Here is a 70,837-nt window from a genome sequence, read left to right on the forward strand (position 1 = left end):
CTTTATTCAAGGGAGGTGTAATTAAGGGCTTCAGATTAATTGAAGATGTTTGCTCCAAGAGTGGCAATTGAGCTGTTCTGACTAAGTGCTTGCTCCCAGCCTCTCTCATCCCTGCAGAACCTTTGGTGAGAGACTCCTGTCATTTCCCCACCCTGAAATGTTCTGTGCTGCTGCAATCATGTTAGAAAGAGAAGTTCCTTGGGATTCTTTAATTTCAAAAGAAAATCGTTGTTCCTCAAGGGCTGAGGATTCTAAGGGGGAGCAGGCCAGTGCTAGAAATGTGACTTTGAGTGAATTAGTTGCTATTTTATTTTAACCAAATGGCTTCAGATAGCTGTCAAAGAAATGTGTTTCCCATGAATCCTTTTTCTAGTTTAGTGAAAAATTTCCATCTGCCACTCTGGACATAGAGCACTCAGAATTGAGGGCGTTGAAAGACAATCTTTTATTAAATATTTCCTTAGAAGACCTGGATTTAGTCAGGCCCTGTTACATTATTGGCTGTGTTAGGCTAACACTCCATCCAAGACTTACTTTAAATCAGTTCAAACGATTAAACCCTGCTTATATCAGCAGGTATTGACCTTCCATTTAACTTCCAGTGCCTCGAGTGATCTGGGAGAGTTCATTCCCAATCCTTTCTCTCCCATTTCTTGCTGCAGAGCTCAGGCACTGATGGATGGGGTTTGTACTGTGAGCCAGAGCCCACCCTGGGCTCAGAGTGATCAGAGGCACCTGCTCTGCCCTGGCCCCTCAGCTTCCTCTCTTGTTTCTGTTATAAAGCTGCTTTTAGAGCAGCAGAGGAAGGACACCCGCTCACCAACCCCTAACGTTTTCAATTCCTGTTGCTTCTTAAAAACTCTGCTTTGCATTGACACTTCAGAGCTTCTGATTTTCTCCTCTGCCTCTGCTTGGGGGAGAAGAACTTTCAAAAGGTGAAAAGTTCCACCTTCCAGCTGTGTCTGCTCAGAACTTTCAGTGTCCCCATTGGTTCTGACCCAGGTTTGTGATGTTGCAGGAGCCACCACAGGAAGGTGGGCAAACCAAGGTGTGTTTCCCCTGCAGCTGCTGAAGTGTTTTTGTCAAGGCTGGGGTTTGATTTCAGGAATGCTTCGCTGGCAATTCCCTCTCCTAACCACGATTCTCTCCACCAGTACAGACAGCAAAGAGCATTCAAATGCACAAGATTCCTCTAAAGATGCACAAGATTCCTCTTAATGCACAAGATTCCTCTAAAGATAAACAGTATTTAAAATGCTGTTTATCTTTGGAGGAATCTCGTGCATTAATCTGCAGGTGCTTCCCCCCAGTATGCAGCTCCCCATGCTGGGGTTTGGAGATGTGTTAAAATTGCTGCTGTGCATAAAAACACTGCTGGGAACGTTCAGCATTGTGTTTGGAGCTCCTCAGGCAAACTTCCTTACATTTACATGGAATTTATGTGGGAACTGACATGTGTTGTGTGTTCAGACAGACGCAGTGTAATCAATCATAATAAATAGTAATAAATCATCATTTCAGTATTTAGCTCAGTGATTTCAGGAAGGCACTGGAACATAAACATCAGTTTAGGAAAAGCAAACAAACAACTTCTACATTTTTTTGGTCTTTCCACAGAGCTGCCATGAGGAAGCCAAGCATCATTATTGTTTCTTTCAGTTCTCAGCATAAAAGGAAGTAACACTTAATAAAAGCCATTGGCTGCAAGATTTCATAAGAGAGAGAGGCAGAGAGAGAGAGGAGCAGCACGCTGTGCAGAAGCAGGTGTGATTCATGAATAAGCTGCTCTTTGGCACCCTGTAGGATACTGATGAAACAAATAGAGTTTCCCCAGACATGGATAATACAAGAACAGCAGACACTTTTTCACAGGTAAAGCACAAAGTGTTATGGCTGGTGTGGAAGTGCTGCTTGTTGTGTGTAGCTGAGATGGTTTATCAGAAACTGGGGAGGACTTGGTGCTTTATTGGCAGGGCATTTGCAGCAGGTTTTGGTGTAATGGGCTATTATGTGATGTGAGCTCAGCCTGCTCTAATCTATCACAGAGTGTTTGCAGAAGGTGTGCAGGAGACAACATTTTTCTGTGCTTTATTCTTGAGAAAGTTGAAATGTGCAAAGTTTTCCTGATACAAGGAGAGGAAATCAGTCTTTCTCCTGCCATGCTAGAGAGGTTTTATTAACACTTTATATTATCTGTGCTAAAAATTTCCATAAGGTAATTGGAGGGGAGAAAAAAAGTGCTTTATATTACAGGCAAAAGCAGTCTTTTGATAATCCCACTGGAATCTGAGGTGATTGATATGCCAGGATTGAATATACATCAGCTTGCAGCACCGTGGGTTTGTCTGAGTGCCTGCCACACACAGAGACTTGGAGCATTCTGCTTGTTTCAAAATTTGGGAGCACCTGGGGAATTGAGGGAAGATCCTCTGTGTCTGGGAGAGATGATGGGATTGGCAGAGGGAAAAGAGAAATCAGGGAAAAGGGGAATCAGGGAAAAGGGGAATCAGGGAAAAGAAAAATCAGGGAAAAGAGTAGTCAGGGAAAAGGAATCGGGGAAAAGAGGAATCAGGGAAAAGAGGAATCAAGGAAAAAGAGGAATCGGGGAAAAGAGGAATCAGGGAAAAGGGGAATCAGGGAAAAGAGCAATCAGGGAAAAAAAAGCAATCAAGGAAAAGAAGAATCAGGGAAAAGAAGAATCAGGGAAAGAGCAGTGAGAGAAAAGAAGGGCTGTGCTGTGTGCAGGCTCTGAGCTCTCCTGGCTGGCAGGGGTGAGGGCTGGGGAGGATCCAGCCGTCCTTGCTTGGCTCCCCTCGTTCCCCAAGTGTGAGAGATTTGCCAGGCCAGGCTCTGGCAAACCCCAGAGCAATCCCACAAACGAGGAGGAAAACAAAACCTATCTCTGGCTTTGTGGTTTGTCACAGGGGAAAAGGGCAGGGGCTGCCCTTGCACATTTTCAAAGTTCTTCTCCTCCAAGCAGAGGCAGAGGTGAACGATCAGAAGGGCAGGGGCAGGGATGGGTGATCCAAACACTGAATTCTTGAACTGGGGTCACCTCAGTGATCCTAACACTGAATTCTTGAACTTTCCACACATTCATTGCTGCACCTGAAGCGCCATGAAACTGCAGCAGGTTTTGGTGTGATGGGCTGCTCTGTGGGCTGTATCAGCCTCTCCTCCAGCTCCCACCTGGCCCTGCTGCAGGAGATGCTGAGGTGCTTTGGTGCCAGAGGGGCTGGGAGGGCACAGTCCCAGCCCTGGCAGGGTTTCCCCTCTCCCTGCTGCCTTGGCACAGCTCAGCAACCTCTCACCTTCCCTCTTGCACTGCTGGGGGTTCAGGGGCTGTGGAAACAATCAAATGTTTGCTGCCAGAGAGGGCTCGGCTGAGCGAGAGCAAACAGGAAACCACGGCCAGGTGGTGCCACTTGTCACCGACTGTCACCCCCAGGAAAGCACATGCACAGGGCTCAGCTGTAGGAGCACCAAAATACCCACAAAGACAAACGGTGCCTGAGAAAAGCGAGATTTAAACTTCTTGTGAGCTCCTTTGAGGAGTTCATGTCTTCCTGAGGCTTCTCATCTGAGAGCTGCTCAGATCATGGTGCAAGGCCAGACCCTCTTGCTTTTCCACCCTGCTTCACTTTAATCAACTGCTCTAAAGTACTTTATCCCCATGGATTTCCCCTACAATTTTCATTAGGCTTTTTCTTAAAGGCCACCTCTCTTAGATGATTGATTTTTTTCCCTCTATCTTTTTTTTTTTTTTATTTCCATGGTCTTTTCTAAGGTAGCTGAAAGTGGATTTTCACTCTGTACTTACCAAGGGATCAATTCTATTTAAATATTTCCATATTTTCTGATCTGTGTATTCATGAATGTGCACCCAGCAGCTCTGGTGGCCTGAGGGACAGGGATGAAGCACATCCTGAGGTGTGTTCCCTTCAGTATCCAAAAAAAGTTAAATTTCTTGCTCCTGAGCCATTTGGAGCTCCTTGTCCCATTCTCAATATTGCCAAAATTCCTTTGAGGTTTTGATGTTGTTACCATCAATCTCTCCACACCTTTATACCAGTAAGAAATAAATTACAATAAAATATATTTTCATATACCAGTAAGAAATAAAATACAATAAAATACTGTTCTTTGGGATCTTTTATTGTATTTTATTATTTTAATATTATTTATATATTTATTTGATTTTTTCCTTCAGCTCCTCCAGGAAATGGCAGAATGAATATTCTCAATATTCATACTTCCAGGAGCACAATGAATATCCCCAAGCCTTTTTTTGAACAGAAATTATTTTCTGACTTTAGGACCCAGCTTAAATAGATGTCCAGGTAGCTGATCCTGAGGAATCTGCCCATTTGAAAAAATAGTGTATTTCTAAATTATTAATGTGTATTTTTAAAGTATTGAGACCAGAACAAAACCATTTCTAGAGACAAGGATCACATCCTGCTGAATCTGTCAGACTTCAGGAGGAGATGGACAAGGAGAAATTCACCTCAATGTTTTTCCAGGATGATTTATCAACACCCCAGGAAAAGCCAGGTCAGAAATTATACATCAGCAGATGGGTGCTCGTTGGGTTTTTTTTTGTTTTTGGTTTTGCTTTTTTGTTTTTTTTTTTTTTCAAACTCTTAGTCCGTGTTTTGATTAGAACATAATGAAGGGTTTGTTCATTAAATGTTCCAGGTAATTACCAGGGAACTCGTGGCGCCCCTGGATCCTCAGTGAAACGTGCATGAAATCAGTGCTGCTTTCTCTCTGTCACCCTCACTCCTCTTGCTTAGCAGGTGTTAATGTGATTTAATAAACCTCCAGCAGGGTGAAATCTCGTGTTCAGCATTTAGCAATTTCAGCAGCCCAGAGTGAATCTTTCTTTTACGAGACATGAGGGGCCCAAGGTGAGATTGTGAGCAGAGGGGTGCACGTTTTTCTCCAAAAAAATTAGATGTGGCTGTTAAGTAGCCCAGCAATCTTTGTTTCGTCACAAAATTAATCTGACCCTCACGTTAAAAAGCAAATATGATAATCCTTGATACTTCTTATCACTGTGGATTATTTTAATTACAATCACTAAAGGCACAGAAGGTTATTATTTTAGTAGCAAACTGAAATGCTCCCGTATGAGCCACCTCCTTTATTCTATTTCAGTCCCGTTTGTAGCAGAGCATTTAAACTGTCCCTCAGTACACCAAGAAACTACTGGGTAAGTTCACACTGAAGGATTGCTTTGAAATCAAGTCTAATTTAAAATATCCAGGCCACAGAGTGTGGTGGTGCTGAGGCTGGTTCTGATAAAGCAGCAATGGTGCCTGAAGGAGATTCCCAGGAAATATCTCTGCCTTGGAAATAAAAGCTCACAGGCTGGATGGAGTTCTTCAACATTTTTAAATCTCTGCCTGCCCCTTCCCCCTGGGAAAGCAGTGGGGGAACCTTCAGTCCTTTGCAGGCTTGCACTGAATTAAAGTGCAAAACCAGGTTAGACGTGGCCCAAAGTTTAATCCTTCTTAAGAAGAATTTATTTAATTGTTTCATTTGTTTAATTCTTCTTAAGGATGTGTAGTGGTGGGAGACTCCATCATTTTCCTTGGATGGCTCAGTGTTATCCTTATATTTTCCAAACATCTCAGCAGAACCTCTTTTGCTGTAATGTCTCTCTTTTGCTGTAATGTCTCTCTTTTGCTGTAATGTAATTTCTCTCTTTTGCTGTAGTTTCTCTCTTTTGCTGTAATGTAATTTCTCTCTTTTGCTGTAATTTTCTCTCCTATTTCTCCTTACCCCACCACAGAGGGAGCCTCCTGCTCCTTCCCTTTTGGCATCATCTCTTTGTGACCCTGTGCCTGCCCCAGGCTGTGAAACCCCAACCCTTCCCTTGGAAATCCCATTTTTCCAGAGCTCTGCTTACTCTCATTATCCTGAGCTGGGCTCCTCCAGCTCTGTTCTGGAGGCATGGAAATCTCCCCCCCTGTTCCAGCAGGATCCCCTGTCAGTGCTCAGCACTCTTATTTCAGTGTTTTGCTGCTGTCTGGAACCTCCCCGAGGGAAATTCCCTTTTATTGCAGCAGCACCATGCTGGGAGCTGCTGTCACTTTGCAAGCTGCTCAAACTTCTGGGCTTTTTCTGCCAAAAATGTGTTCTTCAGCCAGTGCTTGTGAAGCTGGCAGCTCCTGCTGAACATCCAGATTTTATTTTTTTTTCCCTTCCCTCTGCTTGCTGAATTATAGATTATTGCTGCTCTCATTTGTCAAGGCTGTTTGGAATTCCAATCCCCCTCGCAGTTCTTTCCAGCTGCCCATCAAAATCTGCAAATTTAATAAAAATAATCTCCAGTCCTTCAGCAGATCACTGATGAAACAGTGATCAAATAGCACAAAACTACACCAGTCTCCTGTGCAAGCACTCAATTTATCCTGAATTTTCACAGTGAAATTTCTTCACAAGTGTCATTTCCTGGTGAGTTCTCAGGGCTGATGGAGCAGGAGGCTCCTTGGTGATTGAGGGAAAATCTGAAGGGTGAGACCTAGAAAGTGTCATTTTTTCAGAGGGGATTTTAAGAAATGTCAAGGCTTTGAGATTCCTCAGTATGGTGATATTTTCAATATTGAAAATAGTTTAAATTGTTGGTATTGTGCTATGGACACATCACTGGGCACCAGTTTATATCTTCATGGTTTTGAGAACTGTTCTTGGAGAATTTGATGTTGTTGCAATCAATCACTCCATACCTTTATACCAGTGAGGAATAAATTACAATAAAATATCTTTGGGCTCCTCCAGCTCCTCCCGGAAGTGGCAGAATTTCCAATGTTTTCAAGGAAATCAAGCTCCTGCTTGATGAATCCCTTCTTCTTTGAATAAATGTTGACAGATACTATTCAGCCAGATGTGGATCTGCAAAAAATAATGCAAAACATTATTACAGATGGATAATTTATTTGATGAATAGCAGCTCTGTTTGACAAATAATATCAGTCTGTCTCTAGGCTACAGGATGTGGTATTGCCACATAAAAATGCCACATCAGTCACCTGGTTTGAGATTTCATGGAAATTGAAACTGGAGATACCCCAGTCCTAGGAGAAAACCACTGCCCTGGAAATGCTTGGCAGCACTCAGAACATTTTGGGCCGAGTTCAAACCTGGTGAAAGTGAGTAAATTAGGAGAGGGAAGTTGATAACACCAAGGTGGAAGTTTAAGGCAATCCAGATTATGTCTGTTGTCTTGAAAATCACTTAAATGGCACATTCAGCGTGCAGGCAGGGTGAAATTCAGTCAGATTTATGCCTCAAAATTAATGAATTCTCTGTAAAGCAGCAATCAGCCCTGCTCCTTTTGCTTGGAGGGGAAAGTGCCAGAAGCTGCTGTGGAGGGCAGAGGATTTGGAACAAGCCCTGCCAGCCCCTTCCCTGCATCCTGCACAGCCAGGGAGCAGCTGAGGATGTTCAATGTTTCATCAGGACGAGAGTGAGGAATGCTCAACAATGAAAAGCTTGACTGGAGCTGAATGGAAACCTCCCTGTCTGGTGCAGGGAGCAGGATTTCTGCATGGCTGGGCTTTGTTGTCTCAGGAGGTGGCAGAGCTGGGCTGGGTGAGCTGTGAGCTGCCCCTGGGATGGCGTGTGACCCTGTCACACCACAGTGAGTGACACTCCTGCCGGGCTGGGGCCACATTTCCAGGGCACACATCCCAGGAGCATTTCTGCAGCGGGATCCAGGCAGGGTGGAACAAGAGGAATAAGAACAAAAAGCCACAAGTGGCTCCCATCGCTCTGCAGACGGGGCAGGGAAGGGCTCTCAAGGGGCAGTGCAGGTCTGCAGGGTGGGATTGTCCCCTGGAGAAGCCCAGAGAGCTCAGGGGGTGCACAGGAGCCAGAGCCATCCTGTGTCCCTCTGGGCAGTGCATTGCAGGGTGAGGGTCAGAGAGAGCAGCCAGAGGGGCACATTTGGTGTTTGACCCCTGAGCAGTGCCCCACGTGCTGGGTGCTTCCCTCCTCTGCCCTGATCAAGAACCACTTGGATGATGTGGCTTTAACCACATCATTTCCTTCACGGGGTCTTGGCGGATCTGGGATTATCCCAGTGATATTTCTGCATGCACACCCTCTAGGGGGTCCTTTTGGGTAAATGGGAGAGGCAGGAAGGCCTGGGAGGGGCCATGGCAGGGCAGCGCTGGCAGCTGCCCCAGAGCAGGGCAGAAATCTCCTCTCTCCCCACTGAACACATTTTATACCAGGCCAAAAAGATAAAAACCTCACCTCCCCTTCCAGAGAATGTCTGGAGCCCCATGCTCTTCCTTCAATTGTGAATTCTTTCAAAGCACTTGTGTGGCTCTGCTGCATTTGGGAGGGTGATGACAATTTAATCTGTTTTAAACAGGCTGCTGTAGCCTGGCAGGTAAGTGAGGGCATTATTAACATAATCTCATGTATTTCCTTAATGTGCCTGCTTTGTAATAGAGGAATTTTGCCTCCCTCCCAACCTTCCTGACCCCTTCCCAACCCTCCTGCCTCCTTCCCTGTGCCTTCCTAACCCTCCTGGCCCCTTCCTTTGCTCCTGCACAGCCTGTGCTGGGCTCTGCACCTGGGTGTCCACCTGGAGAGCTTGGGAAGAACCTTTGGAAAGCCCTGGAATCTCTCCAGGTGGTCAAGCCATTCTCAGGGCACAGGGAACCGCTCGGATCTTGAAGTCTGGATAAAAAATGTCCAAGTTCCTGAGCTGTGCTGCTAAAACCTCCAGGCTCCTCCAAGCTCCCATCTCTGCTGAGGAGTGGCTGCCACATAGGGTCTGGCTCAAGGCAGGGTTGGTTTTTCCCCCCAAACCCCTGGCACTGCCTTGCTGCACTCAGGAGTGACACAAATTCCTGTGTGGGTTCATTGGCAGCTCAAGCTCCTGTTTTGGGGAGAGAAAAAGGGGAAGTGGAACTCTGGCTTTTCATGTGCTTCACTGAGTCCCCGTGGCAGCTGCACCTCCCTGTACCAACAGCAGTTTGCCCCCTCTTCACCCTGAGCATTTCAAATGCTCCTGGTTTTTCTTTCATGTTGTCCTGTGTGCAGGGCTTTGCACTCAAGATGAGACAGACTGCCATGCAAAATTGATGTTTTCACTTCTTGCCAGGGTTTCTAACTCAAAAGGGTTTCCCCCTGGCAGTTCTATCTCCAGATATTACCACCACATCTCCTAAAGTTGTAAAAGCCCCTGTATATTTGATATCTTGTGGACTTTGACCAGGTTTCAAAGGGAGATTATATTTGCTGGTCAGCTTGTCAGTAGAATATAAAATATGAGGGAAATTGTAATTTTATGGCAGCTACTGTGACTGTGTCATGAGCACTCTGTATCCTCCACAGCCTGATGAAAAACCAGTCTCTAAAAACATTTGATTGACTTTATTCTTTTTTCTAGTTAAGCCAGGAAAAAATCCTCAAAATCATGAACATGGTGAAAAATAAAGAAGTGAGCATTGAAGGAGCTCTGCATTTGGCACAGAAGGAGGTGTATGCTGAAAAGGTAAGGCTGCTCCTTTGATGTGCTCGGTGATATGTTCAGATGTTCTGGAGAGCCCTGCTGAGTGAGGAGGGTGTCTGGGTTGCTCTCAAGGATACACTCCTGGTTTGGGAGCCACAAAGAGCCCAGTTCCCAACCCAGCAGGGCAGGTACAGCTGGCTGTGCTGCCTGTGCCCTGTGTGATGGCTGCTCCATGGAAATGCTGGCATTGCCTGCATTGGGGCACTCAAACCCATACAAGGGTTGTTATTCCAAGGGTAGCAGCGAGTCCTGCATTAATAAATATGGGGCAGAATCTGGAACTGCAGCATCTCAGACTGGGTTGGGTTGGAAGGGACCTTAAAGCTCGTCCTGTTCCACCTCCCTGCACCTCCCATGTCCCAGGTGCTCCAAGCCCTGGCCAGCCTGACCTGGAACATTTCCAGGGATCCAGGGCTGCTCTGGGTAACCTGTGCCCGCCCTCCCAGGGAGGAATCCCTCCCCAGTATCCCACCTAACCCTCCTCAATTTCAGTGTGAAGCCATTCCCTGTGTGCCATCCCCTGTAAATCCTCTCTCTCCATCTTTCCTGCAGCTCCCCCAGGCACTGCAAGGCTTCTCTCCTCCGGGGCCTCATCACCCTCACAGTAAAGAATTCCTCCCTCAAATTCAATCCAAACTCACTCTCTGTCAGTGTGAAGCCATTCCCCCTTGTCCTGTCCCTGTCCTTGGGAATAATGTCCCTCTCCACCTTCATTAAGGTGATTAACAAAAGTCAGGAGGGTTTTTCCATCTGCCTCCACATGGAATCCTCCAGGGTTGTTTCTGCTCACAGAGAGAGATTTCACCTGAGCACAGCAGGATTTGGGTGTCCCAAGGTTATCCCAGCATGGGATGTGTTGCTGATTTCTGTTCTGTTTTCCAGGATCCCCAGGATTTGTTAACTGGGTCCCAATTTAACTTCATTATCTACAAATACAAACACTACCGGTGGCAGAAACGGATTCTGCAGGTAACCCTAACAATTCTCACCTTTGGTGCAGTGTCTAAAAATCCAACAAAGCCAGCTTCTGATAATAACAACACCTGATGGTGATTTCCTGCTTTCATGAAGTCAGGGACTAAGGTTTCATGGTTTTTTTCCTGGATTTCAATAAAACTTCTTGTAGTTTGGACAGCATTTGATAATGAACAAGTCCAAATCATGCATGCTACAGGGTGGTTTTTATTTACTACATCTTAATTGTACAAAATGTAATTTTTCCAGCATTATCCACCCTTTTTTTGTAATGAAAACTTATTTCTTTAGACATAAAGTGGAAAAATGGAGAGACATGTTGTAGATGTGGAAGTTATCAGTCTGGGAATCTGGATTAGCTTAATTTCAGTTCTCTAATTACCAGCAGCCTTGAAAAGTCAGAGATAATCTCGAGAAAAGTTCTGCTTTGGACATTTCCTGCTATAAACAGGACAGAGGGAAAGGCCACAGTGTGGGCATTTGGTGGTGTGGTCTGTACAAGTTTTAACTTTTAACTTAGCACTGCTTTTCAGAGCCTGAAGGAGTGAGGAACTGGGTGAGTGGTTTTGCTGTTAGTTTGTGCTGAAGGGGAAGTTTGTGCACTGGCGTTTGAGATATGGAGAATTTAAAAAGAAGTAATATTCCAGAGCGATAAATTGATGCATATTCATCAAAAGAGACGTGTGGAAACACAGCTTACAAGGAATATCTGGGGGTTTTTGTCACTAAAACAAATACTGGGCATTTTGTCACTAAAACAAATATTACATTCTTGGTGGCGGAATGTAATTTTTCAATTCTATTTATTCTGCTCTTTTATCTAAACACCATAACGTGGCAATACTGGCATTCTGCCTTTGCCTTTCAACAAAGACGTCCTCGAGTGATGCAGAATCTCCTCTTGCAGCTCGATTTCAGCAGCAGGACCATTTTCAACATCGAGAAAGGCACTATCAGGAAGCAGTTCCCTTTCTCCCAAGTCAGAGGCTGCGAGGACTCGGAGAGGAGGCGTTTCAGCATCCTGTTCCACGGCAGGCAGCACTACGAGCTGGAGGCTGTGTCCCTGGAGGACAAGAGGAAGGTGGGTTTGGGACAGCCCTGCTGCAATCCCAGCTGGGGCAGGGGCACCCAGCAGGAGCCAGGCACTGTGCAGGCAGCTGGGGCTGCAATTCCCTTCACAGAGAATATATATATATATTTATATGATATATTTATATGATATATTTATATGATATATTTATATGATATATTTATATTTATATATTTATATTTATATGATATATTTATAATTATAATTATAATTATAAATATATAATACATACTGTAATAATATATAAAAATAAAATAGAATATATTATAATAATATATAATACATATAATAATATTATTGCAATATATAATATATTATAATAATATGTATATTATATATATTATATTTCTTTTCTAGAAAGAAAAAAATTCTTATCTCATATTCGGAAATGTATATAATATTCAATATACAATATACAATATACAACATACAATATATAATATATAACATATAACATATAAAATATAATATATAAAATATAATATATAATATATTATATAGAACATATAATCTATTATATATAATAGATTATAGATTATATACATTATAATAATATAAGATAATATATATTATATATTTTAATAATACGTATATTATATATATTATATTTCTTTTCTAGAAAGAAAAAATAATTCTTATCTCATATTTGGTTATATATATATATATATATATATATATATATATATATATATATATATAATATTTGGTATATATTGCTGCACCTGTGTTGTGCCAAAGTAGAATGCAATATGGAGATTGTTTACCCAGAGTGATGGGGTTTTGTGTCCTTGGTCTGTCAGGGCCAAGCATGTGTGCACACTGTGGGTCAGCAGACAGGCACAAGATTCTGTTCAGAGGAGCTGAGTGCTTGTTCAGATTCGATTTGGATGTGGTGTAAGAAAATAGAGAATACTGTAGTGTAATGAAGTAATTAATCAGCCTTCTGCACCAGTTGAGTGCTCCTCACCGTTCCTCCCGGCCCTGGGGGTCTCTGAGCGCTCCAGGCAGGGCAGGAGGGGTGGGTTTGTTCTGCAGGGCCAGGGGGCAGAGGCAGGGTGGGCTCAGGGGGCAGCCTGGCCCCGGGGCTCTGGCTCAGGTCGGAGGAGCTGCAGAGCCAGCCCCGGGTGGGGTGGGACACTGGGGGCAGCTCTGCAGCCACAGCAGGGGTGGGACTGCTCTGGAGTGTTAAAACAGGCAAACAGAGCTGGGGATGTGCTCAGCCCAGTCCTCATTGGAGCTTTCCAAGCACTTTTTGTTCTCTGTATAAGGTATTTCATAAAATGCCCCATTTTGAGGATGAATGAGGATTGTCCTCATGCTGAGAAAAGACCCAGTGGTTCATCTTTGAGCATTGTCTGAGATTTTCAGCTGAATCAGTCGAGTGCTGCTTGGGCTTGAACTGAGCTGAACAGAAACTTTGTCCTGGACTGCTTTGTATATGAATTAAAAAGTGCTGGTTTACAGTAACCCCTTCAGAGTAAAATTATATTCTCCTTACACTGACAGGTTTAGAACTGTGGGCATAAAACCAAATTGCAGTTAAGGAGTTTTGCATCATAGAAAGACCTGGGTTATTTTATGTTGATTTATTTGACCCATTTGACTGTGGCTTTGTACTTGTAGAATCCAAATATTGGTGTCTTATTCAGGGGAATTAGTGTGGAAAATATTTGTTTCTCTGCTGCCACTTATTATCTAGATAATGTACCTGCTGAGCAGAGTTACCCAGAGCAATTCTTACAAGAGACCAGTGGAGTCCTGGCCTGGGAGAGCTGCAGAATGTGATGTGATCCACGAGGGGCTGCTGGATTTGCAGCAGAACACCTTAACCTCCACTGAATGGGTGAAGTATGAACTCTGGATTTCCTTAAAACTTCTGATAGATGCATTTCGATTTGAATGTGCTGATAATAACTTTATTATTTAGTTGTTTGGGTTTTTTTGAAGTGTAAAGGTAGATGCCCATTCTGCATGAGATGGAAGCACTGCAATGAGCTGTCAGGGCAGGAGTGGTACCCAAAAACCCAAAGCTGTGATCTGGAGCCTGCTGGGAGCATTGGCAGCACAAATCTCCAATGGTGATGGTGCTCAGAATAAATTTGATGCTGGGACTTTGTATCTCTCATTACTTTTCCCTCCACTCTCAGTAACCCAGTGGTTTTCCATGGTTTGTTCCCCATTCTGCCAACAAACCTCACACAGCTCCTAAAACACCTGGAAATTTCTTAAACCATCAAAGGAGAGAGAGGAAAAAAAATTCTGTCTAGCTAACGAAAAAAAAAATTCACATTGTAATTATCTGCACAGGGTAATTATCTCAAAAGACTTCACACTTCACAGAAAATTATTTTAATTGCTTTAAAAGGCTGCCACTGTGTGTGTTGTAAGCACTATCCTCCAGTGTGTCCAGGATTTGTTACCTTGCAACACTGAACAGGTTTGTTAACAAACAAAAATTGATTTCTATTTATCTTCAAACCCCTTGTTGTTTTCTTCTTGATATTAATCCTCTCTCTTCCTCCTTTATTTTTCTTTTCTGGCAAAGTGATGGTGGGAGCACCTGGGGGTCCGATTAAACCATAAGTCCCTGCTGGAAGAAAGGAGAGATCAATAGCACTGCCAGCTCCATTAAACAATTCTTATCACTTTGACTGCTTGTATGGGAATTGATGCAATTTTTATTTTATGTTTAATTTGTTCTGGAGCAGCTAAACTTACTTAAATTCTTCACAGAACACCTTAATCAACCAGCCACACCTTGAAGAGAGAGTGGAGGGAGAGTTTTGTAGAACTGCCCAAATGATAAAGAAAGGCAAAAACCCTCCAGAAAAAGGAGAAGGCAAAATGTTAAATAAGAATAAACCCACAGTAAAGCCCAAGCTCTTTGTTAAAAAGAGCAGGGCAGAATTCCAGAGGAGAGGCCAAAGCACAGGACTGCTGGAATGGAAGCTCTGCATGCTCAGGCCACTTCTTCCAGGATCAATTATAATTTAAAGAGCTTTTCCCCAAATTTTGGCAGAGTCACTTTGCTGGAAGCCCCCAAGAGCAGAATATTTTAACCCATTCCTTCCTGGGAATGAGAAGTTCCAGGATGAGCTGCCATGCAGTAACAGGATTTCCAAGAGAGGGGTATTGGGCTGGATGATGGGGAACTAAACTTGGTGATTTGTTTATAGCTTGGTGGAGTGAAACCTGGAAGACACAGAAACTCTGGAGCCTTATGCACTGCTCAGCCCCAGGAAGATGCCTTTAAAAGCTCAGAGTCCCAAAGATCCACTACCCCAAATAAACAAGAGGAGTAAATGGAGAGGGAGGGACAGAGCATGGCTGAAAAATTAACTGAAAAATTAACAGGACTTGGGTCATTCTGAACTGATGGTCAGGTTTAATTCTAGCTCTCACTGGGCATGGCAGGCTGTTCAGATTTTATGTCACACTTTCTTTAGGTGTCAGATGACAACAAGAAACTCTCAGATAAGGACATCTCAAAGATTTTATGCTCCGCTATTGATATTTTTGACTGTTCCATGCAGAGTGCTGTAAAGACATGGAGATTTATTGGCATTGGAAGGTGCTTTAACAAGGGCCAGGCTGTGTAAAGAAGACACCAATGAGCTGTGTGTCCATCCCTTGTCCCCCAGGTGCCTGGCAGAGCTGCGGGAAGGAGAGCTGACCCTGTACAGCCTGGGGCACAGGAGCCCTGCAGCCACCATTGCCCTGGCAGCCGGGAGCCTGGGGCTCAGCAGGGACAGCGCCTGCAGCTCCTTCTCCCTGCACACCAGGGAGCAGCACTACCTGTGAGTACAGCTGATAACCTGGTGAAGCACAGCTGGGGCTGCATTTCTCTCCACTGAGAAAAGCAAGGCACAGCTTCCCAAGCATGTTTGATGGGGATCGCAACGAGGAACCTCAGAGAGAGAAAAAAACAATTTTTATTTCATTTGCTGCGCCTGTGTTTGTGCCAAAGTAGAAGGCAAGGTGGAGATTGTTCACCCAGAGTGATGGGGTTTGATTTCTTTGAGCAATCTCTGCCAGCTGTGTCCCATGGGTCAGGAGACTGTCACAAGATCTGGCTGGGTTGAGTGCTTGTGCAGATTCAGTTTAGATGTAGTGTAATATATTGTAATATAATATAGAATAAAATAGTATAATTCTTATCTCATATTTGGTAATACATATATAATATAATATAATATAATATAATATAATATAATATAATATAATATAATATAATATAATACTGGTTATATATTGCTGCTGCTGTGTTTGTGCCAAAGTAGACTGCAATGTGGAGATTTTTTCCCCCTAAGTGATGGGGTTTTCTTTCTTTGAGCAATCTCTGCCAGCTGTGTCCTGTTGGTCAGGAGACAGTCACGAGACCTGGTTGGGTGCTTGTGCAGATTCAGTTTAGATGTAGTGTAATATAAATATAGAATAATAGTATAATATAGTATACGTGTTATATATATACATAGATATACACACACATATATATACACACACACACACACATATATATATATATACACACTATAAAATAATAGTATAATATAGTATAATAAAGTCAATAATTAGTTTTCTGATATCCATGGAGTCCTCCTCATCATTTCTCCCTGCCATGGGGGTAGCCTTGGCAATCCTACACAGAGATGCTGCACACAAGCTCAGGCAGCAGAGGATGGCCCGGAGTAAAAGAGCAGCCCTGGAGAATGAGGCCACCAGAATCCCCCGGGTCACCCTGTGCCGGGCAGGGCGCTGCTCACTCTCGCTGCTGTTTCTGGATGATTTTTTTCCCTTCCAGGCTGCGGGTGCCCCTGAGCGTGCAGAGCAGCAGCCCCGAGGCGGCCGGGCGGCTGCAGCGGGAGTGGCTGGCCCTGCTGGAGCGGCACTGCCGGCCCGGCCGCGCTGCCGCCCTGCCATCCTCTGAGGATCGCAGCTCCCCCGAAGCTGACTATGAGGAATTTGTGCTGCCTCTGCCCGAGCAGAGAGAGGAGAGTGCCCCCTTTGGAGGGGGATCTGCGAGGAGCAGCCTGAGCGAGCCCGCAGAGCCCGCAGAGGGACGGGCGGCCCCAGCAGCAGCTCCGCCACCTGCCCTGGGCAGGGCTCAGGTGCCACCCGCCCCACCTGCCCCGCCACAGCCCTGCAGTGTCCCTGCAGCAGCCAAGAGAACCAAGGCCTTTCACTGGGATCTCGTTCCTCTTGACAAGGTGGGGATGAAACTGAGGGCAGCTGCCGCCCCGGTTTTCTAAGATTTTCTAAGCCTTCTGATGTTGGCATTCTTGCAGCCAACTTCCTCACACACTTTTTGTAAATAACTCATTGTTTTGCATTCCTTTATGGAGAAAGAGAAATTTGTTGGTTTGTCCAGTGTCATTGGAGAGGTGGCACTGTCACCCTCCAATCCACTGTCACTTTTGGAAAACTGTAAATGTTGGAGTCAGAAAATAAACTCCCCTTTTTTCTTCTTCACCCTGAGAGCAGCAGTGTGCGCTTGTGGTCTTTCATGTCCTATAGCGACAGGCAGCTGTTAAAGAGAAAAAACCTAAATATTGTGGGCATGTGACATGGGGAGTTATAGGAATGCAGCTGGGCCACAAAATGACCTGGATGCCCCTCTCTGTGCTTGCATGGAACAAAGGGCCTCTGTTCTCCTGCCTTTCTGTTTACCCTGTGTCCCTCCTGTATTTTTAGATTCAAAAATCTGTCTGGGGATCGTGTGACCCGTGCAAGAGGAAAATAGACGTGTGCAGGCTGTGTGAGCAGTTCCAGATCCAGGACACAGCAGTGCTGCTGGGCAGCGAGCCTCCAGTGAATCAGCACATCCTGCTGGACAGAAAAGTTGCACACAACTTCAGTGAGTGGATCAGCAGGGGCTGTGAGCTCCTCTCTGGGAGCCTGGGCTGAGCCCTGCCTGCATTTGCTGTTTGTGCTTTCTGCCACTCACAGGCAGTGATCCAGGTTGGGTGGAAATCCTCTGTTAATTCAGTGCTTCTCTCTTTGTAAAACAAGGCTCCACTGCTCCCAAGTGCCCTTTGCTGTAGAGATAAACACCCAAGCTGATTTTTTCATCCAAACCTGTCTGTGCCACAGAGCTGCGATGCTGCTGTCTTGGGGCAGATGTGTAAAGTCATCCTCAACACCTGTGAAGTCAATTTAAGGCTCTGACTACAAAGGCTTTTCCGATTTAATGGGCTGCAAAGTCCCCCGGAGCAGGCTGGGAGGCAGGACCTGCAGTGCTGAGCTGCTCTGGGGTGAAGGATCCTGTGCAGGGGCCTGGGTTGGGCTCAGGAGCCTTTGGGGCAGCTCCAGGCAGGAATTCTTGGCCTCTCCCAGGCTGAGGGCTCAGCATCCTGTTCCTGAGCACAACCCTTTGCTCTCCTGCTCCAGGTGGGATTCCACCCAAAGCCTGGCCTGGAACAGCCTTTCAGAGCTAATGAAGCAGCTCAACACCCAGGCCTGCTCTTCCTAACAAAATATTGTAAAGCTCTCTCATCCCCTTGATGAGAAGTGGTAGATGTTAAAGGAGCAGCAGTAATTGTTCTTCAAAGAGCACTCTGATTTCTGCTACAAAGATGCCTCTCCAAAAAATTTCTATAACCTAGAGATGCTTTAAGATGGTTACATGTGTAAAGAATTTGGGGCAGTCAATTCTGAAGTTTTAATGATTTCATCTTGGTGAATATGAATAAGAAAAAATGTATTTTGGAGAGCGTGTAAAGTTTTAATTGGGACATGTAAATGAAGATAACTCGGAATTATTGCATCCCTTGACTAACAATTTGAAGGGTTAAAAGGAAGAGTGATGGCAAAGTGCTGTTGCAGATAAAAGAATCTTGTAATAGCATTTTATCTACTAAATTATTGCAGTTTCTTTGAGGAAATGTCTTTCTTTTGCTTTGCAAATAGCACAATTCCTCCTTTTGATCCTGTTCCTCTCACAGCGTTTTTCACAGAGATGTTCTACATCCCTTTCTTAATCTTATCCTCATCAGTGAGAGTTTTGGCATATCCTTATTATAATGGACAGTACTCAGATCAAAAGTTAATTTGATCCTGAGAATTCTGATTAATCTTCCTGCAAGTGCTACAAACCACAGTCCTTGAATTAATGAATAAAAAGATGAAGCTCCAAAATGCCAGTAGGTTCAAAATTCTGGAGATTTTGAGTGGAACACCAGAGGAAAATGAGAGTTCTGAGAGATCTCCACACTAAATTCAAGGCCAGTGTAGGAGAAAATATAAATTAAAATTAAGTTCTCTAATGGATTATTGTTGAAAAAAAAGAAATTCCTGCCACACAGGCAGCAGGTATCAGTAAGAGACAAGAAAATCATCCTCAGATTTGTTTTTCCTTGACGACTGCTTTGTAAATTTAAAGAAAATATGAAGAATGAGATTTTGCCTTATGATAGCAGCTGCTTAATATTTTATATTCTGGTTGTTTGGGGTTTTTTCCCTTTCTTTTTTAATTCTGCTAAGTATAGGTAAGATACTTCAGTGATTTCCCTTCCCTTGAGCACTTCCTTCCAAGTAACCCCGGAATCCTTTTTCTCCAGACATTTTTCTTAAAAGTTTCCGTGTAAAACCAAGTGAGCTGAAGGACAAACTCTTCATCATCCACGAGGAGAGTGGGGGGCTCACAGATGAGCAGATCACAGCACTGAGAAGGTAATTTTGGGGGGAATTGTTTGGGTTTGGGACCTTGTGGAGAAGGCAGAATCTTCTGCAAATGATGTGAAGTTTGGAAAGTTGGTTGGGAGAGGGGGAAGGCAGAAAAGAGTTAAAGGAGATTTGTGGGGTGATGGGATATTGGGAATATTTGTGTCTGAGTGGCAGGGATTTGGGGTTTGGAGCACAGTGGAGATTTCTGGAGCTGGACAGATTTCAGTGTGAGCAAACTATTGGTGTGTGAAATTCACAGGAATTTCTCTTTTTGGGTAGTTTGAGATGTAGAAAGAAAGGAAAGAAGTGGGATCTGTTCCATCCCAGTCCCCATGTGATACCTGGGCCATTTTAATAAACATTTTTACATGCAGAAGCTTGGTGTGAAACTGATTCTTGTTTCAAAATGAGACAAAGAGTGTTTGCTCAAGAAAACTGGGAAGAAGAGGACACTGACAGAGAAAGTGAGGAAGTAAATAATTGATGTTTCTGCTTCTTGTGGAATCAGTTTAATTTTGGCCTCAAAATCCTGATCTGAGGCAGTAATTTAGAAGTCTGCAGAATCCTATCTGTGCTTGGGAAGTGATGTGAAGGACATGAGACATGGAATTAATGTCATTCTGTGTGATGCTTTTTGAGCTGTGAAGGGACATGGGTGGGACACTGGCTGTTTAAATGGAGTTTGAATTTTGGAAGGCATTTCCTTGCTGTCCCACAGCTCTCCCAGTCAAATCCACAAATTAGGATCTGGTGGAAGGTGCATTCCCCACTGAGGGGACTGCTGAAAATTGGCCCTAAAGGTTCAACAAAACAGAAATATTTTATTGCAGTGCTGGAACTGGGCAGGAAATAACTGCAGGGAAATGCCTTGGACATTGAGGAGCTCTCCAGAGCCACAGGGGCTGCTCCTGGAATGGCAAAGGGAAAGGAGATTTCTGGAAGGGCAAAGGGAAAGGACATTTCTGGAAGGGCAAAGGGAAAGGAGATTTCTGGAAGGGCAAAGGGAAAAGACATTTCTGGAAGGGAGAAAGGGAAAGGAGATTTCTCCAGCCCCTTTTCCCAGCTGTTCCCACCTCAATTCAAAGGGAAGCACTGAGCCCACTTTGCTGCTCAGGTGTTGGAATCTGAAATGCAGAGAACTCTCAGGATTTGGGGCCTGTGAGCCAAAGCTTAGAATTAAACACAGGATTTATTCTGAGACCTTGGAAAAGGCTCCCAAACTTAAGTGTAAGAAGTGAGAATGTGGATTTATAGTTTAAAGCAGAGACACAAGAAGCTAAGGAAAGTTTAGAGTTTAAGAAATTAAAAAATAAAATAGTTACAAAGGTAAACAAGGAGTTTAGAATGCAGTACTCCAAGTTTGTGTGTTATCACATAATTAGCTAAGAAAGCTTACACTGTAACATAGGTCCATTATACAAAATAAAGATTGAGTTAAAACCATAAATATCCTTGGTAGCAGTATTTTATTAGTCAATAACTCCTTAAAAAGTCTTGTAACTAAGGGTGTTGTGACCTTCTGAGCCATGCCTTAACGATGTGAGCTGAACTAACCCTTCCTACTTGTGCAGAAAATCAGAAAAATAAACAGCATCATCAAAAATCAACTCAAAAGTCTCATCTCAAATTCCTTCCAAAATTCCCCACAAGTGAATTATCACACTCAGGATTCAGTCCAGGATCTCCAGGCTGCTGAAATTGCTGTGGCATCACTGATTTATGGCCTCTGGGCTCTTTGCCATCAGACAATAATAATAATAATGATGGCAATGAAGCTTGAAATATCATATTTTTTTTTCCTTGAAGTCTTTCTCTGATGGCAATAATGCTGAGGGAATATTCCCAGCAGTGGAATGTGTAAGGGATATCGATTGTTGTATTGCTCTGTGCTGTATAATTTCAAGGATTCAAACCACGCTATCTGGCTCAAGGGTTCTGTCCCTGGGATTGTTATTTACTGCCAAAATCGATGAACCCATGTGCAAATCTTGCATTGAAAGGAAACTGAATTTTTTTCCACCCCAAGAGTTTTGAGTGTAAAAGTTGAGATTCATCCCAAAATGAGACCTTGGATTATTCCCAAGGCCCTGGGGAATGGCAGGAGCAGGCAGGAATTCTCCTGGAGCACCACCCCTCCAGGTCCCCCTGGCACCAGGCTCTGTGGTGGGCTGGCACTGCACGAGGAGGGCACTCAGCACTTCTGGAGAGCTCCCACTCAATTCTGGAGTCCCAGGGCAAATTCCAGCTCTGCAACTGTGGCCTCCAGTTCATTGGAACCCATGGGCAGGACAGGAGTCCAAACAGGACAGGACAGGGCTGGAAAGTTCTTCTCAGCGCAAATTGTACCTGTCAGGGGGTCTGAGCCAGGGCACAGGGTCTAAATCCTACCACTGGAGAGTGAAAAATATTTAAAGATGTCAAAATCCTTTTATTGGAGTGATGCCTTGAGAGGCTGAGCTGGAGCAGAGACTGGACAGAGCTACAGAATAAAGCAGGGATTCATTCCAAGCATCTCCTCCATGGATGCACCTTGGGCAGCACCAGAGCCCAGCCAGGCCTGCACCCAAGATGAACCAAAATGGCCCCAAAATGCACGGCCGGGCACGGGGTCTCTCCCTGAGATCAGTTCTGCTCCATTTGCACCTTGCAGTTCATTGTCCCATTCCAGCTTTAGCCCCTGCAGTCCCATCCTTGTTTTTCTCTCTCCAGCCCACGGGGTTTGTGCTCTTGGGCTGAGATTTGGGTCATTTGTCCTTGGTCCCCAGCTGGAGCAGGAATTGTTTTGTCTCCCTGCTCTGTGCACAGAGCTCAGCATCCCCTGATCTGAACCCAGACCCACACACTAAAGCAGCACAGAACCTGAAAATAGAAAAGTCAAACCTGAGGCATCAGGAGAGGGAAAAATACTTAAAGTTGTCAAAATCCTACTGCTGGAGAGTGAAAAATACTTAAAATCAAAGCCAAAATTCCATTTTCAAGGCAGAGTGTCCTGTTCATGCATCCAGTATAAGTGGTGGGATATCTTTGGCAACTTCACGAATGAATTTGATACAGAAACCTCTCCATCTCTGGATGATTCTTTATCCTCAGGTCTTACCAGCAAAGCACTCCATGTCTCTCTAAACTTAATTTTTTTTCCCCAAAGAAATGGGAATATTTTTCATTGTGCAAATTCCATTAGAGCTGCATTCATGTACAAAGATATTTATGGAATGCATTCACGTGGTTTTGTGCCTCCTTTCTCATGGCTCCCTTTGTTTAATGCTTTAAGCTTTAAACCTTCCAGATAATCTGTTATTTCCATTTTCTATGCATAATGCAGCTAAAGAATTTTATGGGGTATCAGACTTCTGATTAAATGAAGATGTTTGCTGTCACCTTTTAAAATACGTTCTATGAATTTGCTTAAAAGCTCAAACTATTTTTAATGATGAGTAAACACCCTTTCATTTGCCAACAGCTAACTAATTTTTAAATGAAAATTCATTTTTTTTCCTTGATGGTAAAGTGGGCTGAAAGGTTTACATTTTCATCTGCTACAAACTAGAGCTCATTCAAACCCCAGCAATTTTACAATTGAAATGTCATATCAATTATTGACAACAGTAAAATAAATCTTGGTGTTTGTCCTGTGCTTAAGGTGCTAAAATATTTGCTTTTTTCCATCTTTGAGTAAATTCCCTGACTTTTACTGGAAATGTATAGCTCTACCCATGAATGTTTAATCACTCCTGCAGCAAATTTAGAAGTTTGTTTTAAGAGAAAGAGAAGAGAGGAGACCTGAATACTTATTTCAGCTTCTTTGCACTGCTCACATGTGAGCTGCGACATGGGTTTGGTTTTTCTGAACAAATGCTGTGAATTCCCCCAGTGGTGGCTCAGACAGGCAGGCAGAGCTCCAAAGGAAGGCAGCTGTGCTGCTGTGTTTGTTTTTCCAAGCTGAGGCATATCTGAAAACATCAATATTCTCAAAATCTGTGGCCCTGGAGGATATTCTGTGACCTTGTGAGGAGGAAGCTGTGGGTCTGTGGTTTGTGCTGTCACTGCTTCAGCAAGTAAAAAACCCTGTAAAAATCAAGGTAAAGAAGAGAAACCCCCCAGGCTGGGATTGTTGGGGTGGCTGTGCAGGGCCAGGAGGGACAGGGTGATCCTTGTGGGTCCCTTCCAGCCCAGAATATTCTGTGATAACAGAGATGATCCTTGTGGGTCCTTCTAGCCCAGGATATTCAGTGATAACAGAGATGATCCTTGTGGGTACCTTTCAGCCCAGAATATTCTGTGATTTTGAGATATTCTGTGATTATGAATTAACAGAGATGATCCTTGTGGGTACCTTTCAGCCCAGAATATTCTGTGATTCTGACATAACAGAGATAAGAAAGGATCCAACCTCTTTGGAAATCAGGGCCTGAACTCCTGTGTCTCGTGGTTTCACCTTTTCTAAACTATTCTGTCATTCTAAATTCTCTGAATATCTGCAGGTGGACATTCTGGCTGTTTTCAAGCCTTATCTGCATGGAATCATTTCCAGATATCCAGAGGTGTCTGCAGATCACTTCTGCTTCCCATCTCCCAGGTGGTTCCAATGCCTCCAAAGGATAAGCAGTAAATATGAGCACATAAACCACACAAAATGCAGGAAATTCCAGGGCAACGAATGGCAGAATTATTTTATCAGAATACAGAATGAAGAGGACCCCTAATTTTAATTTTCTCTCTACAGATATTTGCCCACAGCCAAAGATGCAGAAAGGTACCTGTCCTTCAAGGGGCCTTGCTCAGAGCTGCACGTGGTTGACCAGTTCATGTTAGAGGTGAGGAGCTGCAATATTAAAAGACACCACATCCTATTTTTAGGACACTCTCCAAGCTAAAACCACGGCAAGAAGCTGTTGTTTAGAACTTAAATTTACAATCTCACCCAGAATCAGTATAAAAGGATTATTCTGCTGAAGACTTGGGACAGGTAGATAACAAAAAGAGAACTATGGATCCCTTTGTGTCTCCAAGTCTCCTCTTCCTACAGAGTATTTATCCTGGCCTAGATCTAGATTCCCAAAATCTAGAAGCCATAATCTATAAAATTATAGGTATTTAACCATTTTTGATCACAAGGATTGCAATTGATTTTAATCATGTCTGCCCAGGAGCATACAGTGAATTTGCAGGTTTGTGCCAGAGTGTATCCACAGGATCAAGGCCCAGAATAAAATTAATAAATGAGCACAGAAATCAGGCAAACAATGGCACAGCTGAATTGCTCAGTAAATAATGAGAGGAATTTGCATGTTTTGGCATGAATGTGAGTTTTTATTCTGGTTCTGCTCCATTCTGTGCAGATGTGTAAAATCCCCCAGCTGGGCCAGAGGCTGGATCTGCTGCTCAGCGTCCGTGAGCTCCCCGAGAGCATCAGAGACCTGGAGCCTGTGAGTACAGGAGCCCTCCGGGAGTGTTTGGGATCCTGGCAGCTTAAAAAGAGAGGCCCAAATCGCCTCAGTGCACATTTCAAGGCTCTGTAGTTTGGGAGGATTATTTTTGGGTTTTTCCCCCACTTGTGTGTTTGATATTGTCCTATTCCACCAAGGTTCAGGATAATGGGTGTGGCAGTGGAATAGACTTCCACAAAGAGAGAGAAAAGAACAGGGAAAAATCCTCAACATTTTATTTGGAGTTATTAAACTTTCCTCCTTCTCTGGATAAGCCAGAAGTGAATTTCACCATTAAAATTCAATTCCCTTCATGGGGAGGCTCTGGCCCCACGAGCTGAAAGAACCAGTCTAAGGCAAGGAGGAAGTTCATTTGACAAATCTCCACGAGATTTATTATTTCCTGAAGACTGGAGGAGCTGTTCCCCCTAAGGATCACAGCTCTGGACTGGAATTTTTGGGAGCCAGAGCTCAAGTCCCTCTGTGCCTTTTCCCAGGATGACCCAGGGGTGGGGGGATGCAAACAAACAAGTGCCAGTCTCATGATTGGATCCTGCTGCTCCAAACCCTGCCTTACCTGCCAGGTTTTGTCCATGCTTTGATTCACAGCAAGCATTTCCACACCACCAAAATGTTTCAGAGGTTTTTGCCCTTGTTCTGCACGGGAATGAAAACAAAATGTGGAAGTTCTGTGAGACCAAGTGGTTTTATCCTTTGTGGGGCTGTGATTAAAGGCACAGTAACAGTGAGGGGAGCTCAGGAGAGGAGCAGATGGAAAGCACAGGGGAGGTGCAGACATTCCTGACCCTGCCTGCTGCAGCTGCACCTTTGCTGTCCTCCACTGAAGCCCAATATTGAATATTTGGAAGTTATTCCACGCACTGCTTGCTTTGATGGATATTTAATGCTCACTGAAGAGCTAATTAGTGACTAAGTGTGTTCTTATTCTTGCTAGCACGTATTTTTAAATCACAGAATATACACCTGAAATCCTAAGGGACAATGTGAATTTTGGCTTTCAGCACCCTCTGGCCCTGAGCTGGGCTATAAATGCTTTAACAACAGCTTTCAGTGCACCCAAATGCTTCATCTCTCCCTCTTTTTAAATTTCTGTATTGGTGGCTGATGAAAAGAGGTGTGGTGCTAAAAACAAACAGATTTTTTAACTCAAACCAAAATTCCCTTCTGTGCTCAAATCCCTAGAAGGGAGGTGGCTTTTCCTTGGGAAAACTGAATTATACTGAGTTTGAGTACAGGAAATTATTATTCTTCCTTGTGGGGAAACTGTGCTAAGAATTCTGATAAGAGCATTGAGCTGGTGCAAATGGAAAGGAGGGAGTGAAGGATGGAGCTCCAGACTCTGCTTCCCCTGACCCCTGAAATTTGGGCAAAACCCTTTTTGTGCACAGGAGGCTGCAGTAGTTCTGGCAGGGCTGGTTTGGCAGCCAGAAAGGATGTGAGTCCTTTTGGGGTGGCTGTGCCAGCACAGCTTTGTCCTGGGGAGTTTGGCCCTGCTGAAAGTCCCTGGGGGATTGGCACAGGGAGGGTGGCACAGGGAGGCGCAGACCCCACAGGTTTATCCCCATTTTCAGCCTGTCTGAGCCAGCTCTGTGTGTTCCAGCTGATCACCCAGAACATCCAAGCAAGCAAGCAGCTGCAGTCCAGCCCAAAGTTTGTGGCTGTCCTGGAGTACATTTTAGCCATGGGGAACCACCTGAATGAAAAAGCTGGGAAAGAGGTGGCCAAGGGATTCCGACTGTCCTCTCTGGCCAAGGTGAGTAAACATCTCCTTGTAATTAAAGCCATCCTGTCCTAAGGTTTGTTAGCATTAATATGCTAATATTTGTTAGCATATTAATGCTATAAAATAATAAATGTAATTATTTTCAGTGTGGAGAGAGGCAATAATTCCTAAGGAGGAGCTCACATTTTATCACCTGGCTTTGGTTACAAACTGCTGCTAAAATCACCCTGTTCTAAGGTTTGCTAGCATGAATATGCTAACAAATACTAGCATATTAATGCTATAAAATAATAAATATAATTATTTTCAGTGTCGAGAGAGGCAATAATTCCTAATGAGGAGCTCACATTTTACCACCTGCCCTTGGTTCCAAGCTGCTGCTGAACCCTGAATTCTCTCGTGCCTGTGATCACAAGCTGTGTCCCACTGCAGGCAGCAGCTCTGCCTTTGTGCTGCTGAATACACTGTGCCTCTAATGAGGCAGAGCATCAAAATGCTGCCTGCCCTGATATTAAAATCCCTTGGCATGAGGAATTGTGTGTGACCGTGTTCACAGGGGTCCCAGGATGAGGGAAGAGACGAGGATTTGACTCCATGTTTCAGAAGGCTGATTTATTATTTTATGATATATATTATATTAAAACTATACTAAAAGAACAGAAGAAAGGATTTCATCAGAAGGCTGGCTAAGAATAGAAAAAGAAAGAATGATAACAAAGGCTTGTGTCTGGGACAGAGTCCGAGCCAGCTGGACTGTGATTGGCCATTAATTAGAAACAACCACATGAGGCCAATCCCAGATGCACCTGTTGCATTCCACAGCAGCAGATAACCATTGGTTACATTTTGTTCCTGAGGCCTCTCAGCTTCTCAGGAGGAAAAATCCTAAGGAAAGGATTTTCCATAAAAGATGTCTGTGACAACTGTGTGAGCTGCAGGCCCTGGTTAGACACCAGGTATGAGCCAGGAGAGTGTGTGTGAAACAGCAACATGAAGAGGATTTAATTCATTGTTCAGGTTTAATTCATTGTTTCCTATTCTTGCCAAGTGTACCTGGGATCTACCAGCATCTCTGCTGTTCCCTTTCCATGTTTTATTTCTCTTTTGAGGGCTGGTGGCTCAGGCTGTGCTGTTGCTGTGCTCTGTTGCAGCTCTCCCTGCTGAGGGGCAGGGACAGGACCTTCACCCTGCTGCACGCCCTGGTGGAACAGATCCTCTCCCACCAGCCCGAGCTGGCCACCTTCCCCCAGGAGCTGACAGAGTTTGAAGCTGTTCCTGATGGTGAGAGGAGAGGAGGGGGGAAAATAATCAACAAATAAAAAATGAAGTTCTTCAGCTTCTGTGCTTCTCACTGTATAAATGATATTATCATTATAAATGGCATTATCATGTTTTTCCCCCCTCTCTCTTCCTTTCCAGCATCCATGAAGGGCCTCAGTGCTGAAGTTGATGGTATGTAAATGGGGTTTCTACATTCAGAGGCAGATTTTCATGCGCTGTGCAGTCATTTGGAACAGGTTTTCACTGCACCTCTGTAGTTTGTAAAGGGAGTTAAAGGTTCAAAACATTGAGGTGAAAGTGTTGCCATGGAGATGCTTAACCTGCCATATTACTGTGAGGAATTAAAAAAAGAAAAGAAATATTGAAGTGTGTCCAGGTGGTTTAGAAATGTAAAAAAAATGTACTGGCCACGGTAAATGGAGTTTATCATAAAATACAAAAGTTCAGTGGTACAAGTGCTCCATCACAGGGATGGCTGGGAGAGTCCCTGGGAGATGGGAGTGGGAATGCAGCAGGAGAAACTTCCTGGAGTTCAAGAACTTTCTGGAAACAAACTGGATTCCTTCTCTGAAAAGCACTCCAGCACTAGTGAAGTCAGCAGGAGGGGCAGAACAAGGTTGCTCAAATGGAAGATGGATTTTGTGGGATGGATCTTGTAAAATGGATTTTGTGGGATGGATTTTGTGAGGTGGATTTTGTAGGATGGATTTTGTGGGATGGATTTTGTGAGGTGGGTTTTGTGAGGTGGATTTTGTGAGGTGGATTTTGTGGGATGGATTTTGTGAGATGGATTATGTAGGATGGAATTTTGTGGGATGGAATTTTGTGGGATGGATTTTGGGAGATGGATTTTGTGGGATGGATTTTGTGGGGTGGATTTTTGTGGGATGGATTTTGTGAGATGGATTTTGTGGGATAGAATTTTGTGAGGTGGATTTTGTGGGATGGATTTTGTGGGGTGGATTTTGTGAGATGGATTTTGTTGGATGGAATTTTTGAGGTGGATTTTGTAGGACGGATTTTGTGAGGTGGATTTTGTGGGATGGATTTTGTGAGATGGATTATGTAGGATGGATTTTGTGGGATGGAATTTTGTGGGATGGATTTTGGGAGATGGATTTTGTGGGATGGATTTTGTGGGGTGGATTTTGTAGGATGGCTTTTGTGAGATGGATTTTGTGGGGTGGATTTTGTGGGATGGATTTTGTGAGGTGGATTTTGTGAGATGGATTTCCATCTCCCCATGGAACAGTCCCATGAGCTGTGAGCTCGGTGGGTTTTACACTGAACCCTTTGAGAGCTGATAGCAGAGTGTGGATTTCAGTGGGTGGAAATGGTGTTCATTACATTGAAATCTATCAAAATCTGTGTTTTGAAGGTGTGACGTGGCTGTTGGCCATAACTGCAGACCAATATGGCCAATTTCAGCCTTTGGTAACAGATCTGAACCATGCTTGCTCTCACCTTTGGTTTGGCCAACCTTGAGCCCCTTCTGGGCCCTGGCTCAGCTCTGGGAGCAGCTCAGGGTTCCTGCAGTGTGTTTTATCCTGCTCCAAGCATTCCAATCCACCTTCCAATCCAGGATGTTTTCTCCATGGCTGATCCCAGTGCTCATGGCTGGGATTCATGGCTGCTGCATTACCACACTCTCCACCTCTTCCTCATCCTGCATTTGCAGGGGTGTGATCACATTTTCCCCTGGAAAATGCCTCTTTCAGGAGCTCTACCTCCCACCAGGAACTTAATCCTCCTAGATAAATGTGTTGTAGACCCACAGTCTCTTTTATTTTCCTAAATTAGACAATTGCAGCCTTTTGGACACCTCCTCATGCTGGTGGAATTCCTCATTTTCTGTTCTTTTTGTTAGTTTTAAAAAAAGAACTGGAGAACCTTATCCAGTGCAGGAGGCTCCTCAAACCCAAAGCAAGCAAGGCAACAACCCAGGAGTCCCAGTTCTGCAAGGAACTGAAGGTAAAACCACCACAACCTCCTTGTGGGCTGGAGTAAGGGAGGAGTAACCTGGGAGTCAGTGCAGACACCTGGGAATGAGGAGAATTTGAGGCAAAGTGGCTTTGTATTCCCTTCTGAGGGTGTCTCAGGCTGTGATCTGCAGTGTGGGAAGGGTTTTTGGGGCTTCTGCACCTCCTGTTTTCCCTTCCCAGGCACTCTGGGAAGTTTAACCCAATACTTTATCATAATTTTAAATGTTTTTCAGAATTAAAAAAAAAAAAATCTAAAATGTGAATGCTACAAACAAGGGAAAATGAAGAACTTTTATTTCCAGGCTTGTTTCTAAAGCCCTCCTTCTGCCCCTTAAGCACCTGGAAATGGCACTGTTTGCTGCACAGGCAAAAAAGCCAAATATTCTGGAAATCAGGACCTTGTGATGCCTCTCTGGCTCTGCCACTTTAAATGGATTTAGGTTTTGTCATTTTATAATACACTTAAAATTCTCTAATGTTAATGTTTCTTTTTTTTTTTTTGTCTTTGATGTCTTAAATCTTGCAAGGGAATGTGTGTGCTTCTCTTTTGTGAAATGTGAAATTTTTATGACATGAAAATTTCGCCCTGAATGATTTTGTTTTCACTGCTGTTTAATTCCTGCTTTAATCCTATGCTCCTACAGCAAATTAAGAAGTTTTATTTTATTACAGGATTTAATTCAGAAATATGAAGGAGATCTCTCCCAGCTGTCAAAAAGATGTGAGGAAATGAAGAAGCTTTATAGCAACGTACTGGTACATATCATATTGAAATGCAATGAAAATAAAGCTACATTTCTTTTTTAAAAAGGAAGGAAGGAGGGGAAAGGAGTGCAAGAAATTCCCACTTGCCTTATATTCACACTGGCTGTAGGAAAAGAAAGAAAATCCCATATTTAACAGTGGTCAGAGATCTTAAGGAAAGGGACAGAAATGCAGTGATAACTTCTGGAACTGGAACAACATCCTGGTCCTGGAATTGAGATATTTTGGTACACATTAATGAATAGATTAATCTATTCATTATTAATAGATTCATCTATTCAGAGCCAGAAAACTTCAGGATTTGCTGAATTTTCTCCTCTTCAGCTGGAGATTTGTGATACAGCCAGAGAGATTAACCCAGGTTACTGAGGTAATTCAGTGACAGCTCCTTAGATCACTTTTATTTGGGATATTTTGGGTCTCAGTTCCTTGGAGATTTCAGACAGCTCAAAATTTGCTTCCTCCTCCTCTTCCCCGTCTTCTTTTACCTCTTATTCCTCTTTATATATCTTTTATAGATCTCATTCCTCTTCTTTATATCAATATGAACAATAATGGAGGTTTTTCACTTTCCTCTGCCCTTTAAGCTTTGCTAAGCTCCTGGCTTGGGTCACTCAGCAGTTCCTTTATAAATAAATTCCTTTATTTCCATTGCAGGTGAGGTTTGGGGAGCCTGCAGACCTGGACTCCCAGGAGCTCTTTGGGTGGATCTCTTCCTTCATCTGTGAGTTCAGGAAGGCCTGTGCTGAGGTCACACCATGAGGACACACACATTTCATGGCTGGGGGAGGGAAGGAGGAGCCCAGGAAACAATTTTTTCATTGTTTTTTTCTTTACTGGTAAGCAGCACCTTGCCAAGCTCACCTGTGCAGCAGAACACCTCGATTCTGAGAGACATTTCAGTTTCAAATGTGGAATTTTATGTGGTATTTAACCTGTAATATCCCAGATCACTGATGAGCCTCTCAATTTTGTGCTTTTGTACCTTGAGATTCCCATATATTGAAAAAAAAACACTTTTGACCTTTTATAATTTCTCTTTTCAGTCATTTCCTTTGAATACTCCGACTTCTGCCCCAGTTTTAATTATTATTTTCATTATTCTGTATGGTGACCTAATTTCTAAAGAATACTTCACACATTTTATAATGAAATGGGGAGCTGTTACCCACAGAGGAGAATATTTAAACAAAGTCTTGTTTATTTTGCTATTAAAACATTGCAAACTTGCTATGTAATGAAGAAAGTGTCTGGCTGAGTGTTTTATTTTGCCTTGTCCCCACTAAGCAGGACAATAAAATAGCACTTTTTATGGCAAATGTCATGTATTTGCCCCAAATACTACAGAAATTAATCAATATATAAGATTTGCATTGCAGGAAGAGAAGAATGTCAGAGCAACAAAATAAAAAATTGTCATGAAGCATCTAAGGAATGGATATGGGAGGGAATTATCCATGGTTTTCAAAAGAGGAAATGTTTCCTGTTGTGTTTGTTGGCTTTTGCACGTTTTTAATTAGAATAATTACCTGGAGCTCAATGAGTGGGAGGAGAAGGAGGCCTAGAGATGCCTAAAATGACAAAATTGTGTGTTTAACATTAAAAGCAGAAAACAGTTGTAAAAGGGCATTGATAAAATCTGGCATTTCCCCTCCCAGGTTTGCAAGCAGCGTGGGCTGAGAGAAAAGTGAAAATGGTTTATTTTAGGAGAGTTGTATGATTTATTTTGGGTCTTTCTGCCCAGTGTTGGGGCTCTGATGGGAATGCTGAACACTGCCCCTGCCCTGAGCACTGAGAGGAGCTGGGGCTGAACCCCTCAAAGGGTCAGGTGCCCTCAGAACCCCAGAATCAGAGACCCCTCTGAGCTGGGATTGAGCCCTTCTGAGCTGGGATTTAACCCTTCTGAGCTGGGACTGAACCCCTCTCTGAGCTGGGATTTAACCCTTTTCTGAGCTGGGATTGAACCCTTCTGAGCTGGGACTGAACCCCTCTCTGAGCTGGGATTTAACCCTTCTGAGCTGGGATTGAGCCCTCTCTGAGCTGGGATTTAACCCCTCTCTGAGCTGGGATTGAGCCCTTCTGAGCTGGGATTTAACCCTTCTGAGCTGGGACTGAACCCCTCTCTGAGCTGGGATTTAACCCTTCTGAGCTGGAATTTAACCCTTCTGAGCTGGGATTTAACCCCTCTCTGAGCTGGAATTGAGCCCTTTTCTGAGCTGGGATTTAACCCTTTTCTGAGCTGGCTCTGAGCTGGGATTTAACCCCTCTCTGAGCTGGAATTGAGCCCCCTCTGAGCTGGGATTTCCCTCTCCTCCACCTCCAGCATCTCCTCTCCAGGTGGGACCCCAGGAGCTCAGGGACAGAGCCTGGCTGCCCCTGCACAGAGAATTTCAGGGTCAGGGACACTTGGGCACTGCTGGAAGGTGGAGATGGAAGATTTTTTTCCTTGAAAAATGTCACATTTGGGCTTCCCAACAGCCCTGTTGGGGCTGTGCCCCCAGTCACCCTCCTCAGAGGCAAAAGGAGTGAAACAGAACCAAAATTAGCACTCCTGAGACTTATTTTACATCAAAATATTTGCAGAAGCAGTTCAGGTGTTTAATTTTACACAAAGCTGGCTGTGTCTGCCTCGGGTCAGCATCACCTGCAGGATCTGCAGCTTCCACCCCTCATTTCTGCCTGGGAGAGGAAAATTCAATTCCATTTTAATGCCTTGCAGCCCTGCCCAGTGCATGTGCTGCTCTGTGAGCACCACTGGCAGATTTTGATGTGTGTGATTACAGCTCCAAAACCTGAATTCCCCTCATTTACATGGGACTCATGTCAGATAATCCTGGATCCCAGTGCCATTTCCATGGCATCAGGATCCCTGCATCCCTGAGCAGCAGTCGTGATGCTCATGATAAATTTCATGGTTTTTCAGCTCCAAATTCCTGCTAAGTCCCTTTTAACTAAAGATTTTTCCTTTTTTTTTAAATTTTTTTTCTCATTACTTTTTTCCCCCAAGTCTTTCTTCTCCATTATTCTATTTAACAGCTTGTTCTTGTTTTATAGCTCAGCTGCCAAGGCCTCTGCCAATTAAAAATATATCCTGCCCAGTGGTTGATATCTGTGCCTTTGTGTGAACATCCTGGAGCATTAATTAAAAAAAAAAAATTAATTAAAATTTTAAAAAAAGTACATTCTTGGCATGAAGTTCTATCCTCTTCAGAGAGCACAAAGCTTTCCTATGGAGTGGGAGCTGATTCCATTTTCCTAAATAAGCTGCTCCTTCAGTGCCTGGGAGCTTGAGACATCCTGATTTATATGTAAAAACTGACTAGACCTTGCTCCCTACCTCATTCTTTAGTTCTTAACTTATTTAGCATGAGGCTGGGGCTTTTCAGCTCTCTTAAATTGTATTATTGTGTTTTGGTGGCATAGGGAATAATGCTTTTTACACCTGAACTTTTATTTGGGGTGATATAGATGAGCTCCAAGTCTCCCTGTGGATAATGATGGCCTTGGATTCCCTCCTCAGCAGGTGATGGTTTTATCCTGCAAAAGTCACAAAAGCTTTGGGTGATGCTTCTCTTTTGGAAAACATTACTTTAGGAGCAATCTGACCTGCCAGAACTGCAGTATTTTTACATCTTTACATGCTTTTTTACATTTTTACATTTTTACATATTTTTTTTTCCCACTGGGCTGATTTTTGGCACATTCTGGAATATGAAATCTTAGCGAAGGTGTTATGAGAAATTCTGGTCACTGAAATTAGTCTCAGTATTTGCCTGTGTGGGGTCAAACCTGCACTGAGTTTCCTCTGCTGGCAGCTCAGCAGTGTCACAGCCGCTGGCTCCAGGAGCAAAAGGAGATTTCTTTCTGTGGTTTCTTTCCTTCAAGTGCACATTTCTGGCAGGGTGGCAGGAGCAGGGAGGATAATTTCTGTCTCTCATGTTAGAATTAATGGCCTTCAGCAGAGCCACAGCTCAGAGCAGCCCCACACCCGGGCCTGGGGCTCCCAGGAGAAATCCCTGACTTTATCCAAGGTCTCAGGGAGCTGGAACCTGCCCCGGGAAATGCTGAAGGAGTGGAGCTGCTTTAGGCACAGCTCACTGAAGGGATCTGAGCTCCCACAGGGGCACCCCTCACCAGGGCTTTTCAGGAATTCACAGCTTTAAATACAAATATCTTCACAGCTTTAAATACAAATATCTTCCCCAGGGGCAGAATTCTCCCAGGCTTTCAAACCAAGAGCAGAGATTATCCAGCGCTAGAGTCAGTGGAAAAAATTTCACTTCCACAAATGGACAATTATATCCCAGGGCAGTGGCTGAACTTTGCTTCCCAGTTTTCCTCTTTTTTTTCTTTCCTCCTTTCCTACTTGAGCTGCAGGCACCAGGCAGAGTGTTCCTGCTAATTTGTAGAAATGAGCAATAAAATTAAAATTGTGGTCACCTGGAAGGTGTTCTGTGCAGAAAAGCTTTGACATCACTTGTGAATGCTGGTTTCTGGTTTCAATTAATGCCTTTCTAATCCAAACCAGTTTTAGGAGGAGGGGAAATGCTGTTAGAGAAAGAGAATAAAAGTGGGGTTTTTGAAGGGGTTTTTGGGTGCTCGCTGTACAACAACCAAAGCTGGAAGAGTTCTCAGAAAATCCTCCTGTGCTCAAGCAGTTGATGGCTCAGAAAAACCACAAAAACCACAACCAAGCTTGAGACTGCTCATCTTAAAGAAGAAAAAGTGGAAAACTCCAAACCCAGGGGCTGCTCTGATGGTGCCTCCAAGAGCCCCTGGGCAGAGCCTGCCCTGCCTCACTCCCAGAATTTGGGGTGAATATTCACAGGTCCAAGGCTCCAGTCAGTCCCTGCATGAATGGGCTGCCAAGATGCTCACCTGGTAAGTTTTCTCCCTACATTCAATGTAAATATGAATTTTTTCACAGTTTAGAATGTACTGAAAGCTGAACCAGCTGTTTCATTCCCAGAGCAGCAAAGAGCAGGAGAGACTTGGAAAGCTCCAGCTAATTCAGGGGTGAACACTTGGTGAAAATAAGGTTTTCTTTAGCACTACCTTGAATCCTTCACCTCCCAGCGTGGTGTGATGTGTCTGAGCAGCACAGAGGGGTTTTGGGAGTGCACAGAAATGATTGCAGGCATTGCTAAATGAGCTTTAAGCCTTCCCACTTGCTGCCTGTTTACCCAGGGATGAATTTTGCCCACTGGGGACATTTTATACAATGGCAGTCAGCAGTAATTAAATGAGAGAAAGCCACAAAGTAGCTAAATATTGCTTTAAGCTCGTTTAACAAATGAGACATTTGAAACAAAAGGTTTCAGATGCAGATTTGAAGTCCCTGGATGCAGTTTAGAAATGCTGCAATGTGTTTAGAAACAGAAATCACTGACACTTTCCATAAGGGTAAATAACTGATGAGCTCTGCTATGGTGATGTCATTTGCTCATAAGCACTGACCTAAAAACCCCAAAGGTTATTGTCCAGAAAGATCAACTACTAATGAGCAGATTCATCCCAAAATTCTTCTTGTAGCTCCTAGAAATTTTCCTGAACAAGCTCTGGAGGACTTGGCTTGAAATGATGCAATTATAAACAGAAATTTGCTCAATTCCAGCCCAGGAACTTTTCTCAGTCAGTAAATATCCCCCAGATAATATCCCAGGTTGCTGTCATCAATGCTCACACTGAATCCTGCCAGGCAGAGCAATCTGATCTCTCCCTCTGCTGTCAGGAATGGAGCTGATCAGGAAAATCAAACCCCATCCAAACCCTTCATTTGATGGAATTACTGAACTTGCCCTGTGGAAGGACGGCCCTGCTGTGGTGCCCCTGCTCTCCAAGCTGCAGGGGATGGAGCCTTCAGCTCAAAATGCACAAAACTTTGTGGTTCAGGTGTGTAAATCCTTTTTCTGAGTTTGTCTCTCCCTTTCTGCAGGCAGGAGAGCTGTGCTGACACCCTCCCCAAAGGCTGGAATTCATGGAAAAACATAACAGAAACACAGTAGTAAACAAGAATTAAATTTTGCTTTATGGCAAGTTTTACCTGCAAACACCTGCTTTAAAAGCAGTTAATGTGTGTACTTGATTTTTTGCCTTAATCCACCTGACCTCAGTTTTTACAGGAGGGTTAAACATGCAAATATTTCCTGGAAATATTTTGAATAAACATAAATACGAGAAATATCAAGCTATTTGTGGATAGTTTAGTGAAGACTGATGATGACATTTGCAAACAATTGACTCCTACCTGGGGCCTCAGGGGGAGCAAGAGGAACTTCCAGGGTCACATTTTGCTCTCACTTTTAAACTGATGTAAACCCAGAGAAACAGAAAAACTGGAATATTCCCAGGCATCCATCAAGGAGTAGCTCCCAGCATCTGCCTGGGAGGATTTCAAAGCCCAGTTTCCACCTGCTGCTGGATTGTGCTCAGCTTTGGTCAGAGGGAAGGGCTGGCTGCTCAAAAATGCTGAATAAAGACCTCAGGTGCCAGAGCTGTCAGCAGATCTGAGCAGTGCTGCCTTTACACATGCAGGCATCCTGCTGACTCATTTTCTTAATCACCTCCAAAATTCACAGACAGCTCGAAAATTCCCTTTCCTGAGGAGGCCATCAGAGCACAGCTTTATCATAGCAGAGTGGCAGGGAAACTAAAGCAGCCCAACAAATGCATGTAGGAAATTGGTTTTTATTGTTTTCTCTGTTCTGCTGCTGCAGAAATTGCAAAACATTCTTGAAGATGGGATGGACTGAAGTGAGGTGCATTAAAATAGGGAAAGTATAAAAAAGTTTACTTAAAAAAACCAAGGAAAATTGGAGTTTAGATTAAAATGAAGCAAGGAAAACCTAGACTTGAGTCTGCATCAAAGTGAACTAAAGACCAAAACCTTCTACTCATTGCAGTCAGTGTACAGCTGAAGATTTCATTCTACTCCTACAGGATCTGTTTACATTTTATGCTCCTATAAATGAAGTGAAATTTCCTTTGTAAAACATTTACGGGCTGTTTTTAAAGAACCTCATTGGGCAGGCCTTGGCTTGGGCCTACCAACAATTGGAGCAGCAGAGGGCCCCGAGCCAGCCCTGCTGGGGACATGGAGAGCCCAGGCAGCCCAGGAGCTGCAATCCCAGCCTCAGGGGATGCCAGAGCCCAGGGAAAGCCTGGCCATGACCACAGGCGGGGAATGCCATCATTATTATGGGATGGAGCCCCCTGCTCCCCCTCAGGCCGCGTCTCCTGCTCAGGGTGGGCTCAGCACTGTGCAGAGCCTGGGGGGACTCCAGAGGGGCTCAGCTCCCTGCAAAAACCTCTCCAGGCTCAGCAAATGAAGGGAGATATAATTAGGCTGAAGAAGAAAAGCCAGGAGAGGAAGGAGGGCTCTGTTACACAGGGGTTAGAAAGATTCCAAAGGCCTCCAGGCACAAGCACCAAGCGTGAGAGGAAGTCAGAGGCAGATTATTCCTCCCTTTTGTAAGGCAAATGACTAATTATACAAAGCAGGATGTTCTGTTTCAGAAGAGATTTGGGAGGTATCATGCAATATGGATACAGAAATTGTATTTAATGCAGGTTTACAAGGCGAGAGGTAAAAGGAAATGTAAATGCAAACGTGGGGTTTTATCCTGCGGCTCTTCCCTCTGTCAGAAAGCTGCCTCAGTGCTGGAAGTCTCCTGTGAAACAGCAAAATTCTCCCAACTGGAGGCAGTTTCAGGCACACAGTGTGTGTCCAGAAAGGGAAAGAAGCTGTGAGCTTAATCTAACTGAATTTCCATTGTTGTTTGCTGTTGCTATTTATTTTACTCATTTTTCTTTCAAAGGAAGAAACACAAAATCCCTGTTAGAGGGAGCTGGATCAATACTGAGGAATTCTTTGTCAGATGAAATAAGAGCAATCATTAACCTTGCTGCTTATGAATTAAATGCAATCTCCACTTTCCAGCTCACCTCTCACACAGCATCCCATGCAAACTTCCCTCATTTCCTCAGCAATTAAAGCCCAGCTCAGCCACCCAGAAAGGGATTGTAACAACCAGCCCTGGAGCTCTCTTCCTGCTGTTTGGGTGGGGAAAAGGAGGAGGTGTTTCCTGATGTGGATCAGGTGTTTTGGTGACAGGGGCTCTCCAGGCTGCTTCCTTAGGTGTGGATTTGTGGATCAGGGATATCGTTGACAGCCCTGATGTCTCTTGGGGCAGTACCTGGAGGGAGTTGATGGCCACAGACTAGCTCTGCACTGCTCCACCTGTGGGCTCCCCTGGCCAAATTCCAGCCTGTTTTACTCCCATGAAACTCATCCAGGACCTGGAGCTGCTGGAGAGGGCTCAGAGGAGGCTCCAAGATGGGCAGAGGGATGGAGCAGCTCTGCTGGCACAGCTGGCATTGTTCACCTGGACAGGAGAAGCTCTGGGGTGGGCTCAGAGTGGCCTTGCAGCAAAAGATGGAGAAGCTTTGGACAGGGATGGAGGGACAGGACACAGGGAATGGCCTCAAACTGGCAGAGAGCAGGGTTAGAATGGATTTTAGGAGGAATATCTGTAGAGACGCCTGATGTCATTGTCCACAACAAAGCAAAATCAAAACCCGGTTTCTAAAATGATTGTAAAGTTTTTAATCTCTGACAAACCACTATCTCTCAAAATCATCAGCAGTTTCAAGTTCCAATTGAAATTTCTGTGCAGATGGAATTATATCTGCTGCTACCTGTGCACTGTTAAGGCCAGAGACAGAAGAGGTTTGAAGCAGGAGATGTTGAAATAGTGCAGAACTATTTATACATTTGTATTTACAATAAATATTTTTGCCATGGCTTTGTTTTGTTGGAGTCCTCATGTGCGCAGGAGTGAATCTTTTAATCTGCAGATCAAATTTCTACAAGAGGTACAAAGCTGTGCTGCAAGTATTTGTTTGATTTCTTGTTTCCTTTCCTTGCAGTAAATCCTGCTTCCCTGCTGGACCCTTCCACCCAACTTTGTTGTGTCACTGAGCAAGAAGATATTGATGCATTCCTAAAAACAGAAATATTTTTGCCTCTTGCCTGACCAATGGGATTCCTTAAAATTTGAGTTTGGCCTTCTGAATTTTAGGGAGTTTGATGCTTGCTAAGAATTTTGGCTGCTTTATGGCTTCTCAAATATTGGCTGAGTTCTGCAGAATTAATGCTTCACCCTCAGCTCTGCACACCAAACACTTCTATACTATTTCAGGCAGACTAGTAACGTGTACTGCAGTGATTAGGTTAAAATCACACACACAAACTTATGCATATATCAGCATCTCTTGCTGGCAGAGTTTAATGGGGTTTTCTTTTTCCAGTAAACCCGTTTGATTTCATCTTCTCGCAATCCAGGTCTAATTTTCAAAGTTCCCTTTGCTTTTGCCAAGGCATCCTGGTATCAAATCCCTCATGTTAACCAGGTGCAAAGTCCATCATCTGTCTTGTGTCCCGAACACTCCCACAGAAACCTCGAGGGGCCCCGCTGGGTGAGAGCTGGGCAGGTTTGCAGTGACCTCAGCGCTGCGGAGGGGGGGATTTGTGGATTTGAGGATTTGTGCCGGGGAGAGGAGCGGGGGAAGAGAGACACAGAGAGAGAGAGACACGGAGAGAGACACAGAGAGAGACACGGAGAGAGAGAGAGACACAGAGAGAGGGGAGGGGAGCGTGCAGCTCTGCCGCTGCTATCAGAGCAGCATCTGGCAGCTTTGGGAAGCTCCCACTCCCCGCTCCGAGCATCCCGGACCCGCAGCTGGAATTAGCGGCAGGCATGGCAGCGCCTCACGGGTTCATTGCTCCGCCGCTCCTCGTTCCTCCTCCCTCTCAGCCATAATTCACCTGAGGGCTTTGCTTCCCCCCGCCTCCCTTTCTCACGCTCTTTTTTGATGTGGAGAGAGGGGAGGAAAGGGCGTTGTGGGCAGCGCGGATTTCTCCGGGCAGCTTAAAGAGAGCCGGAGGAGAGAAAGAAAGAAAGAAAGAGGGAAGAAAGGGGAAAAAAAAAGAAAAAAAAAAAAAGAAAAAAAGAAGAAGACGGCATAAAGCGGCGGTGGGAGGAGAGGAGCGCGGAGGCTCCCGCGGTGGCCGGAGCGGGGCGCGGATTTCTCTGGGCAGCTTAAAGAGAGCCAGAGGAGAGAAAGAAAGGAAGAAAGAGGGAAGGAGGGAAGGAAGAAAAAAAAAAAAAAAGAGAAAAAAAAAAAAGAAAAGAAAAAAGGAAGAAGACGGCATAAAGCGGCGGCGGTGGGAGGAGAGGAGGAGAGGAGCGCGGGGGCTCCGCGGTGGCCGGAGCGGAGCGCGGAGCGGCCGCGGGTGCGCACCATGGGCTGGCGGCTGCTGCTGCTGGCCCTGGCGCTGGGCGGCCGCGTCGCCTCCGCGCAGAACGACACGGAGCCCATCGTGCTGGAGGGCAAGTGCCTGGTGGTGTGCGACTCCAACCCGGCCCCCGACGCCAAGGGCTCGTCCTCCTCCTCCTCGCCGCTGGGCATCTCCGTGCGGGCCGCCAACTCCAAGGTGGCCTTCTCGGCCGTGCGGAGCACCAACCACGAGCCCTCTGAGATGAGCAACAAGACGCGCATCATCTACTTCGACCAGGTGAGCATCCCCCGCATCAACAGGTGCCCTTCTCGCACCCCGGCTCCGAGCCGGAATCCGCCCCAGGGATGAGCGGCAGGGCACGGCCCGATGAGCCTGGGGATGCGGAGGCTCCCCGAGTGCGGCCCCGGCCCCTCCGCACCTGCGGGAGAAGCGGCACCGAGCGCGGAGGCGCCGCGGGAGCAGCGCCCGGTGACACCAGCGGGGCGAGATCGCCCCGAGGGCTGGGGACAGGGAGCTCAGTGCAGCCTATGTAGGGTTCAGATTTTGGGTAGGTGCTGCAGGAGGGGGCAGCCTGGGTAGGTTTAGATTTTGGGTAGGTGCCGCGGGAAGGGGCAGCCTGGGTAGGGTTCAGATTTTGGGTAGGTGCCGCGGGAGGGGGCAGCCTGGGTAGGGTTTAGATTTTGGGTAGGTGCCGCGGGAAGGGGCAGCCTGGGTAGGGTTTAGGTTTTGGGTAGGGTTCAGATTTTGGGTAGGTGCGGCGGGAGCAGCGCTCAGTGACACCAGTGGGGTGACATCGCCCCGAGGACTGGGGACAGTGCAGCCTGTGTAGGGTTTAGATGGTTTGTGCAGCTTCTGAGGGAGGAAGGAGAGAGAATTCTAAGGGAAAACGCTTTAACTTTCCCGGCACAATTGGCGGTCCGGCTCCGCTCAGCCCAGCACTGATATTAACGGGCAGGTACCAGCACACGCTGTAATCCCAGCTCCCGGAGTCATTGAGACTGGTGGCTCTTCTTGTCCCTGTCAATTGTGGTGGCAGCTGGAGCCAGATGTGCCCCACAGCTTAGTGCTGACACCGAAAATCACCCCAAAACTCCATGGACAGTCCCGGAGGCTTCTGAGGGCTCTGCCAGGCACAAAGAAGCCTGGAAATATCCATTAAAAATCACCCAAAACCTTTATGGACAGTCCTGGAGGCTTCTGAGGAGCCTGGAAATATCCATTAAAAATCACCCAAAACCTTTATGGACAGTCCTGGAGGCTTCTGAGGAGCCTGGAAATATCCATTAAAAATCACCCAAAACCTTTATGGACAGTCCTGGAGGCTTCTGAGGAGCCTGGAAATATCCATTAAAAATCACCCAAAACCTTTATGGACAGTCCTGGAGGCTTCTGAGGAGCCTGGAAATATCCATTAAAAATCACCCCAAAACTCCATGGACAGTCCTGGAGGCTTCCGAGGGCTCTGCCAGGCACAAAGAAGCCTCAAAATATCGATTAAAAATAAAGCATAATTAGGTGGTAAGGAGCAAAATGCAGTCATTAGAGAGGATATGTGGCATATGGGTGGTGCACTCATCTTGCACATTCCCCTGTGTCCCTTCTCCCTGTTTAATTACACCCCAATTATTGTTGGTGCTGGCACAGACAGGTGAGGGCTCCCAGGCAGGCTCTGCTGGGCTGTGCCAGGTGCTCCAGGAGCTCAGCCTGGCTGAGCTGGGTTTGACTCCTGCTGTTCCTGCAGTCCTTGCTCACACCTGGCTCCTTGGGAAGGCAGCCTTGGCTTGGCCACTGCTCCTCAGCCAAAAGCCGTGTGCCACTCCCAGAATTGGTGTTTTCATGTCATTTTGGGGAATGATGAACAAAAATGCCTCTTTAAAACATGTGTGGAAGAAAGGACTTGAGGGGATGGTGTAGTAGTAAAGTAAGGAATAATTCCCATCTTAGTTTGTTTGTAGTAAAGTTGTCCTATAAACACAACTGAATACCCATTTAATGAGTCATTCCAAAGTAATCAGAGAAAATTAATAAACCAGCTTAGATGTAAATTAGATTTTTCATGGGCAAATGGTTTCTAAAATAAATCATCTGTATTTTTCTTTAGCACTCACTACCTGTACTAATCCCCATGCTGTATTTTTCTGTTTGTAGATCCTTGTAAATGTGGGCAATTTTTTCACGTTGGAGTCTGTCTTTGTATCACCACGGAAGGGAATTTACAGTTTCAATTTCCACGTAATTAAAGTCTACCAGAGTCAAACAATTCAGGTATGTTGATGAGCATGATTATAAAATCTTTATTTAACTGGTTTGTTTAGGATAGAATATTGACTGAGCATGGGAGCATTTAATATGATTTTAAGGAAAAATAGCTTCGTTGTCAGCAACCTGTGGTGTTGACTTCCTGGCAGTAGAGCCCATTAATTTAAAATGAACAGAAATAAGGCAGGATCCTCACCTCAGATAAAATAAAGCCACAACTTCACTTCTATGCCATGAATATCTGGGTGACATAAAGCATTGACAGAATGAATGATCCAAGAGTAAAAGGGAGCTCTGAGTTTCCCTGAAATGCTGCTGAAGAGTCGTGTTTGGCTCCAGGTGAAACTCACTGTGTGGAGCACAGGAGCTCTGGGTATCAGATTTGAGTGGTTTTGGAACAATTTGTGCCCTGGCATCTGGTGCCAGGTACCTGGTTATGCCCTCAGTGTGCTGAGGACCAGGGTTGGTTATGTCCCTATAGCAATGTCTTCTAAGGAACCTTGACAGCAATTCAAACTCCTTTTTTCATCACACAATGTGTAAAAGGTGTGTGATGTCTTAGAGAAAAGGGGTAATTCTGCACTTCTTTAATAGCAACGGAGCTGCCTGATTAAACACCAGAGGGAAAAGCCTTTAAATTCCTGAACACCCCCTTGCTGAGCCAACAGCAAATTCCTTGAAGTAATTCCTTCACCTCCCTGCCAGGTGACACAGTTGCTGTGACACCTCTGGCTTCCAGAGCTGCAGGAACCTCTGTGGCTTCTCCCATTTCCACCCAGGAGAGCTCCGGGTCCCTTGAGGTGTCTGAGCTCTCCCCGGCTCTGTGCTGCTCCTGGAGGTGCTCTGGGGGCTGCCAGGCTGAGCTGAGCAGGATTCCTGCAGGAATCTCTCTGTGCCCTCTCTGGGTGCTGTGAGGCTCCTGGGGAAGTGGAGATGGCAGAGCTGGTGACAGCCACAGCCCCATCTCCTGGCATTGGTGACAGCCACGAGCCCCTCTCTGGGGAAATGCCCCTTCAGTGCCCAGTGGAAAATCCTAATTCCAGCCAGGTCAATGACAAAGCCTTAAATGAAACACTGACCTCACAAAAATCTCTACAATGAGCTTTTAATCTGTTTAATGTGCTCAGAAAGTGTTCTTTTCACTCCCTGGCATGCTGAAGGTTGAATAACTGTATGTCAGCCCCTTCAGTGGATTTAAAATGCCCATTGCCAAGAAAGATGCCAAGCCTTGGCTTCTGGAAGTCCAGCTCAGACTCTGGAATTTCACAAACCAGGAGCTCAAACCTGGGAGTTTGGGGCTTGTGGCAGGGAATGCTCCAGCCTGTGGCTCATGGCATGAAATCTTTCATGGATGAGAGGTTCTGAGGTGATGGATGGGTTTGCTTGGCCCCCTTTTAGAGCATTCAGTGTGAGACCATCCCCTGCAGACCTGTCATGTGCCCTTTTGGTGTGATTAAATTCCTGTCAGATGTTTCCAGGGGAATCTGATGGAGCAGAAAGAGTGAGAAACCCAAGCCAAGCAATGAGTAAAGCCCTGATGCCCTTTTCCTGTGGGGTGAATGGGGAGGAGAACCAGAAACCATTGCAGTGGATGAAACTGGTTTGAATCTCAGCCACATCCATCCCACTAAATCACCTGCAGGCTCCCCACACAAGGGATGTTGCTCTGCCCCCACAACATCTGTTAGAGCCATTAAATATCATTAAACTGCAGTTGGCTCCCTGGAGACACCTGATTAAGTGGATTTCCCAGACAGGTGAATCCCAAATAAATACCAGCCTCTGCTGCCCTGACTTCTGCTGAGCACTCATTTATTCTGGTGACTCCCATTAAAATTAATGGGACCATATGCAGGGCCAGCACAGTGGATGTGGGTAAGCATCCCATAATTCACCCCCTGTGACTGAATTAGAGCTGCTTGGAAAGGAAAAGCAGCAAAGCTGAGAGCTTGCCATGGGGGAAATGAAAAATGCCTGGATCTGCCCATTCCCCCAGGCCCTGCCCATCTTTATTGAGAGATGCTGCTTTCAGAGCAGAGGCTGTGCTGGCCTCAGAAGTGTTTTATGGAAAAAATGGAGCCAGTTTATAAAGCTAAATCTGTTCTAAACTTCAGAACTAAGTATTGAGAGGGACATACATTTTGTTCCAGTGAAGTGTGAGCTCCCAGCCCACTGTGGTGCTTCTAACACCTCATGTAACATCTCCGGGTGCCCAAATTTCTTGAAAATATATATTTATTATTTTTCCTGTGTGACTAAATAACCCTTGAGACAGGCAAAGTTGTACCAGCTGTGGTGATGCCTCACTCAGCTGCAGGTCCAGCTCATGAACACCCACGTATAAATAAATGTCATTATTAGTTTCAAACAACCCAAAAAGCACTGAAGATCGGGCCCTTGCACCATGGTTAATATTCAGGGGCAGTTCTTGATGTTTTGCAGTCAATTAGAGCTTCTCAGGGGCTCTCTTGCAGGTGAATCTGATGCTGAATGGGAAGCCAGTGATCTCTGCTTTCGCTGGGGACAAGGATGTCACCCGTGAGGCCGCCACCAACGGGGTCCTGCTGTACCTGGACAAGGAGGACAAGGTTTACCTGAAGCTGGAGAAGGGCAATCTGGTTGGTGGGTGGCAGTACTCGACATTCTCTGGCTTCCTGGTCTTCCCCCTGTAAAGTCCATTTTCCCGTGCCGTTCATCCAGGTGTGGACTCATCCTTGTTCCATGAAGATCGTTTTTGTCATCATGGAGTGATGGTTCTTTATTGCTTCCTCGTGGGTGATTTTGGATTCTCTCCATGGATTCTGGCCTCGTCTGAACTACTCAGAAGTTCCACAGAGTTTTGTGTGTCCAAATACGATATCTTTGGCCTGAGACTCAAGCAGACAATAAATATCAACGCTTAAGGTTTCGGCCTAGAGCTGCCTGCAAGATTTATTCCAATTTCCCTTCCTGGATTCAGGGAAGAAATGGATTTTCTTTATCTGTGAAAAGACTGGCACCAAGTCTCTCATGTAGGAGGGTTTGAGTTCAGACTTCAAGCAAGAGTTAGTGTGTTGCTGCCAAAGAGCTGTGTTGATATATTGGTCATGTTTGTGTCCTGGGCTGCGCTGCCATCACCCATTCCCTTGTCCTAGAGAGGTCATTCCCATTGCTGAGGGGCTGACGTGAGCTCTCCTCTCTGTGTTCTGTGTTGGATGGTTCACCCAAATATTTGAGCTCAGTCCCAGCCAAGCCCAGCCTCCATGAATCTGAGGGGTCGTGGATGTGTTCTGGTTGGGTACGGAAGGGGTTCCTCTTTTCCACTGGTTCCTAAAAGGAAAAGCAGATTCCAACCATTCAGGGTTAAAGGTGGGCATGCAGGCACAGCTTTGCTGAACAGCTTTGCCCTGCAGGACACCTCACACTTGTTCTTCAATTTTAATTAACTTGATTGATCATTACTGCTTTATTCAGCTCCTGAGGGATCCCTTCCTTAGACACAACCACTTTGTCAGCTGGAGATGAGATCCCCCTTGTTTGTATTTCTGTGTATTTTCAAGCCCTTCTGTTGTGTTAAAGGTCTTATCTGGTTTTGCCTTAACTCCACAGGTGTATAAAATTTTAGATTATTTGTTTAACAAATATGAAAGGCAAATAACTGGTACCTAACTTGGTGCAAGAGCTTCCCAGCTTTTTGTACAGGTCATGTGAATCCATAAACTTATTTATTGTCATATTGTTCCATAATAAAGATTAATATATGTTAGCTGAATTTTTGACATTTGGATTTTGGGAGGATTTTCACTTCATACTATTTTTTTATTGGATATAATTATTATATGCAAAATGGAAGCTTTTGGGATTCACAGGAAATATCCCAGGAGGCAGAAAAGCTGCCACGAGTTAGTTAGTAATCAGAGTGATCTAGAAATAACCTATGCATTTAATTTAAAAATAGAATTTAGGCAGAAATCCTGGCCTCACTGAAGATGGTGTTAAGAATCACATTGATTCCAAAGGATTTTCTATGAAACCTCTGCTTTAGGTTCTGCCATCAGCATCAAACTCCAGTGCCATCAGATTGATATATTCAATATTCAATAAAGTGATTTTCACATGAGCTGCTAATGAAACCTTCATCCCTTGTGCCCCAAATACACGGAATTGATGGATCTTTGTGCCTTGCATATCATGAAGGATGTGGTTCTAAATTAAAAGTTTCTGTATATTTGAAAATGTGTGTGGGGGAAGCGTCTGCAGCCACCTGGGAGCTTCCCTGAAAGCCACTTTGGGCTGGGATTTGCTGCTTTTGGGATCTGTTTCCAACTCCTTCCCCTGCTGGCAGAGTGCAGTGTGTCCTGTTGGTATTGCACTGCTTGGAAATCTGATTTATGGCTGCTTGGTGCTCCTTGAGAAGATGTCAGGGAATTGGTGGCACTGCTTTCTGCCCAAATTCCTGATTTTTTCACCCACCACACAGGAGATTTTGGGCTGGTTCGGGAGGGTGGGTGGGCACTTTGCACTCCTGTGAGTCAGATAGAAGGTGATTTTTTACACACAATTTTGTTGCTGTACTGACCACTGCAGCTGGGGAAGGAGTGGAAGGACCTGGCAAGAAGGTAAATGATTCACATTGCTGAAAAATCTTAAAAAGTTGTGATGCCCAATCAAAATGTGTTACTGCTGTACCCCCAGATGTGTGTATATAAATATATGTATATCCAAACCACCTGGAATTGCAGATCATAGTTTGCATGATGTTATAAAGAGGTTACTTGTCCTAAGAGTTTATTTCAGATGGGAGCATTGGTATTTTGTATAAAATTGGTCAAATCTGCCATCTCCCCCTGCCCATGGATATATCTGTAATGTAAAAGAAATGTTGCTACTGGGACAGAAGAAAAATGGCATTAAAGGTGTCAGTATAATTTCTGAATGATCAAATGTATTTAACTTCTTTAATTCGTGAACAGGTGGGATTTAAAGGCTGCTTGAGCACCCAGCAATAATCCTGAGCTGTCTCAATATTGTTTTGATTGCCCCTCAGCAAAACATTTCTGATTTCTTCAGAGTCATTAATGCTTATTTAAACTTGAGCTGGAGAGACTGGGGAGTTGTTCACTGAAGGATTCATTTTGATGGAAAAGCTTCTGCAACCAGAATTGCCAATTAATTGTTTTGCTGGCTAAAGGAAAGGTTTAAGTGGAGCTGCTGTGATCACACAGAGGTGGGGCCAGCCAGGTCACACTTAAACATTTCAATAAGAACAAACTGTGGGATTTAGACACAACCTGAGCTACCAGATCTTGCCCTCATTTTTATTGTGCTGTCCCACCTCAGCTGTGCCAGCAGGAGCTGCTCCCAGAAGAGAGAGGCTGGAAAATCAAATTCCTTCTCCTTCTGCTTTCCCATGTCCCACCACAGCATTTTCCTGTTGAGGGGCACCAGTGCAGGAGACATTTCACTTTTTAGGGATATTTATGATTGGAGGTTTGATTGGTTTCAAAGAACTCCAGCCCTGCCTTGGGCTGCTCTGTAAGGGTTAGAGCTGACTTAAAATCCTCTTCGATTTTGGGGAGGGCACAATCCACAATCCTCTCCCTGCTGCACCAGGTGAGGATCCACACCCACATCCTTCACCCACTTTGCAGGAGCTTTGTACCTTACAGGTGCTGATTGTGCCAGAAAACGCCTCGGCCACACGTGGTAAGGACAAAAGAAAGAAGTTACTTTCTGAGAATAAGAGATTGATTTTATTATCAATGATTTCTTTATGAACGAGAGCAGGATTGTTCCTTTAAAAAAAAAAAAAAAAGTATTTTTAAATTTTTAAAAAATATTTTATAAATATTTAAAAAACAATTTTTACTTTTAAAATCTGGTTTATTCATATTTTATCCATGTTTTTTTTGGTGAAAATAAGGGGAAATCCCCTCTCTTTTTTTTCCATCCTTTCACTCCTCAGGGGTGTAAATGCTGTTTGGAGCCAGCTCTCCCTGCTTGCCTCTGTTTCCCCAGTGCAGAATCTGCTCTGTCTGTTGCATCCTCTGTGCTGGCAGCAATTCTGGGCTGCACAAGCCACAAAACTGCAGAGCCCAAAAAAATCCTGCTCAAAAGAACCTGGTGGCAAAAGTATTTTTGAAAAGCTACTGAAGTAGCTTTGAAATTTTCACAAGCTCTTTTGTCACTAAATAAAAAAGAAAAACCAACTTTGAAACACAGAAAAGGAAAACATATTCCCCTTTTTTTTTAACAAGGCTTTATGTGTGGTTACATCATTTTCTAGCAGTGTCTGAACATTTTATGAGAGTTAATTCAATCACTTTGGCCTTTTTATGGCTCAGCAAGTGCTGCAACCAACTGAGAAAATGGGAACAGGGTTTGGGAAATGATTCCCAGGTGCCCACACATCCAATCCTGGTCCTGTTCAGTTTGCTAGATCAGTTCTTTTTCTGAGACAGGACATTTTTTAGATACAAAGGATGGTTCTGGAGTAAATGGAATTCTGCTGTATTTTCCCCTTCCACATTTTATCTACATAGCATTCCTAGAAAGATGAATGCAGTGGAAGAGTGTGAGATGCCTGAAGCATTTCCCAATTAGCTGCCAACTCTTTCTTTAAGCCCCCAGAGGAACACACCTGCACACAGAATATTTTTACAAGCAGGTTTTAGAACAGAGAAATAAATGCAAGGAGCTCTAAGTCCCTTCCCTTCCCTTCCCTTCCCTTCCCTTCCCTTCCCTTCCCTTCCCTTCCCTTCCCTCTCCTCCCTGTGGACTCTCAGACAACCACAAATATTTAAAATCGATATTGAAATATTGATAAATATTCAGCATTAACCAACTCAGCTCAGTTACCCAACACTATGAAATTTGTGCAATTTTTGACTTTTTTTTTTTCCTTTATTTTCATTAATAAATCTCCCTGGGCACTGAAGGAAGACACTGAAGAGAGCTTCAATACCATGGAAATGGAAACAATTCCAGGGAGCAGCTGCAGGGATCGGAGTCAGGGTGGAACTGCTCAGTGCAGCCCAGATTTAGAGGCAGAACAGGAGATGATACCACGAGCTACAGATCTCTTCAAAGACACCTCATCCCTCATTCCTTGGAGAGAAATAAACTCTGGCTCATTTCTAGAAAGCCAAATAATGGGAACATTTGAAGAATGAATACCTAAAGCACAGCAATGCTGAGGAACATCAGGGCTGGGTAAGAAATGAATTCTCCAGCAGCGCTGAGTGTTTTACTTTTCGTGCAGTGCTTAAATGGATTCCTAGCACAATAATAAAGGCTTCTGGAGGAGATAACTCCAAGCCCATCTATCTCTGCTGCCTGGAATTCAATAGTGGTTAAGTGAGACAGTCTGGGCTTGTTCTGCTGCAAACCCTGATTCGGTGGGCAGGGTTCAGCTGTCAGCTCCTCTTTGTGCAGAAATCATTTCCTCAGTGAGCAGAAGGGGCTTTCTCGGGTCTCAGGGACAGCTGAGGGTTTGCAGCTCTGATCAGTGTCAGGACAGGAGCTGTGCTGAGCTCTCAGCCTGACTCTGGTGTTCAGGAGCTGGATTGAATATCCTGTGTTGCAGACAACTTTTATGAAAAGTACTTTTTTTAGGATTTTTCCTCTTGAGAAGCTAAGAAGCTTCAAGAACAAAATGTGAACATTGATTATCTGCTGCTGTGGAAGGTAACAGGTGGATTTTTGATTGGCCCATGCTGGATGTTTTTCTTTAATGGCCAATCACAGCCCAGCTGGCTCGGACAGAGAGCCCAGCCACAAACCTTTGTTATCATTCTTTGCTATTCTATTCTTAGCCAGCCTTCTGATGAAACCTTTTCTTCTATTCTTTTAGTAGAGTTTTAATGTAATATATATCATAAAATAATAAATCAGCCTTCTGAACCATGGAGTCAGATCCTCATCTCTTCCCTCACCCTTGGACCCCTGTGAGCACCATCAGAATCCTGCACATCCCTCTGGTGGAAAAGGCTTTGTTGTGCTGGTAGGTGTCAGTCCTGGCTCAGGCACGGGGGAGGCTCAAATGAGGTTTCCAGTAATGACAGCAGCCAAGAGAACAACTGGGAGCGCCTCTAAACTCTGATGGTTTGTCAGGAGCTCGCCCTGAGAGGAGAAATGTCACTGATCTGAGGCTTTACAGTGAAAGGCTGCTCAGCAGAGCGGGACAAAACACAGCAAACACATTTTGGGGAGAGAAAAAAAAAAAAGTGATGGCTCACAATATTTAATTCTTTTTTAGGTGCAGGAAAAAAGAGCAAAGCCTGATGTGCAGCAGCACCTGCAAAACTTGCTGAAGTAACATTCCAATAATGACGACAGGAGCACATTGTTTAAACAATAAACAAACCAATCAATAACTCTTTAAGCACTGCAGGTTGTGCAGCTTCAGGGGCAAGCCAGGGGTGCCTCCAAGCTGAGTTTTTTCCTCTGTAGTAGATCTGAGTTTAAGGTGCTCAAAAGGGCATTTTTGGGGTTTTTTTTCTGGAAAGATCAGCCAAGGAATTTGCTTTTCATGATGCCCAGGAGGGTCCCCACAAAGCAGTAAGTCAGCATCATTTTCTAGCTGCAGCTGATAGCATTTATTGCTAATTCTTTAAAATCTTCTTTAAAAGAAAACAAGTCTGCAACCTGTATTGCACCCACAGGAATAATCTTTCTTTTCCTCAGTTTGGTAATTCAATTGTGACTTGTAAACTTGTGCAGCTGTAGCAAAAAAAAAGAGTCTCCAGTCAACTCTAATCTATCTTGAGGAGAGTAAAAAGTGCTTACCAGCACTGGTGTAGTAAATCCTGGCTGCTTTATTAAATAAATGTAGAATTTCTCTCAGAAGCCTTAAGGAAGAAGAGCTTTAAAATATCAGAACAATTTAGCACGTTCTGAAGCTGAATAAAGATGGATTGAATTTTGGTGGGAGATAGAAACTGATGACAACCCAAATCCCACTTGAATAAACGTGGAAATGTGGCCATTATTGGTGTCTTCTGAATGCTGAGAGACAAACCAGGAAAAATGCCTGGAAACAGACTCTAAACAGATCCCAAAAGCTGTTTATAAGGGCAAATCAGATCTTGAGGGGTCTTTCCATCATCAGCACTCAGAAAAGCAGGGCAGGACCCAGCAGGCAGGGGATGGATGTTTAGGCCAGAGCTAAAATCTGAAGTGATTTCATGGGTTTGGGGTCACTCCCTTCCAATCCCGAGCTGTGCATCTGCTCTGTCCTTTGTTGCAGCAGCAGCAGGGATTTCCCAGGGCCAGGAAATGCTTTCAGGGGTAATTTGATGAGCAGGCAGCCAAGCAAACTCCTCTGGCTGGGCTGCACTGGGGGCTTTGCTCTGCTCCCTCCTGCAGGAGTCCCTGAACTGGAGCAGGGGGTGGCTCTGGCTGCACAGACAAAATCAGGGTGAATCACCTTAGTATTCATTAAAAGAAATAAAAACCTGCTGGCTTTTAGCAAGGGAAGGGATGTGACACAAGTATTAGAGAATTGCCCTGCTCAGCTCAGTTTCCCCGAGCTCTGTGCTCATTGCTGGGGTTCTGGAGGCTCCAGAGGAGCTGGGAGCACAGAAATCCATTCCTGCCCTGAGAGAGGGCTCCAAGTGCTGCAAACCTGGGGCTGCCCCAGCCCAGGGCTGGGCACTCACTGGGAAAGGTCCAAGCCAAGAGCAGAGGGACCCACCCACACTCACCTTAGGCGGGAAATTTGCCATTAATTTGCTATAATTTACTTTATTCCGTGCCTTTAAATACAGCATTGCCAGCCTTGGGGGATTTTTGGAGCAGAACTGACTGAGAGTCTGGGATTGCAAATCCAGCAAGCTGAAGTGAGTGTATGAGGTGACAAGAACATCTGCTGCTGGTTCAGGTTGAATATGAGTTCTTGTTGAATAGGACTTCAAACACGCAAAAGGAAGAAAAATTCTGTTTAACTGCATTGGTCTGGCCAGAGCTGATCTGCTCAGCAGATGATCTATGGATCCAACAAATCCTTAAAATGAAAAGTTCTTGCCTGATATAGGACACTTCCTGCAGAAAATGACACGAATTGCAGAGTGCTGTGTGAGGAGAGTTCCGAGCTGCAGCCTTGAATTTCAGATTTCCAGGGGTGGAGGAGCTGAACTCGGCACACAGAGCTCTAATTCACTCCTGAGACTCCAGTAAAAGTCACATCCAAATGCAGAATGGAATTGCTTCTGCAGAAATCCTGGCAGAAAACCATGCATATTTCATGCTGGGACTTCAGCTGGGTTCGTTCTTCTTCCAGTTCCTGCATATTTAACACACACTGGAAGTGTCCAGGGCAGGCTGGATGGGGTTTGGAACAACCTGGGGTGCTGGGAGGTGGCAGGGGCTGGAATGAGGTGATCTTAGGCTCCCTTCCAACCCAAACCACTCTGGGATTTTCTATTTGCAACTTTGCAAAGCTACAGACAACAGAAATCAAATTAACAGCCTGGAAACCATGGCCACAGAGAAATATCTTCTAATGGGACCACAACTTGGAAAAGGAAAGGAAATTTCCTTTCAATATCCTTTTCAATTCCAATCAATTTCCTTGATGCAAAGAAATTGATTGTTAATTGTCCATTCTCCAACCAAAGCAAGGGGCAAAATTAGTCCTGATTAACAAAGTTATACCAAATCACCACTGAGCTGTCCTAAAGTTCCTCTCAGTGCCTCCTGCCAGGGCTTTCTGGATGCCAAGTGCAGGCACAGATAATTCAGCCTGAAATAAATAAATAAACAAACAAAAAACCCCTAAATCATAGATAATAAAAACCTAAATCATAGATAATAAATAGATAAGCAAAATAAATGAATAAATAAATGTGATAAATATTTATTTTTATTTAGTAAAAAATTTGCCTTATTTACTAAAGCCTATCCCCTCCCTGGGTCAGGAGTGGGGACAAAGAGCAGCAGAAAGAAGAGGGTTTGAGTTCAGTGCATGGGGTTGTAGCTGCTCCCACGAGTCTGGAGTAAGAGCTGAGTAAAGGCAGCTTTAGTAAAGGCTCCACTGATTTATGGGAAGGGATCTCCCCTTCTCTGAGAGGGTTTGGCAGCACTGTGAGCACAGGGAGGCCACGTGTGACAGGAGCAGCCAGTGCTGGGCTGCTCTGGGGAGCAATTTTAGGAGGAATAACAGAAATCCCAGCACTGGATCATCCTCTGCCTGCAGCCTGGGTCAAAACTGCCAAAATAGAGGAATAAAAGTAGAAAAATAACATTTCAGGGCAAGCCACTGAAAGTCCATGTCAGGAGCAGCTCGGGGTTGTTTCTCTCAGAGCCTCTGGTGGAATCCAGATTGCTCAGGGTCTTCAGCCACTGGAAAATAAAAAATCTTCAGTACTGAAAAATGTCAGCCAGAGAGGCTGGAAATTGGAGCCATTTGTTCAGTTAATGCTGAATTCCCTCCTGTCCTCTCCCTGCTTTCACCCTCACCACAGATGAGGTCTTTAGGATTCTGCTCCCTGTTTCCCTTTGGGTTCAAATCACCCAATTTGGGTTCAAATCATCCAATTTCTTGTGTTTGACGAAGCAGCAACATCTGGCACAGCAGCCCCTGGCCTGGGCTGTGCTGCAGGACCCTCCCCTGGGGCTGTCCCATCCTCCCTGAGCCCCACAGGAGATTTTGGGGTGAAACTCCCTGAAATCCCCCTGGGCTCCTGCTGGGCAGGGCCCCATCCCTAAGGACATTTAATTGTTAATAACCCACAGCAAAAGGAGCTGATTTAACCGTGCTGTAAATGAAGGCTGTGCTGTTATTTCTTTACAGACCCTGGTTTGCTTTTGGAGCATTTAAAATGCCTTTTTTAAAATGTCAATTAACAACTGACAAACGTGAAAGAAATGCATTTATGACACGATGATCTCAATCCCTCACATCCCTCAGTCTTGGAATGTGTCATCACTTTTTACTCAAGTGCAGCTTTTGTTGGAGGCTTCCCTTATTTTGGTTTTAATGAGAATTTAAGAATGGAATGAAAATATAATCCTGCAGCTTAATTCTGGCATAAGCCTAATCGAGTTTATGCATAACAAAAATGTCAAGGCTTGTATATTCTGCTAGAAGCCCTTACTTTGAAGCAATGCAATTAATTACACTTGAACATCCTAGAGGTTTATTGCTTCAGATAAAAGCAGCCTGAGCACCTTCTTTGCTATTATTTCCAGAAGAAAAACAGTGTAAAATAAAGGTAATTGAAGTATCTCTGACAGACAGGTTGTTTTTCCTTCTGAGGAACTGTGTGGCTTTAACAAAGAACCTCCTTAAAGAAATTTAGGAGCAGCTGCTTTGCATAGAAAATTTTGGTTTGTGGCAGCCTAAGTCATAATTTACTTTATCCTGGGCCTTTAAATATAGCACTGTGCATTTCCATGGGTGATCTGGGTGCCAGTTTAATTACCCAACGTGGCTTTATATAAGACTGATCAAACTATTAAACCAGAAATTCAGCGCTAGGGCGGAATGGCGCTGCTAAAACTGAAAAACATCATTTAGCTCTGGCAGCAATCCTGGATTGCTGAATTCCCCTCCCCTGGGAAAGGTGTGGGGTGGGAGGGATGCTGGAAGGCACACAGAGCTAAATCTGAGTGTTTTGCCTTCCAGAATGCTCCCAACTGGGTCTGGGGCTGGGATTAGGATTTTGACACTGATTTGCTTGACTGCCGTGAGCATCGTGTGGGAGAGGGGGGAAAAAAGATCCATGAAAATGCTGCACTTAAATAAAAGCCCCCAGCAAATTGCTGAGCTGCAGGGGGTGTTTGAATTGGAGAGAAACAAGGATAAAAGGAGCTTTCCCAAACTCCTGGCATGTTTATCCTGGTCAAATGTGTAATTCCTGCTGCTCATTGTGCATTTCCACCATCTGCCTGTAAGAAACTCACCCCAATTTCCAATCAGTTTGATTTAAAACTGTATTTTTTTCTGTATTTTTTTCCCAACAGCCAGATTTTGTAATAGTTTCACATGGAGCAGCTTTCATTGTGTGGAATCCATGACATTGATTTCCCTTTAAACATAAAGATTGCCCAGTTCCACACTGGATGCCACAGCAGCCTTTCAAAGATGAAGTGACTGCTGGTTTGTCGAGGTCTCTTCTCCATAAATCACCCTTGGTTCCCCAGCTTTGGCTAAAATGGATCCTCAGGAATGAGCAGGCTTTGACCCTTGGCAGTGAAAGCTTTTCTATCTATTCCTCCAAAGGTTTTATCACTGTTCAGCCAGCCTATAAAAACTCTGGGTTATTTTTGCTGGTTGATGTTGATTTTAGTCAAATACCATTAAACAACTCAGAACAACTCCTGCCTCACTTTTCTGAGTCTTTCCCTTGAAAATGTTGGAGGAAAAGGTCGAAAGCAAGAAAGTTTCAAAATCCTCCAAACTTGTCTTTCTACAATCTGCTGAGAGTTTTAATTGAGAGTATTCAAAAATATTAACAAGTAAGAATACCTTCAGAGCCAGTCCAAGTTCCTCATCCCTTTTTTTTTTGCTTTCCACCAAGGTTTTTCTGCAATAAAAGAAGCCAAAAATGAGAAAAAAAATATCTTTACACGCTCGCTTTTCCACTTTGTTACAACTTTCTTTAAAAGAATTTAAGAAATGTTGGACAATGGAATCGATGAGGGGAATCTATTCCCCAAATAAATCCCATTTTCCTCTGTGAGAAATTGAAAGACCCCAAGTTTTTATTTCAAATTATCCAGCTGGAATCCAGCAGGAGGAAGAATGGCTGCTTCACCTGGGAGTGAAACTTTTGAGAAAGCTTGAATGGGAAATTTCTGAATGGATTCAGAACTGCAAGGAGGAGGAGAAGAAAGGGAGGTGAAGCATTTGGCCACGTGCAGCAGGAAATGTCCAAGGCTGTTTCCATCCTCTCTGTGCAGTCAGGCTGGGGCCTCCTGTGGGGCACTAAGCCCTTTTCTGACCCAGGGATGGGGCAGCTGAGAGGGGTTTTAAAGAATTTTATTCCATTTTCAGTCTCATGTGAAGGTTGAGACAATACAGATGTTATAATTCTCACCATCACACTCTGGAGCCGACTATTTCCTAATTACAATACACAATATTGTATTTTAATTACACTATAAGTGTTTCTTGGTCTATCAGCTTTGGCCACACCATGCTGTAAATGCCTTAAAGCCAATAATTTAAAATTTCCCCTCGTGGGTCCCAATATAATGCATCTTTCACAGTTCTGCTCCTCTAAATTATCCAGTTTTATTTGCAAGGCCATCCTTTAAAACTTGTTCCTAGCTCCATTTCTCTCCCAACAATGTCTGTCCTATTCCATGGCATTTCTAAATCAGCATTTCTCATTTTAAGGTTTGTACACAGATGCACATGTGAGCCTCCTGTTGGGCTCCTGCAAAGCTGCTGAGGCTCCTCCTTCTAAACATTAACATTCATTAAATGCCATTAATGCTGCTCACTCCCAACAGGAGAGGTTTGTGCCACAAGGTGTGAGAGCAGCTCTGCAGCACCCAAAAATATCCCAATTTCTTCCTCAGCTCCTCAACATTGCGGCAGAAAAAAGAAACCCCAAAGCCCCTTTCTGACCACCTGAATGAAGTTCCCTCCTGTACAGGATCTGAGACATAAAATCCTTGCACTGGTGCTGTGCAGAGGTAAAATTCTGTATTCTGTAAAATTCATGATAGGAAAACTAAGAGAAAGCACTTGAACAATAGGGAATTATGCTGTTAAAATCACAGACAAGGTAAGGTGCACATGACACTTCTAACCTAAAAACAACCCCAAATTAACAGCAGATCTGTTTCTGGCAGAGTAAATGATGATGGCAATCTGAATTCCTGCCTGTTTTGGGGGAGTGAGGCAGCCCAGGTGCAGAGCACAGGTTTCATCCCTTCCTTGGGATTTTTGCCTTTGCTGTGCCCCAGCCCCTTTGCTTTGTGCTGTCCTACAGAAAGCTGGGCTCAGGATCCTCAGCTGGGCAGCACTAAAAAAAACACCAGCAGGATCAGAAAAAAAACCACCAGAATGATCAGAAAAAAGGCCCAGAATGATCACAAAAAAGCCACCAGAATGATCACAAAAAAGCCCCAGAATGATCACCAAAAAGCCACCAGCAGGATCAGAAAAAAACCACCAGAATGATCACAAAAAGCCACCAGAATGATCACCAAAAAAGCCACCAGAATGATCACCAAAAAACCCACCAGCAGGATCACAAAAAAGCCACCAGCAGGATCAGAAAAAAACCACCAGAATGATCACAAAAAAGCCACTAGAATGATCTCAAAAAAGCCCCAGAATGATCAGAAAAAAGCCACCAGAATGATCAGAAAAAAGCCCCAGAATGATCACAAAAAAGCCACCAGAATGATCACCAAAAAACCCCAGAATGATCGCAAAAAAGCCACCAGAATGATCACAAAAAACCACCAGCAGGATCACAAAAAAACTACCAGAATGATCACAAAAAAACACCAGAATGATCACCAAAAAGCCCTAGAATGATCAGAAAAAAGCCACCAGAATGATCACCAAAAAACCCCAGAATGATCACCAAAAAGCCACCAGAATGATCAGAAAAAAGCCCCAGAATGATCAGAAAAAAGCCACCAGCAGGATGACAAAAAAGCCCCAGAATGATCAGAAAAAAGCCACCAGAATGATCACAAAAAGGCCACCAGAATGATCACTAAAAAGCCACAAGCAGGACACAAAAAAGGCCCAGAATGATCACAAAAAAGGCCCAGAATGATCACAAAAAAGGCCCAGAATGATCACCAAAAAGCCACCAGCAGGATCACAAAAAAGGCCCAGAATGATCACCAAAAAGCCACCAGCAGGACACAGAGAGGGAGCTGGGAATGTTCCCTCTGCACTGGGAATCACCCCCAGGCTGAGCAGGAGTTTCAGTCCCAGGGGCACAGAACCCCCCGTGCTGAGAGCTCCTGGTCCCTACCATTCACCCTCTCTGCTCTCATTTGGAGAGTTCTGCCCATTTTTAGGATTTCACTGAAGCCACACAGATTTTTGCCACCTGGACACCTGGAAAAATATGGTTTTGGGGCAGGAAAAGCCCCAGGAAAGAGGAAAATCTCGTTGCTCAGGAGTTCCTCTGAGTTTCAGTTCATGCTTTTGGTTTCCTGTCCTTCCTCTTGGTCCCGAGCCCCTCAGAGCCACCTTTCATCAAATCCTGTTTGTATTTCCTGCCTCCAGAGCCCAATGTTTGATATCCTATAATGCAATAAATGCCAGCTGCTCTACATTTGACACCTGAATTGTGCTCAGAGAGGAAAATCATTATGAAATGAATGTGGAGAGAATCATTATGAAATGAATATGGAGAGAATCATTATGAAATGAATGTGGAGAGACTCCACTCCTCTGGATCATTCCCTGCCCACTGGAACCAAGGGGAGAGAAAGGACACCATCAATCCCATAAAGGGCTTTTTCCATGGGCACATTGCTGGAATGTAAGCAAACTCTTATTTACTCTGCTCAGTGCCACAATTAGTGCAGATCAAAGTGCCTGCAAGGGTGTTTTATACTGTAAATTATTGGGTAATTAACCTCAATGCACCCTGCTTAAAGTCTCCAAAATAGCTGAGAATATCCTTCAAAAGCAGCAGCAGCACATGACTGCATCTCTGGTTAACTATAAACAAAACGAATAAAACGAGTCTCTAATGGGATGTGAGGGATTGGGGTGGTGCTGAGGGAGAGTGTGCAGGGGAAGAGGGAGAGAGAGGATTAAATCATCTTTCTGCAGAGCTGGAAGACAGAGATTCATAACACAAAGATGAAAACAAAGCAGCGCCCAACCAAAGGATGCTTTACTGGCAAACCAATCCATTTCATGATGTTTATTGCATTCCATGAGGGATTTGGCTTCTTTTCTTTCACAACCAAAACTGGTTTATTTTTATACAATTATCTGCTACTGAGCTTCCTCATTATGCAGCAATTGGTACACAAATTTTCCTGTTGTTTAAGAGCCATTTTTGACATTTGCAGATTTCAATTGTAGCCTGACAAAACAAAGCCTTGGATCCAAGATCAACAGTCCTGTTTTACATTCCAGTTCCCAAGAAACCGCTGTTAAATATTTGATATAATAAATATTGACAGAGAAACTCCTTTTATTGTTTCCTCTGGCGGGCAAATTGACAAATGGAGAGCTTTGGATATTATAATAATCCTGCCCAGCTTCATAGTCATCCATCTTAAAATAAAATCTATTTAACAAATCAGAAGTCTATCCTTTAGTGGGAAACTGCCTGGAGCAGGAGGTGTCCTGGTGGGGAACATTCTGGAATCAGTGCTGGGGTTTCCTTGGCTTCCAGCATCACCCAGCAGACACAGGAGTGAGGTTCCCACCCCTTCCATCCCCAGACTGAGCCAACACCAACCAAAGCTGCAAAGGATCTTTCTACATCTCTAATTTTACCAATTTCAGAAATTTATGGCTGGGAAAAACCAACGGAATCCTTTTTAAAGGTGTTTAAGTTATTATTTCTCCAAGGCAGAGAATTCCCGAGCCCCAGCGGTGCCAATGCAGAAAATAAACACATCAAGAGCTGGAAACCATCACCTAAACACAGAAATCTCCTGGAATTAGAGCTGGAGCTGCCCTGAGTGCAATGCTTTGGGTGGCAGGGCCAGAAATGTCTCTCAGTTTCTCGTGATTTCTGGAATGCTGCTGTACTTTTATGGATGGAAACCTTGGAAGTGACAGAAACTGCAGCGAGTTCTATGGAGCAGTGCCAGCCCATCCCTGCAGGCAATCTGGCTCTGTTTGGGAATGAGAGGTAAGATTAAATATAGTTAATATCAGAGCTGAACTTTTTTTTCAGCATTTGTTAAAAATACTCCCATTTTCTCACCATTTTAATGAGTAAGTAACCTTTTGTGGTAAAAGTATTTGCAAGTGTTTTTTTTTCAAAAAGTTGGTCATAATCATAGAGAATTAAAACTGCTTTAAGGAAGTTTTTTGATCTTTGAAAGTAGCTGCCATTTGGAGTGTTCTCTGGATGCTTTCAAACCAAAGGAATTAAACTGCTCTCCTATTTTAATTGTACTCTTCTGGCTGAAAAGGTGGTGCAGTAATTAATTTATTCATTCCAAACCACGAAAGCCCAAATTACACAGAGCTTTCAGCTGCATTTCTGTCCAAAGTTCTGCAGGCTCGAAATCGTGAACGTGGTCAATATGAACCAATGCAGACCCTGGCAAAGGAGGATAAAAGTGTGGATCCCATGAACCATTGGAGCCATCTGGAAGCCTCAATTGCCATGGAAGGAAATTCATTCCCAGACAAAACATTGGCTCCAGCTCTCCCCCAGCCTGCCAAGCTGAGCCTGCTCCTTCCAGCAGAATTATTCCTCCATTCTCTGACAAGTTATCAAGCACCAGCTCCCTGAATGAAGCTCACATCACACAGAGGCTTTGTCAGACATAAATGGAGTTTCAGACTCAGCTTTTGGACTTGTCACTGCCAGGCAAATTCTCATCTCAGAGCTGCTCCTCCTCGCAGTCAGCCCAGAGCTGGGCACCTGAAAGGGCTTTAAAAATCATCAGTCAGTGGGCTTGGAGGAAAAAATACAGCCTGCATAAGCTGCAAGGGCTTGTTTTTCACTCAGAAGATAAGCTCAGTGGCAGGATGTTTTATGTGGAGACTGAAAATCATTTTTATGGAGGAGCAGAGCCCTGCCAGGGCCGCTGCTGTGGCTCCCTGTCTCCAGGAGGATGGGATGGAGCCCCTTGGGCCCCTCCCTGTTTGAAATGTGCTTTATGGCTGCTCTGCCCCTCAGCACCAAATTCGTGAGAATTTCACGAAAAACCAGAACTCCAGGCTGGTTCTGTCCCCCTGGGCTGCTGAAGTGTCACCCTGGCTTTTTAAGATTTTTCTAAACCTTCTGATGGTGACATTCTTGTAATGAACTTCCTCACACACTTTCTGTAAATAACTCATTGTTTTGCATTCTTTTATGGAGAAAGAGAAGTCTGATGGGCTCTTGGTTTGTCCAGTGTCATTGGAGAGGTGGCGCTGTCACCCTCCAATCCACCGTCACTTTTGGAAAACTGTGAATGTTGGAGTCGGAAAATAAAAACCCCCTTTTTTACCTTAAAGATCCCTTTTTTACTTTCACCCTCCAATCCACTGTCACTTTGGGAAATCTATAAATGTTGGAGTCAGAAAAATCAAGATCCCTTTTTTTACTTTAAAAAGAGCAGCGAGTCCGTGCCGTGTTGATTTGTGTCCTTCAGTGACACTGAAGGGACAGAGAACAAACCCTGCTGGGCTTGGGGCCAGCATTTCCTGCCTGATCCCACCCATTGGTCCCTGGAGCATTTGCTGGAGGTGTTTTAAAAGCACAAACATTTTTAAAGCCACAGCCAGGGGTTTATTGCTTCCCCATAACTGATTTAGTGCCTCGAATCAGAGGCTTTCCCTTCCTCCTCCAGCAAAGATATGCAGAGCACAGAGACAGATCATCTGTCATCTCTGTAAAAATGTCACCCACTATTACTTCCTTCTATTAAAATGCATCTTTATTACCTGCTGTAATTATGAGGAGTTTGGGCTGGTTCATATATTTGCCAAGGGAAGGGAATTAACAACATCTCCTTTTTGCAGCGGGGCTTTCTCAGGGCCAGGTCTGCCTTCAGCAGCTGGGCCCAAGCACAGAACATCATTTTAATGGCATTATTCTCATTTGGGTATTAATGGCTGGAATGGGCACAGCAGATCCCAGAGGATGTGAGGCACTGAGAGCTTTTCTGATCCAGGATGAAACCATCCCAGCCTGAGGAGTCCTGGCAGCCCAGCTGAGACTGGACATCCAGAGGCAGAGAAAAGAGAATTTCTATTGGGATTAGGCACGAGCTGACATGAACTTCTAAAGGCCTTAGGGCCTTTGCTAGTTAATACAATTTCTTAAGACACTTAAAATATATTTCTACTTAGGTATAACCTAAGAGTTAAACTTAGAACTATAACTTGCACTTCAATTTACTTAAAACTTAAACCTATGGTTCTGCTTCATATTTATGTGGCTTAATATATCTTAATTTCTCTAAATTTCTCTGTGACATGAGGACACAGGAGTGAAGATCCTGAGACTTCTGTGAGTGATGTTTGCATCCCTTCTATGATTTTAAAAACCTCTCTGGATTGAGTCCTGAATCTTTAGGAAGAAATAATTTTGTTTTCTGATCCACATTGTACCCACCAGCTTCTCACAAACAGGTATTTATATAAACCCTTTTTCAAAGCCCTTCCATGTGCATTTTCTCAACTCCAAAGCTGCCAAAGGCAGCTGAGGCTGGCACAGATTTATTTGAATGATCCAGGGCCCAGCCCATGTCCCCAAACAGGGAAATATCCACAGAAAATCTGACCCAGCTCTGACAACTCACTAGATCCTTAATTACTTAAAGGATCACTCAGTGATTCATTCAGTCCCTGTGAAATCATGGCTCTGTATTCCAATATTTCCCCCCTGGAGTCAAGCTGAGCTGTAACAGCTCCTCCACTTTGCATTTCCAGCTCAAATTTAACAGAGAGAGGCAGAAGCTCTGTCCAAGTGAATCAGCTCCAACCCCGATTTCCTTCCTCACTTTTCCAGCTCCAGAGAGAGGGAATAAAAAAGCTGCAAATCACCAGGAAATGCAGTTTTGACTGTGTGAAAACTGCCTTTTGCAACTCCAGGCGATTCTAGCAAGTCTATGGAAGCATTTGCACTCCTGTGGCACTGCTGGGATGCTGATATTTTCCAAATTACACACTGGATACAAACCTTGCCCCAGTCAGGGATGGGCTCTCGTTCCTTATCCCTGCTGAATAGATGCTTTCTCCAGCAGCATCCCTATTGACCTCACACTGAGCCTTGGGGAACACCAAAATCCACCCTGAGACTCCTTTGTGCCCTTGGTCTCAGCGGTTATTGGCTCTGCCAGGCCCACAACAACACCCACAACAATCTCTGCAGCTCCCTCAGCTTTTACCTGGGCCAATTCACAGTGTCCTGCCAGCAAAACCTGCATTTCTCACTTTCCAAGGAGGGGAGGAAAGTTTGCACACTGGCCTGGCAATGGGACAGCCCTGGCAGGAGAACTGGGGGTGCTGGGGCTGTGGGCACTGAGGGGATCCAAACTCCTCCTGCAGGGAATGAGATGGAGAAATAGGAAGCATCTATGAAGATATATTTTTTTAAATATCTATATATCTATAATAGCTATAGATATATATCTTTTTAATATCTATATATCTATAGAACTATATATGTAACTATATATCTATCTATATCTATTTATCTATGTCTATATCTATATCTATATCTATATCTATATCTATATCTATTTAATATCTATATAATTATATCTACATATCTATTTATCTATATACATATATCTGTATATATAAAAGATATATTTTACAAGGGCCAAACAAAATTCTGCCTCCAAAGGATTTGTGATGCGCTCTAAGTCTGGAAAAGGGGGTTGTGGTTTTTTCTGTCATGAGAAGAAGCTCCTTAAATCCAGCCTGAACAGGAGAAAACAAGGAAACCAGGCAGGCTGGAGAGCTGATGAATTCTGATTCCATGGATTTGTGCAGCCTGGTTATCTGATTCTGCCTGAATTCTGCCAAGGTTTCCTGCCACCTGCCTCTGCCCAGCATTCCCCAGCTCCTGGCTTAGCTCTGCTGATGGATATTGATTCCCTGCAAGATTTTCCAGCCCAGACAAGCCCCTGCAGCCTGGGTGCTGCCCATGAATTTGTGAATTCTCAGGACTAAAATCCACCATCCTTCCTGCCCTCCAGTCCTGCTGGGCCTGAGCTCAGCAATTCCCTTATTTCACAGGGGAGAAGGACCAAGGACCATTCCTGATGGATGCCTGCTGTGTTTGGATTCAAAGCCGTTTTCTCCCAGGTCACAAATTCCCCCACGTGGGTTTTTCAGAGCCTGGGAGGTTTCACAGCCCTGGTGAAGTTCTCCCAGCACTGGGAATCTGGAAGTGTTTCCAGGTTTCACAGCCCTGGTGGAGCTCTCCCAGCATTGTGAATCTGGAAGTGTTTCCAGGTTTCACAGCCTCAGTGAAGCTCTCCCAGCACTGGGAATCTGGAAGTGTTTCCAGGTTTCACAGCCTCAGTGAAGCTCTCTCATCATTGGGAATCTGGAATTGTTTCCAGGTTTCCCAGCCCTGGTGAGGCTCTCTCAGCACTGGGAATCTGGAAGTGTTTCCAGCTCTGCTGCCTGGTGCAGATTCTCCCACTCTGGCTTTTTCTCACAAAATTGGAACCAAACAATGGAAATTTGGAGAAGGCAGCACAGGAGGACAGATGTATTTGCATAAACCTCCCACCCACCCTCAAAGCAGGAGGTTTTCCTTAGGGAACCAGGCTAAAAATGAGAGGAAACCTCCCTCAGACACTCCCAGTGTTTGTGCAGCTTTGCAGGGAATGCTGCCTGGAATACAGAATGGGGTTCTGCCTGGAAAGCAGAGAATTCCCTGGAGACTGAAAGGTGAAACAGTGCAGGAATTTGTAGTAGCAGGAGCACAAAGAGGAACCTGAGCAGCTCTGCATCCCCACATCTCAGATTTACACTTTGCTGCAGCCCTGGAAGGGAAGAACTGCAAACTCATCATTATAAAGAGATATGCAAATCCCTCTTTTGTTTTCCAAGGAACCATTTAATTGTCTATTTTTCATCCTCAGATTTTCCCCAGCAGTTCCATTAGCTGATGTGACAGAATGCCAGCTTGTTTCATATTTAAATATAGGAGCAATTTGAAATAATAGATCTTGACTTTGGGAGCATATTCATCTGTTATTACTCCAGGAATTATGTCCAAAAGAAAGAACTTAAGCCCTTTTCTCTTATTTGCAAGGTTGACAGAAAACTTCTATTTTCTGTATGAAATAAGGTGCTTTTGCTTGGTTTATTTTTTAATTTCTTTTCTGCTTTAATTTCTTTTTCTCTTTCCCAGCTCCCACTAAAGTAAAGGGTGCAGGTCCTTGTCCTTACTCTTGCTGAATCCCCTTCCATTCCTATTTGCAGATTTTCCTGCTCTTTGCTGCAAGTCTCCCCCTTTCAAGGCCATGCCATGCAGGCAGAGCACTGATTTATTATTTAGGGCAGGAGAATTCACTCCTGACAGTCCAAGTTTTCATTCTAGCCAAGTATCAGAAGCTCTTGTTTGGGAATTTCCACAATGAGGCAGAGCTTTGATCCCTTTTCTCATGATTGCTTGGATTTATTGCCTAAAATCTCCACTTCATTAAGCTGTCAGGTTTTCCTTGGTGGCCTGCTGGAGAGTGAAGTGCTAAATTTGATTTAAAGGTCAGGGGAGACGTGTGGCACCTGCAATCTGCCTTGGAATTGTTTTTGTAACACTAAACAGGGTTTACAAGGAGAGAAAATTGGAGGTGGTCAGCAGAAGTCACTGCAGCCCAGTTTTCCTTTGGCTGCACTAAAAAGAGAGGAAAAGGACACATTAGAGGGGTGCTCTGGGATTTATGGAACCCCAGCAGAGTCCTGGAGCTCCAACTGGAGCAGCAAAACAGGGAAAACAGCAGGAAAATGCTTCTGCTTCCATGTTAGTGCAGCAGCCACAATCCCAACAAAGCTTAATGTGGGGAGACATTTTAATCTGAATTTCCTAGAGGTCTAAATGAACTCTCACTAATTGTCTCAGAGCATTCTCCCAGCAGGCCTTGTTATTCTTCCTGCATCTCCACATCTTTTAATTCACCACCCAAACAAGGCCCCAGAAGAGATCACTTTCCTTTAAAATAATTTTACAACCACAGCCCAATATATTATCATTTTAATTAAATATATGAAGTATAACAAGGGCCAAGATATAAATTTCCAGGGGACTGAGGCTTAATTTAATTTCCACATTGAATATATAAAGTTTGGGACATAGAAAAACTCCTAATATCCCCATTTGCCTCTCAGCACAGCCCTTTATCTTGGGCATTTCATTAGTCACAGAGATAAAGGAAAACAATTACAAACTAACTGGGAATTCTGTAGGAGACTTTCCTTGGGAAGGAAATTAGGTATTACACTAAGTGGAAATTTCTGTCTCAGGAAAAATAAAAAAATAAAAAAAGTTGTCAGGCAATTTCCCTCTGCTCATTAAAGGAAACAGAAATTCACTCATAACCACCCTGCAATTCTCTGGAAGTGCCATAGATTGAGACTGCTCCTGATTTCCCTCTTGGAAATTGAGAGAGCAGCAGCTCTTCCCCAAAAATCTGGGAAAAGACTGAACCTCAAGGGACCCCGCTGGGACCTTGCTCCTCTCAGTGTGGAAAAAGAACTGAACCAACCCAGACTGGAGTGAGAACAATGCCCCGAGGGAAATGCTGACACCAGAAGAGAATCTGCTCCAAGCTTTGGAGGCTGATATTCTCACAGGAAGGTCTAAAATGAGATTGTGAGGCAGCTGCAGTTAATGATGGGTGAGCAAAGTCCCATGATCAACAATGCAAACTTGTTGAAAAAGCACTTACCTGTCTGCCTCTATTTATTTCTTATTGATTATCATTAATTGTATAGACTCTGACTTGTGCAATATTTGACTGATGATCTTCCATTTTTCATGGGAATCATTATTTTATTCATCCAGATATTGCAAACACTTTCAGGTATCATAACTCAGCTGCATATTATTTAATTATCCAGCACTCACCTCTAAAGAAAAACACCTCAGACAGGAGAACTGTGCCAATAAAAATGATTCACACTTTGATGGGAACTTTATTTATCATTTGCAGAGATGGAACTCAAACCCCAAGTTCGGGCAGTTGGGAATGGAGAAGCCAAGCAGCAATGCCTAAACTCCCATCCACGTTTGGGGATGTAAAATGAGCAGACTCTGATTTTCCTGGGAGCCTGAGCTTCCTCCAGGCAGAGCCTGCACAGAGCTTTTGTGGCAGAATCTCAAGAAACACAAGAAGCAGCAGAGAAATGAGAGCTCGTGCTGCTCAGTTTTCTAATGGGACCTCTCCAAACCAGGCAGCAGCTTCAGGATCCACATGAAAATCCTCCTGCCCCCCGTCTGCTGCAAAGCCAGCCAGAGTTACCTGGCCAGGATGGTTTGTCCAGCCAGGGAGCCCAGTGCCTGGCCCTCAGCACTTGGTTCAGTGAAAAACACCCATTTTCTGTCCCACTGTCCTTGCAGAGCTGCTCTGGAGCTCAGCACAAGGTCCCCATCAGACCCCTGAGGGAATGAAATCATCCCTGCCCAGCTCCCCAGTGACCTCCACAAACCCTGCTCACCACCAGTGATATCTGTCAACAACAAAATTAACCTGCATTGCTTCCTTCCTGTGACTGGGTTGGCCAGTGTTCGTTTTGGAAGCCACTGAGAGCAACCAGAACAGACAAATCAGATTAAATTTGGTTTGCTGGCCAAGATGTGAGGACAAAACCACCACTGAGGCTTGCATTGAGGCATGGTGTGAGGACCTCCACAGGATGCTGTGCAGTGCATTCATGAGAGAAAGGAAGGCAGAGAATTGTGGTCTCTGGTGTCACACAGCATCCTCTGGGTGCTGCATCCAGCAGCAGCCACCTCCCAGCCTGACCTGCAGCTTGCACTGCTCTGTGGCAGCAAACAGCAAAACCATTGAGGCTTCCCAATCAAATCAGGTGGGATCTCTCACCCAAGGGGCACCAGTGGGGCTGTGAAAATGCTGAGCACCAAACCCCAGCGTGGGGACACAGGGAGGGCTCTGAGCTGCCAAAACAGCAGCAGGAACTGGGGGCTCCTGCCTGGATGGGCACAAAAAGTGCCTGAGGGCCCAATGGTCATCACTGCTTCCAACAGGAGGGGAAATAAAGGTAAAGGAGCGGTCAGGAAAAGGGAATGGCAGCCCCAACCCCTTGTTAATGATGGAGCCCAGCTCTGGGAAGTGTTTGTTCTCAGGGACACGCCGTGCAGGTTGTATTTATAAATAATTATTTTTGGAAGGTTTTCTTTGCCAGCTGCCACAGCCCTGGGGAGCCCGAGGGGCTGTCCCAGCCCTGGCTCTGCTCTGGCAGGGCTCAGGAACTGAAATCCACATTTTGGGGGATGCTGATGACCACAGGCAGGACGATCCTGAATTTTACTGCTTTGCTGCTTTCCTGGTGTCTCCTCCTGTGTCAGAGCCAAGGACAGAGATTCAATCCAGCCCCGGTGCACACTGACCTTGGCTCTCACTGTGAAAATCTGCCAACTAAACTACACCAGAGAGAAATGATTCCTTTTCATCCCATCAACATTGTCTGTAGGCAGCAGCAAATTTATTTTTTTAACACACTGCCTTGATTCTGGGGTTTTCCTTGACACGTTTGTGCTGTTCATGGAGAGGGGAGGTGAGGATCCTTGGCAGAAATGTAAATTACATTAATATTTCCTTAACAATTCTTCAGCTGGAATTTATGTGAGAAACCAGAGGTGAGGGTTTATGAAGGACACCCCTGACAGGTCTCCTCAGCAAAAACCAAAGAGGGGAAGAACAATAAACAGCATTAAAATAAAGCATTAAAGCATCAAAATAAAGAAATAAAATATCAAACCTGGAAAATATCTCAAAATTCTTCTGATCCATCTCTAAGCAAGTTCCCAGCAATAACTTCCAGTGCTCTTGGAATTATTGCATTAATTAAGTGATGTGGAGGAAGACAATTAAAAGTGCCAAAGGACCCAAAGAGATAAAATTTATCTCACTCCAGCTTGACTTCCTCCACCTCTGCAGCTGCTCCAGTGAAGTCCCCGAGGTTTTTCAGCTGGGGATTCCTGGAATGCCCACGGGGCAGTGACAGCCCTGGGACAAAAATCACCCAGAGGCCTCACCCTGCTCCCCTTGGGCATGGACACATGGGGGGGCTTGGTTTGGTCCAAGAAAGTGAAAATCCCCAAGTTTGGCCTGGAGAAGAAGCTAAAACATCCTAAACATTCCTAAACCATCCTAAACATTCCTAAACATTCCTAAACCATCCTAAACATTCCTAAAACATCCTAACACTCCTCAGCCTGCAAAGGCAAATTATCTTCCAATTCTTCTTTTTGTTGCTGGTGATTTTTGGGCCAGAGGCACAGCTGTCATTATCACTGCTCACAGCGAAGGGGTGGGGCTGTTTTGGGGCTAAGAACAATTTTTTGCTCAGATAAACTCCAGTCTCAGGTGTGTGAGATTTCAGAGGAGCAGGCACAGCTCAGAGTAGTCACAAATTCTTTCTTCCAGGGGAATACAGAACTTTCTAACCCAACAGTTGTCACGGGGTTTATTTTGCTTTTTCTGACCTCTCACTTACTCTGCTGCACTCCAGACACTTTTGTCCAATGGGCTTCTGTTACACTTGTACACAAATGCTTCCATTATAACTTTCAAACTCTGAGTTTATTCCATACATCCACACCCTACATTATAAACCCTTCACCATTTTTATCAATAGTTTCTCGCTTGAGGCATAGTCTTACTTACAACTACAGAAACATAAGTTTATGATTTTCCTGCCCAGTGTCTGTGTGTTGTATTTTTACACCCATCCAAACTTCTTTTCAGACTGTAAATCAAACTCCTCAGAGCCAGTGGAAGTTTCTGTTTGTGCAATTCCCACGTGCAGCCTTTGAGAGCAGGGATTATTCTGTAAAGACCCATGACCAACCAGCCCAGGATCAGTTTTATATTTCCTTGTGAATTGTTGTGGCAACCTGAGCCCCAGAGCTGCTCCAAAATGTGGAGTTTCAGAGGCAGGGAATTGTTGTTTGGGAGGGGGAAACCTGTGCTCTGTGCTGAGCCTGCAAAGCAGCAGCTGCACTTTTAATTAAAACTTATGTCCTGTA

The 70,837-nt window shown here is 44.4% G+C and overlaps 2 protein-coding genes and 1 long non-coding RNA gene across 3 annotated transcripts; all 3 read left to right on the plus strand.

Annotated features, from left to right (window-relative positions):
* The first annotated feature begins 1,759 nt into the window (after positions 1 to 1,759).
* On the plus strand, positions 1,760 to 10,493 carry LOC143695402 (uncharacterized). Its single transcript, XR_013184542.1, has 3 exons — positions 1,760 to 1,872; positions 9,413 to 9,517; positions 10,418 to 10,493. It is a non-coding gene; the product is annotated as an uncharacterized LOC143695402 (long non-coding RNA).
* A 4,208-nt stretch (positions 10,494 to 14,701) lies between these two features.
* On the plus strand, positions 14,702 to 31,694 carry LOC129127824 (uncharacterized). The gene is made up of 13 exons (XM_077187541.1): positions 14,702 to 14,706; positions 15,242 to 15,397; positions 16,402 to 16,807; positions 17,292 to 17,454; positions 19,157 to 19,268; positions 23,986 to 24,076; positions 24,602 to 24,688; positions 26,310 to 26,462; positions 27,584 to 27,713; positions 27,852 to 27,884; positions 29,581 to 29,684; positions 30,368 to 30,451; positions 31,118 to 31,694. Exons 1-13 carry the CDS (start codon positions 14,702 to 14,704, stop codon positions 31,220 to 31,222), a joined length of 1,629 nt encoding a protein of 542 aa, XP_077043656.1. The 3' UTR covers positions 31,223 to 31,694.
* An 8,364-nt stretch (positions 31,695 to 40,058) lies between these two features.
* CBLN4 (cerebellin 4 precursor) lies at positions 40,059 to 45,830 on the plus strand. The gene is made up of 3 exons (XM_054644577.2): positions 40,059 to 41,036; positions 42,909 to 43,025; positions 45,494 to 45,830. The coding sequence occupies exons 1-3, from the start codon at positions 40,764 to 40,766 to the stop codon at positions 45,689 to 45,691; spliced, it is 588 nt and encodes a 195-aa protein (XP_054500552.1). The 5' UTR covers positions 40,059 to 40,763; the 3' UTR covers positions 45,692 to 45,830.
* Positions 45,831 to 70,837: the final 25,007 nt, after the last annotated feature.

Source organism: Agelaius phoeniceus, chromosome 17 (assembly GCF_051311805.1).
Source record: "Agelaius phoeniceus isolate bAgePho1 chromosome 17, bAgePho1.hap1, whole genome shotgun sequence".
In the NCBI taxonomy this organism is placed as follows: domain Eukaryota; kingdom Metazoa; phylum Chordata; class Aves; order Passeriformes; family Icteridae; genus Agelaius; species Agelaius phoeniceus.

Excerpts from the sequence above, each read along its gene's own strand:
- CBLN4 (XM_054644577.2), top strand. The coding sequence starts at position 40,764 with ATGGGCTGGCGGCTGCTGCTGCTGGCCCTGGCGCTGGGCGGCCGCGTC. Across the intron at positions 41,037-42,908 it reads GCATCATCTACTTCGACCAG|ATCCTTGTAAATGTGGGCAA; the intron begins GTGAGCATCCCC and ends TTCTGTTTGTAG. Across the intron at positions 43,026-45,493 it reads ACCAGAGTCAAACAATTCAG|GTGAATCTGATGCTGAATGG; the intron begins GTATGTTGATGA and ends GCTCTCTTGCAG.
- LOC129127824 (XM_077187541.1), top strand. Across the intron at positions 15,398-16,401 it reads ACCAGGGAGCAGCACTACCT|GCTGCGGGTGCCCCTGAGCG; the intron begins GTGAGTACAGCT and ends TTTCCCTTCCAG. Across the intron at positions 24,077-24,601 it reads TTGACCAGTTCATGTTAGAG|ATGTGTAAAATCCCCCAGCT; the intron begins GTGAGGAGCTGC and ends CATTCTGTGCAG.